Below are 72,089 nucleotides of genomic sequence, written 5' to 3'. Positions count from 1 at the left end.
ATCATGGAGATAGCATAGACGCTAACTTTTATATTTCTTGAAGACAAGTATAAGGTGCTGTGTTCCCGGAATGATTCGATTTGTCCACCATTCAGCTTTTGTAAAAACACACCTTACACTTCTCACACACTTAAAATACAACAAACAGATTTAGTATCACTTCACCTGATTGAAACACTGAATAAGAGAATGAATTATTGAACCACTAATTACCAACTAAGCAGCATCATTTCGGTAGTGTGCAGTAAACACTCACTTGGCAAAGGCAGTTCACCGGGCCAGTCATTTTTGTCACATTCTGTCTCTCTCCAGTCCAGTTGAAAGAAACACCAAAAGAAACAATTTGACCCTTGTGATTTCCAAGATGAACCCCCTCTCGCTAAGCCCTCACTCCAGCAACACGGAGCTCAAACTTTCAGCTCCAGAAGCCAGCAAAAATCACCAACTTACTGACAGCGAATCCAAGCCTCCTGACGCTGTTTACTCGTGATTCTAATCCAGAAAGAACTCAAAACTCTTTACCAACTGTCCGTCTGAAGGAGACATTTCGACACCACTGAGACAACACCCCTCTACACGAGGAACAGCACATCTCTGAAAGGCAGAGGATCGTCACACTATTCCAAGCAGTCAAGATGAGAGTGTTGACTGATGACTATTCATTTAGAACAATTTGTCAGTGATTTATGGATAATCGATAAAGCAAACAAGATGTGTGTTTTTTTTTTAAAATGTGCAACATTCTTGCAAACATGAACAATACTGATTTGAAGTGGTTTGCTTTCCGTTCGTAGGAGAATCTTGAACTTGGGTTCTGTGCTGACAGTTCAGCAAATATGGGCTGAGGGGATGATAAACTCCTTCAGTTAAGGTGCAGTTAATATTTGGGATTTGTGAACGATGAAAAATTCTCAGGAAATTTGTTGTAGTTTTTCTTGAAAGTGTCATATTCTGTTCATAATATTGTCATGAAATAAAACCTGCATGGAACTTTAATGGCACTGCTCATTAAGTATATTTTGAGGCACAATAATTTTCATGACAGAAAAGCCAAGGGATCAAATAAAGGAAGCGGAGAATCCAAAAACAACTCAATGAGGTAACAATGAAATAAATAGCTTTCCTTTTCAGAGAATGTTAGTTATGTAATAACTAAAGGGGATGACTCCAGTGAGGGCTTCCCTCTGTTCCTCGGCTCAGTGTGACCACAAGATGTTTGTGGACAATTGATTGATATTAATGCATTTGTCGGACAATGAAACCTCAAGGTGGCATTTCCCTGCAGTTTTAGTGCAAGGTAAGGATGAGGAGTTTATGATGCCAGCAATCAGGACACCTGAGAAGCCGGCTTTGATACGCATTAATGAGATTAATCCATGGGCTGTACAAAAATTTCACAAGTTTTAGCTCGGCTAAATATATTTGTTGTGGAACAATACAATGTTTTCCATCTGTGGCCCAAATCGGCTGAGCTCAAGCAATGATCCAGGTGCGGGCCCAATGTATTTAAATGAAGATTGAAATGGTCCACCACGCACCGGGTATAAGGAAATAGCACCTGTCAAAATGATATTGCATCTTAAATAGAAGAAAAAAGTTACAAAGTGCTGAAACACAGCAAATCGAATAAAATAATTTGATACCAAATTACACAAGCTGCCATCAAAAGCAAGTGGCTAAAGTCGTCTTCCAAACATTTTTTTATTGAAAGACCTACTGAAAAGGGTTTGAGAGCTTGTCAAATGGAATTGCAGAGGAAATTGCACAGCTGTCAGCACCATGGCCCAGAATGCACTGATTCCAACGATGGGATGTCCAATATTGTATAATGTTCATTCAGCTGGGATTGTTCGGGAAGATCTCATTTCTTGAATTATTTTCCAGCTTTAGATGCTAACATGAAAGAGACAGTCAAAACCACTGAGGTTTGTGAACAGCATACCAGAATGAACATCAGACACCCCTGAGAGACAACCTGTCAATCGGAACTGAGATGTAATGAAGGATAGATCAATGGTGAAGATCCATTTATATGGAATGATTTTAATGAGAGCAACCTTGATTTGATTTGAGATAACAAGGCGTAGAGCTGGATGAACACAGCAGGCCAACCAGCATCAGAGCAGCAGGAAAGCTGACGCTTTGGGTCTCGACCCTTCTTTGGAAATTCATTTTTACAGTTCAGATCCTCCAGCGTCCGCAATTCCCGCTATCCCTTGATTTGATATGATTTGATTTCACTGATTACCACCATGTGGGCTGAGGGAGAGTGAAAAGTGTTGTTTTACATGCTTTACAGACAGATGGTACAATAGAAGTGCGTTTGGGTAAAAGAACAGAGTGCAGGATTCTGTGTTACAGCAACTGGGAAGGTGCAGAGAGAGATCACCATTCACATTTAAGAGTTCTGTTCTAACATCTGACAACAGTGGGCAAGTAACTTTTTTTAAAATCTGTTCACACATGAATTCAACTTTGATAACGTATACCCTATGGAAGTGGGTGGAAGACAGTATAACCAAGATGGGAGTGATCTTTGATGATGTTAGCTGATTTTCTGGTGCAGCGGGAAGAACAGATGAAGTCTATAGATGGAAGGTTTGTTTGTGTGATGTGTTGGTCTGTGTTCACAACTCTCTGTAGTTTCATGTGATCTTAGGAGAAGCAGTTAACAAATCAAACTGTGGTGTAACCAGATGGGATGCTTTCTATTGTGCTTCTGTATAAATTTGTCAGTCTTAGGTATGCCAAATTTCCTTAGCCTCCTGAGGAAGTAGAGGAGTTGTTGTACTTTAATGACCGCAGTGTAAATGTGGGTTGACCAGAACAGATTTTTGGTGATTGTCATTCCTAGGAACTTGATGGTCTCGAACAACGCCACCTCAGCACCATTGATTCAGACTGGGGCATGGCCTCCAATCCACTTCCTGAAGTCAATGACCAGCACCTTAATTTTCCTGACGTTAACGCGAGACTGTTGTCTTTACACTCTGCTGTTAAGCACTCTATCTCCTCCTTGTCCTCATCTCATCATTGTTTGAGATCAGGCTTGCAACAGTGGTGTCATCAGTGAACTTGTGAGTAGGGCTGGTGCAGAATTTGGCCTCATAGTCTGTGTGTATAAGGAGCACAGCACGGGCCTGAGTATGAAAACTTGTTGTTGAGGATAATTGTGTATGAATGGTAATCGCCTATCGTTTCTGCCTGTGGTCTGTTGGTCAGAAAGTGGAGAATGCACTCACGGAGAGTTGGTGGGGAGCAGTGACCTTCGCCGCAGAGCTTGGAGATGAGTCCGTTTGAAATTGTGTAGTTGAAGTTGGAGTTGTAGTCAATAAGTAGGAGACTGACAAAGCTATCCTTTTTGTTCAGATGTTGCAAGGAGGAGTGTAGAGCCTGAAAGATGGCATCTGCCATGGACCTGTTGAATTACTAGGTGAATTCTAAAGGATCAAGATAATCCAGGAGGCTGGAGTTGATGTGAGCCATGACCAACCAGTCCAAGCACTTCATAATTATGAAGGCCAGAGCCACTGAGTGGTAGTCATTGAGGCACACTGCATGATTTTACTTTGGCACTGGGATAATGGTGGGGTTGTTGACGTAGATGGCCATTTCAGATCACAGAAAGGAGGGTTTGCAAATGTTTGTGAACACTCCCACCAGCTGATCCATGCAGGGTCTGAGTGCCCCATCACTTTCCTTGGGGTCGCTCTTAAGAACGCATATCTGGGTAGTGCCCGTGTGTTGGGTTATTGTTTGGATAGGTGACATCATTTCACTGCCCTTCTGTTCAAAGCCAGCGTAGAATTCATTGATCTCAATCTGGGAAGGATATACTGATGCCTGTGATTCTGTTCGACTTTGCTTTGGAGCCCATTATGTTGTGTAATAGTGGTGGAATGAGACGCTCCAGCCAGAGATTGCCCACACTGCGTGTATTTTATTCTTTTTTTAATTCTCACTCTTTCTGCCCTTCTCTTGGCTTCCAACACCCGGCCCTGACCTCTGACTCCCAGCGGGAATGCCAGCGATCAGTGGCCTGAAGCTGGGACGTCAGTGGCCACTGAGTCGACCAAGAGTGCAGTTTCGTCAGGCGAGAATCAGAATTATCTTCAGGTTGGATGTAAGAAATTGAATCAGAGCTGAATAATGTTCAATTCTCGGAAAAAAAAACAATCCTTATAACAATACAACACATTTCCCTCTACCAGTGTGATCATCAAGACAGTGCCATGTTAGAACATGATTCATTTTAAACCAATTTCCTCAGAAACTAACCACATATGGAACTGATCTGTGACACCCTTCACTCTCCAAGAAAGAACTGAACGACCTGTAATCTGCTCAAGTCATTCTGCTGGACCTTCTGGCAACAGTAAAACACAATTAATATTATTAGATTCCAAGTCAGGCGTAAAATGATAGCTAGCCAGATAAAACAATTCAGTACCAACTGCGAATATAAAACAAAGAACTGTAGACGCTGGAGATCTGAAGCTAAAACAAAAACTGCTGTAGGGGGGTTCCACGGACCTGATATATTCACTCTGTTTCCCTGATCACAGATCTTTCGAGCCCTGCTGAGTTTCTCCAGCAATTTCTGCTTTGTGAATGCCAGTGACACTGAATTTGCATTCATATGTTGTATTATGCTCGACATCGAGTTAGTCAGAACAAAAACATTTCACACGAATGACCAGCAAAACATAAAGACATGAGTAATACTCCGGCCCAGTGACAACCGCCAGATGTGGGTCGTAAATTTATTTTATTAGCATAACCACTGGTTGTCCCATATTCTGTTACTGTGGGAAAATTCTGTCACAGCTCATGGATTGATGCATGGCTGACACTACTTCAACATTTTTTAGACTGCCTCTCCCACAACTAGCAGTGGAAATAAGTAAAGTGTTCTTTCATCAAGTTTCTGAAATCAAAGTAACAAATGAGCCTCAGCCTAATTTAACTCATTCCCTAATATTGTGATATTTTTTGACACCATCTGTAATATTTTCATTAATTTGTGCATGTTTCTGTAAGCAGACAAAAACTTCTTTAACAGACAGCCTGCAGCAATAATCTTTGCAGCTTCTCTCAATCCTTGATAAAACTGTAGGATGTAGTGTGACTTGCTTCTAACTGTGGTCAAACAGGTTACGTATTCAAATAACTTGTTGAATTCTGAGGTGCATGCCTGACGACGGAAACATCCAAATTTCGGAGGCAATAAATTCCCACAGATCTTTTCCAATTCCAAATGATTTAACATGTCTATTTTAATCAAGTAACACCGAACAGGGCAATTGCAAGGCAGAATTTCAGACAGCTTCAAAAATCTATACTCTGCAACGCATTAGCTGAGCATGTTGTGTTTTTGCCGCATGTTAGATTTGCTTCAGGAATGATTCGAGAATTTGCATTGCCAACCAAATGGAATAACCTACAAAATATACACTTGCCTCGTTTGGCAGTTGGATAGATGAATTTGAAAGATTTACTGATAGCTCCTGAAAATGCAGTGGGAAATCCAGAAATGTCATTAAATGTCACAGCAATGCTCATCATAGAAATAGTGACATTATGCGGCTCAAGATAGCACACAGCCCTTTGGGTGATTAGCTGAGATAGTTGGAGCATGGTGTTAATGGTGTTCTGGACTATTGGCTCAATTCTCATGCAGACCAATGATCTTGTTTTGAAACTGACCCTTTACTTTTTCTACTTTTCATTGACCCATGCATCCATTACCAAATGTTAATAAGATTTACTTAGACTGGGGGCCACAAGATACTCTATGTCGAGCTGGATGATTTTCTGAAGGAGGGTCTAGGCCCAAAACATCAGCCTTCCTGCTCCTCTGATGCTGCTTGGCCTGCTGTGTTCATCGAGCTCTACTTCTTGTTGTCTCGGATTCTCCAGCATCTGCAGTACCTACTGTCTCTGAAACAAGATACTCTGCGTTATTTTCTCATCAAAATTGTGCACGTTTATCATTTTTGCTTGGTAACTAAGGTACGGTGTTTCATTTTCTTGGAACTTCCATGTTCACTGTCACAAAACTGTAACCTGATGGACTGAATGTCATTCAGCTGCACATTCAAATGCATATGGCACAGGATTTTGTTTAATTACAGGGCAAATTATCTGTGAGCTGTAAGAAACTGTGCCCTGTGACCATTGGAGTTCAGCTGCGAAACAATATAAAGACCAAACACATGTCCTTTCGCTGAGCTGGTGGTGCTTCTGTTTCTGTTTTGATTTTTTTTAACTTTGTTGAAAAGCTGGTTTGAGAATGAAACAGAATAATTGACAAAATCTAAGTGTATAACATGAACAACTTTGTTTAGCTGAACAACTGAATTTGGAAGATTTACTGGTGTCTGATCCAAGATCAGTGGTAAAAGCAGAAATAATCTCATTCATGGCCACATCTGTGCTCAGCAGAACGTTCAGCAATGTGTGCTGTGCCTGGTTAGATCAGGCAGTCAGAGGGTGAATAGGAGTCAATCTTTACCGCAAGGAGGCAAGAACTGAAATTGTGGAAGACAAAAAGTAGGACTCTCAGCATTACAGTTATGAGTCCAGTGTCTCATTCTTCATGCTGGTCTTCCTTCATGTTTTTACGTCCAAAGTAATACATAAACCTTCTGAGGTGTTCTTGAGTCATTTATCGACATCATACTGCTCTTTAATGCAAAGTGGAGCATTTCCATCAACTTGTGGGTGTTTCAGCTAAGACAACATAAACATTCTAAACAGGTGGTCAGGAGTGACAATGTTCACATTTTCTGTCTGTCTTTGACAAAAGCTGCAGGCTCGGTGATAACTTGCTGTTAACTACAGTCATAACAGGCTCATAAGCAAAATATCTCATTCATGAAAAGTACAACCAAGGAGCATGATGTTGGGACATATGTCGATAAATCCTAGAGATGTTTTTGTTGTGAAATTGGATGTGAAAACTGATGTGGGTTATAGAGACTGAGAGTAATACAGCATGGAAACAGAACCTTTGGTATACCCCATCAGCTTCAAGGGGTGGCACGGTGGCTCAGTGGGTAGCACTGCACTCTCACAGTGGCAGAGACCCGGGTTCAATTCCAGCCTCGGGCAACTGTCTGTGTGGAGTTTGCACATTCTCCCCGTGACTGCGTGGGTTTCCTCAGGGTGCTTCGATTTCCTTCCACAGTCCAAAGATATGTATGCTCGGTGGATTGGCAATGCTAAATTACCCATCGTATTCAGGCTTGTGTGGGTTATCGAGGGATGGGCCTGGGTGGGATGCTTCAAGGGGCAGCGTGGACATGTTGGGCCAAAGGCCCTATTTCGACACTGTAGGGAAACTAATCTTATCATGTCCACTCATTTAGTTCCAATGGCCTGCATTTGGTCTCTATCCCTCGAAATGCTTCCCATCCATGTATCTATCCAGATGTTTCCTAAATGTTGCTATTGTTCCTGCCTCAAACCTCTTTTTCTGGCACCTCATTCCAAAAGAAAAACACCATTCTCTGCGTGTAGAAGTTGCCCGTCAGGTGCTTCTTAAACCCCTCCCTGCTCACCTGTGCCTTCTCGGTTTTAATTCCCCATCCCAGGAAAGTTCTTTCTTCATACCTAATGGCCGGTATGAGTTTATACACCTTAATAAGGTCACCCGACATTTTCCTGCATTCCGAGGAACAAACTCCTATCCTGGCTAACCTCTCCCTATACCTCAGGCCTACTCGTCCTGGCAACATCGTCGTAAATCTTGTTTGCACACTGTCCAGTTAAACTTTATATTTCATGTAACGGGATGACCAAAGCTGTACACAATACTCCAAGTGCAGCCTCACCAAATACTCACACAGCTGTAACATAACACCCCAACTCTTTTGCTCAATGCCTTGACCGATGATGACCAGCTTGCTCAATGCCTTCTTTACCACCCTGTCCACTTGTGAGACCGCTTACAATGAGCAATGTACTTGTACTCCGAGGTCATTCTGTTCCACACGAATCTTCAAGACCTTACCATGTACTGGATAAGTCCTACAAGTGAAACATCTCACTCTTATTTGCATTGACTTGCATTTGCCAGTCCTCAGCCCACTTCCCCATCTGACCACTATCATATGTCATTTTTGATAACTTTCTTCACTATTAACAATACCTCCTAATTTTGTATCATCCACAAAGTTACTAATCATGCCTTGTGCATTGACATCTAGACTACTTATATAAGACACAAATAACAAACGTTCCAGGACTGTCCACTGCGGCGCACCACGTGTCACAGACCTCCAGTCTGAGAAATAGCCTGCAACCATTATCCTCTGTTTCCTACCATCGAGCCAATTTTGAATTCATTCAGATAGCTCTCCCTGGATCCAATGTGACCTCATCTTCATGGCTAGCCTGCCATGTGGGACCTGGTCAAAGGCCTTACTAACGCCCATATAGACAACATCCACTGCTCTACCTTCATCCATCCTCTTGGTTCAGAGGATGGATGGTCCTGCCCACAAATCCATGCCTACCGTCCCTAATCAGACCTTGACTACCCAAATGTTGGTCGATCCTATCCCTCAGTACCGTCTACAATAACGTGCCTACCACTGGTGTCAGGCTCACTGGGCTGTAGTTCTTGGGCTTGTCTTTGCAATCTTTTTTAAGCAATGGAACAAATATAGCTACCCTCAGGTTTTCTGGAACTTCACCAGTGGCTAAAAATGAAGCGAAAATAACTGCAAGAGCCTCTGCAATTTCTTTCCGAGGTTCCGGCAACATCTGAGGATGTAGTTGATCAGACCCAGGGGATATATCCATATTAATGTGCTTTAGGGCTGCAAATACATCCTCACTGTAATGTGTATGTGATCCAAAACATTCCCACGTGTGCCCCTTATTTAATTGGCATCCATGATTGTCTCCTCAGTAATGACTGAGCAGAAATAATCATTAAAGGTCTCTGCTTTCTCCTGTGGTTCCACACATAAACAGCCATGCTGATCTTTAAGGGGTTCTAATCTCTCTCTAGCCACTCTTTTACTTTGAATGTAGCGATAGAACCTCTTGGGATTATCTTCATCCTTATCTGCCAGATACATGTCAGACCCTCTTTTTGTTTTTCTGATTTCCCTTTTAAGTGTGCTCCCCCACCTTAATAGTTATCTTGGGATACACTCAGCCTGATAGCTTAAACCAATATATACCTTTTACTTTTTGCCTGACTTGAGCCTCAATATCCCTCATCACCCAGAGATCTCTAAGCCTGTCTGCTTTTCCCCCTGACCCTAACTGTCCCTGGAATTTTGATCTCACACTTTTAAACGTGTCCCTTTTTCAGTCATTTCTTTTTCTTCAGACAGACTCATCTGATCAATCTTTGCTGGATTCTGCCGAATCACTCCTATGTTTGTCCTGGTCCAGGTTAGCACCTTAACCTGTGGACCTGTTCCATAACTATGTTAATGCTAAGAGAGTTATGGTCACTGGATCCAACGTCCTACCCATCTGCGCCTTTTACCCTCTGGGTGGCCCAGTCAATACATGAGAAATTAAGATCTCCGACTAATATCACTCTTTTATTCCAACAGGCTTCTGCAATCTCTCTGCACATCTGCTCCTCTGGTATCTGCTGGCTTTTGGGAGTCTATAATACAGTTCCAACAGAGTGACCATCCCTTCCTTGTTTCTAGGTTCTAACCATATGGCCTCATTTGATGACCCTTGAAGAATATCCTCTTGAAGCACTGTTGTTATGTCCCCCTTTATCAAAGGGGCACCACCCCTCCTCACTTACTAGTACTTCTGACAGACCTTGCAGCATCTGGATCCTGGAATATTGTGCTGATAGTCTTCCCTTCTCTCAGCCATGTTTATGTTATTGCTAGGATGTCCCATTCCTCAGTGTCAATCCATGCTCAGAGCTCATCTGCTTTACTAGTGAGGCTTCCTATATTGAAATAAATGCACTTCACCCAGACCTCTTTCACCTCCGCTTACTCTGCCCCTGGTGATCCTGAATAGTAAACTTACTCTAGATGGCTCATACATTTCCCTGAACGACTCCAATGGACCCTCTCTTATTCAGTGTCCTAGCCACCCGACAAACTAGTTAAAATCCACCCAGGTAACACGAGAAAATCTCCCCACGAGGATATTGGATACCCTCTGCTTCAAGTGCAACTCGTTCCTCTTGTACGTGTCACTTCTACCCCAAAAGAGATCCCAATGATCCAAGAACTGGAAACCCTGTCCCCTATACCAACTCCCGACCCACATATTCATCTGGCCTATCTTTCTATTTCTATACTTTTGAGATCTTTTTTTTAACCTTATCTCCTGTACTTGTTAAGCAGAACCCCATCCCTTTGTCTACCTGTGGCATTTGTACTGATGTGCACCATTTAGAGACATTTTTGACCCTGGCACCCATGAGGTAACACACCATCCTGGTGTCTCATCTTCAGCCACAGCATCTCCTGTCTGTCCCCCTCACAATGGAATCTCCTATCGGTATCACTCTGTCTGACTGCAGTCTTTTGTTCTGGGCCTCAGATCCAGTCACAGTGCCACAGACCAGACTGATGCTGGGAGCGCCTGAAAAGTCATCACTCCATAACAGTATCCAAAACAATGTCCCTGTTTTTGAGGGGAAAGGTCAGAGGAGAATCCTGCACTGTCTGCCTTGTCCCCTTCCCTCTTCTGGTAGTTACTCAACTACCGGCCACCTGCACTTTGGGAGTCGCAACATCACTCTAGCTCTTATTAATCATGTTCCTGCATCCTGAATGATCCTGATGACATCCAGTTCCAGTTTCCTGATACAATCTGTCAGCTTGACACCAGGCTGTCTCTGACCTGCTGCACAGTCATGATGACTGTGACAATGTCTCCCAGAATTCCAATGTTATACCTCACAGCTGCCCTCTGAATTGCTCAATTTCTGTGAGTTGGGGAAACCAGACTCCAGGTCTTGGGGTAGGGACACAACCGCTTCGCCACATGCCGACAGACAAAATGCCCCAATCTAGTAATAAAAGCATTTAGCCTCTGACAAAAGTCCCTGTCCATGCCTTGACTGTTAAAGGTCCCCATTTGGCCTGTCAAAGGCATCAATGTGGTCTGTCAAATACCCCTCTCTACCTTTCCAATGCCGCTTTCTGAACTGACAAAGGACACCATATATGGTATGGCAAAAGACCAAAGTCCAAAGGTCAAATGTTCCTGTCTGCTCGGGCATGTGTCAAAGCTACTGAACCAGTCAGTTAAAGCCACGAAACATGTTTACAAAGGGGTCTATCTGACAGACCCCTCCCTCGTCTGTCAATGCGCCAACATAGCTGTGAAGTGTCGCCTACCCTGTCTGTCAAAGGCCACAACCCGGCCTGGCAATGTCTCTTTCACATTTTGACAAATAACCCTGTTCAGTTTCTGAGCTCCATTCCCGTCAGTCAAAGGCCTCAATCTAATCTGTTGAAGGTCTGTTAAACATCCACTATCCCCAAGCCTCTCAGTGCTGTGCAAGTTTCAGTGAGGTCTCACGAACCTCTTCCTTCTAAACTCCATCGAGTACAGACGCAGAGTCCTCACCTGCTCCTCATATGACAAAGCCATTCAGCCCAGGGATCGTTTTTGTGAACATCCTCTGGAACGCCTCCAATGCCAGCGCATCCTTCCTCGATACAGAGACCAAAATTGCTCACAATATTCCCAATTTCTTCTGACCAGAGCCTTATACAGCCTCGGCAGTACCTCCTGCTCTCATATTCCAGCCCTCATGAAATTAATGCCAACACTGTATTTGCCTTCCGAACCACCAGCTGAACCTACATGTTCATGTTATGAGAATCTGAACAGCAACTCCCAAGACACATTGTGCTTCAGATTTCCGACGTGTTTCTCAGTATTAAAATAGGTTATAACTCTATTTTTCCCCACAAAATACATAAACCCACATTTTCCTTCATTACATTCCCACTGACCCAGCCTGTCCAAATATTTCTGCAACCGCACTGCTTCTTCAAGACTACCTGTCCCTCCAGCTATCGTCACAAACTTAACAACAATATCCTCTCTGCCTTGGTCCAGCTTGTTACAGCATGATGTGAATTGTTATTGAATAAACACTGGCCACATTGACTATCTTACTGTCTCCATCCTGCCCCCTTGACCTGTCCATCCTCCCTGGACTGACCTATCTCCTCTCTAACTCCCCACCAAAACTCACCTTTACTGGCTCCGTCCTCGCCTCTTCGTCCTGTCTGTCTCCTCTCCACTTATCTTCTCCTTTATCAATCTTCTATCTGCATCCTTGCCTCGCCCTCTTTATTTCAGAACACCCTGCCCCTCCCCCATTGCTGAAGAAGAATCCAGGCCTGAAAATTCAGCCTTCCTGCGCCTCTGATGCTGCTTGGCCTGCTGTGATCAAACAGCTCTACACCTTGTTATCTCTGTTTTATAAATTATTTGCTTTTGAACAAAATAAAATATACCTGCAAATGCAAATTCACTACATAGATTTACACATATGAGTGTTTGACTGTGTGCGTGTGTGTTGTCAGAGAGAGAGAAAGCGAGTGTGTGTGTGTGTGTGTGTGTGTGTGTGTGTGTGTGTGTGTGTGTGTTTGTGTGTGTGCGTGTGTGTTGTCAGAGAGAGAGAAAGCGAGTGTGTGTGTGTGTGTGTGTGTGTGTGTATGTGTGTGTGTGTGCATGCATATGTGTGAGCGCAATCTTGCGCACATTTCTGTGTGTATGTGTGTGTGTGTGTGTGTGTGTGTGTGTGTGTGTGTGTGTGTGTGTGTGTGTGTGTGTGTGTTTGTGCCTGTGTCTGTGTGTGTGTGTGTATGTTTGCGTGAGCGAGGATATGAGAGTGACTGAGTGTGTTAATGTGAGACAGTGAGCCGAGGTGACATTTTATAAATTCCTCCTTCAGAAATAAATCCCTCCCGACTTCAAACCAAAGTACAAACAGCTTCTAAAACAAGGCCTTACACCTGACATGCATTGTCTTGCCGAAAATGTCACCTCTTCTTAAGACTAATAAACCGTTAGGTCTCTCAGGACAGTGGCTTGAAAGGAACTATGAGATTTGCATCTACATACTGAACTGATGAAAGACTTAACAGCATCTTAGGCTTGTTTGATACATCCTCATCAGCGGTGTGATCGTTTCATCTTTTACTTATAAATTCAGTTTCAGATGCTACCTTTCTCACAAACGAAGACCTGAAGAAAGAGCAAGGCTCCAAAAGCTTGTGTTTTCAAATGAACCTTTTGGACCATAAGCTGGTGTAGAATAGATTTCCAAACCAGGATGTTGAGTGGGTTGGAGGGAAGTTTGCAGTGGGTGGTGTTCCCATATATCTGCAGCCCTTACCCTTCTAGATGGAAGTGGTTGTGGGCGTGGAGGGAGCTGTTGAAGGATCCTTGGTGAATTTGTGCAGTGCAATTTGTTTACTGTCCAAAGTTTTCCCACAACCAGCAATGCCAGGGGGGAGCGCATGTTTGTGGATGTGGTGCCAATCAAGCAGGCTGCTTTTTCCTGGGCGGTGCCCAGTTTCTTGAGTCTTGCTGGAGATGCATCCATCGAGGCAAAGGGTGAGTTTCCATCACATTGCAGATGTGTACCTTTTAGGTGGTGGACAGGCTTTGAATAGTCAGGAGGTGAGTTACACATAGCAGTGTCCCAAGACTCTGACCTGGTCTTGTGGACACTGTCTTTACATGGAGAGCCGAGTTGAGTTGCTGGTCATTGGTAACTCTAAGCACATTGGTTGTGTTGGATTCAGAGATAGTAACATCATTAAATGTAGAGGGGCAGTGATTAGATTGTATCCTATTGCTGAAGGTCATTGCCTGCCATTTGTGTCATGCAAATGCTGCTTACCACTTTTCAGCTCAAGCTGGACATTGTCCAGACCTTGTTACATTTGAACACGGACTGTTTCAGGAAGAAAGGAGTGAGAAATTTTGCTGAACATTGTATAGTCAAAAGTGAACATCCCCCCTTCTGACCTTACGATGGAAGAAAAGTCATTGATGCAGCAGCTGATGATGGTTGGGCTGGGGACACGAGCCTGAGGAGCTCCTGCAGCAAAATCCTGAAGCTGAGATGACTGATCTTTAACCATTGCAGCTGTGTTCAAACGTGCTAGGTGTTGTTCCATACAGCAGAGTTTGACTCCAGATGCCTGAGAAATTCCAGTTCTGCTCGGGTTCCAAAGTGCCACACCCAACAGATGTCAAGTACTGTTACTCTCACTTCACCTCTGGAATTAATTTCTTTTAACTGTGTTTGAGCCGAGGCTGTAACTATATCAGGAGATGAGTGGTCCTGCCGATCAAAAACTGGGCGTCACTGACCAGCATATTGCTGAGCAGCGCTCTGTCAGAATCCTGTTGATAACACCTTTCATGACTTTGCTGATCATTGATCGTAGACTGATAGGGCAGTAATTGGCTGAGGTGGATTTGTCCTACTTTTTGTGAACAGTAGATATCTGGGCAATTTTCCACATTGTTGGGTAGATGTGCCAGTTTTATAACTGTCCTGAGTGAACTTGCTAGTGGAGTGGTAGGTTCGGAAGCAAAAGTCTTCTGCACAATTGCCAAAATGTTTTCAGGTCCTTTGTAGCATCCAGTGTCTCCAACCATTTCTTGTTGTCATGTGCAGTGAATCGAATTGTATGAAGACTTCTTTCCCAATAGAGTCACAGTCACAGAGTCCCTCCAGTGGGAAACAGGTCTTTCAGGCCAACAAACCCATACAGCCCCACTGAAGTGCATCCAACCCAGACCTATTCTCACACCCCCGCATTTCCCATATCTGACCCAATTAAACTAAACATCTCTGGACAATGTGGGCAATTTAGCATGGCTAATCCATCTACTCTGCTCAACTTTGAACTTTGGGACAAAACCGGAGCCCCTGATGGCAGCATACACATACGCAGAGAGAGTGTGCAAACTCCACATAGACTGTCACCCCAAATGAGAAATCAAACCTGGGTCTGTGACACTGTGAGGCAGCAGTGCTAACCAGTGAGCCACAGTGTCGCCATTTCATTAACTCCGGGGACCACTGGACCAGGCCAAGACGGATTGTTACTTTTCTTTTCCCAAATCATGGCAGGGAGAGTCAGAGAATCACAGAAAAGGCCATTCTGCCCATCACATCTGTTCCAGGCAAACACAAACATCTAACTATTCCATCTCAAGTGCATGTCTAAACTTTTCAAAGTCAGGGTTTGTTTCTCTGCAAACCTTACAGGCAGTGGTTTCCAGATTCCCACCAGCCTGAGGGTGAAAATATTTTCTAACATCTTCTCTAAATTTCCTTCCCCGTCACTTAAGCCCATCCAATAAATGAAGATGGGCAGGTATCAGATCTTGTGGTGGGAGAGCATTTTGGTGATAGTGATCATAACTGCCTCACATTCTAAATAGGTATGGAGAAGGAGAGGATTAGGCAAAATGGGAGGATATTTAATTGGGGAAGAGGAAACTATGATGCGATTAGACATGAGTTAGGAAGCATGGACTGGGAGCAGTTGTTCCATGGTAAGGGAACTATAGACATGTGGAGACGGTTTAAGGAACAGTTGTTGGGAGTGATAAGTAAATATGTCCCTCTGAGACAGGCAAGAAGGGGTAAGATTAAGGAACCTTTGATGACGAGAGCGGTGGAGCTTCTAGTGAAAAGGAAGAAGGTAGCTTACATAAGGTGGAGGAAGCTAGGGTCAAGTTCAGCTAGAGAGGATTACATGCAGGCAAGGAAGGAGCTCAAAAATGGTCTGAGGAGAGCCAGGAGGGGGCACGAGAAAGGCTTGGCAGAAGGAATCCGGGAAAACACAAAGGCATTTTACACTTACGTGAGGAATAAGAGAATGATCAAAGAAAGAGTAGGGCCGATCAGGGATAGCATAGGGAACTTGTGTGTGGAGCCTGAGGAGGTAGGGGAAGCCCTAAATGAGTTTTTCGCTTCTGTCTTTGCGAAAGAAACGAACTTTGTAGTGAATGAAACCTTTGAAGAGCAGGTGTGCATGCTGGAATGGATAGAGATAGACGAAGCTGATATGCTGAAAACTTTGTCAAACATTAAGATTGACAAGTCGCCAGGCCCGGATCAGATTTGTCCTCGGCTGCTTTGGGAAGCGAGAAATGCAATTGCTTCGCCACTTGCGAAGATCTTTGCATCCTCGCTCTCCACTGGAGTCGTACCTGAGGACTGGAGAGAGGCAAATGTAATTCCTCTCTTCAAGAAAGGAAATAGGGAAATCCCCGGCACTTATAGACTGGTAAGTCTCACGTCTGTCGTCACAAAGGTGTTTAGAACGGATTCTGAGGGATAAGATTTATGACCATCTGGAAGAGCATGGCTTGATCAAATACAGTCAACAAGGCTTTGTGAGGGGTAGGTCATGCCTTACAAACCTTATCGAGTTTTTTGAGGATGTAACTAGAAAAGTTGATGAGGGTCGAGCTGTGGATGTGGTGTATATGGACTTCAGTTAGGCATTTGATAAGGTTCCCCATGGAAGGCTCATTCAGAAGGTCAGGAGGAATGGGATACAGGCGAATTTAGCTGCTTGGATACAGAATTGGCTGGCCAACAGAAGACAGCGAGTGGTAGTAGAAGGAAAATATTCTGCCTGGAAGTCAGTGGCGAGTGGAGTTCCACAGGGCTCTGTCCTTGGGCCTCTACTGTTTGTAATTTTTATTAATGACTTGGACGAGGGGATTGAAGGATGGGTCAGCAAGTTTGCAGACGACACAAAGGTCGGAGGTGTCGTTGACAATGTAGAGGGCTGTTGTAGGCTGCAGCGGGACATTGACAGGATGCAGAGATGGGCTGAGAGGTGGCAGATGGAGTTCAACCTGGATAAATGCGAGGTGATGCATTTTGGAAGGTCGAATTTGAAAGCTGAGTACAGGATTAAGGATAGGATTCTTGGCAGCGTGGAGGAACAGAGGGATCTTGGTGTGCAGATACATAGATCCCTTAAAATGGCCACCCAAGTGGACAGGGTTGTTAAGAAAGCATATGGTGTTTGGGAATTTAATTAACAGAGGGATTGAGTTTAAGAGTCGTGAGATTTTTTTGCAGCTCTATAAAACTTTGGTTAGACCGCACTTGGAATACAGCGTCCAGTTCTGGGCGCCCAATTATAGGAAAGATGTGGATGCTTTGGAGAGGGTTCAGAGGAGGTTTACCAGGATGCTGCCTGGACTGGAGGGCTTATCTTATGAAGAGAGGTTGACTGAGCTCGGTCTCTTTTCATTGGAGAAAAGGAGGAGGAGAGGGGACCTAATTGAGGTATACAAGATAATGAGAGGCATAGATAGAGTTGATAGCCAGAGACTATTTCCCAGGGCAGAAATGGCTAGCACGACGGGTCATAGTTTCAAGTTGGTTGGTGGAAAGTATAGAGGGGATGTCAGAGGCAGGTTCTTTACGCAGAGAGTTGTGAGAGCATGGAATGCGTTGCCAGCAGCAGTTGTGGAAGCAAGGTCATTGGGGTCATTTAAGAGACTGCTGGACATGTATACGGTCACAGAAATTTGAGGGTGCATACATGAGGATCAATGGTCGGCACAACATTGTGGGCTGAAGGGCCTGTTCTGTGCTGTACTGTTCTATGCTCTATGTTTCTTCCTGTTTAAAAATGTTGAACCCTCCAAATTTCGACATCTCTATCATGCCACCCTCTCAATATCCACCGCTCCAAAGAAAACAAACACAATTTTTCTCATTTCTCTTCATTTCAAATACTCTCCAGCCAAGGCAACTTCCTGGTAAATCTCCTTTACATCCTCCCCAGTTATGTGGCATCCATTCTGTCACCTGGAAATTGGAATTTCACACAATCCTTGACACTTGTGGCCAAAACAATGATTGACACAGTTCCAGCAGAATCTCACGAGGTTTAATGCAATTCCTGGGCTAATAAACATCGGAATCCTGATTACATTCTTGACCACAAAATGGATATCAGTTTCTAGCTGGCTGCCTGCGATGGAGTCAGAGATGTTTTGGTATCCACCTCCCCAACCTTTCTTCCTCTCACCTATGCCCTCCTGCCACCTCAAGCCACACCTCCATTTCCCACCTACCATCCTCATCCCGCCTCCTTGACCTGTCCGTCCTCCCTGGAGTGACCTATCCCCTCCCCACCTCCCCATCTATACTGTCCTCTCCACCTGTCTTCTCCTCTATCCATCTACGGACCGCCTCCCCCTCTCTCCCTATTTATTCCAGTTCCCTCTCCCCATCCCCCTCTCGGATGAAGGGTCGAGGCCCGAAACATCAGCTTTTGTGCTCCTGAGAGTCTGCTTGGTCTGCTGTGTTCATCCAGCTTCACACTTTGTTATCTTGGATTCTCCAGCAACAGCAGTTCCCATGATCTCTGATTACATTCTTAACCACCATGTCTCCCTTTCAAGTTTCCAACAGAGAGGGATGGAAATGCACAAAAGTTCCCTAACCCTCGGCAGTTCACAGCTTTCTAGCATTGATCATGTATTCCCTTGTCACTTTTATTCTGCAGAGGAACATCACCTCATACTTACCTGAATTAAAAAGGTCTTCAGCATTCTGGTCAGGTCAGCTTCGGAATACATGGATCTCCCTGTTCAGACCTGTGCTTACACACCAGCAGCTTACTGGTGAGCCTTGTGAAGCTGAGTGAAGTGAACACTGTGTGTAGAAGATCACATGCTGCATATGTGACCTACTCCCGCAGCTTTGTGATCGAGGAGTGGAAATCCAAAAGCTTCCCAATCGAGCCTGGGGTCATGAAGGCCTATATTCCCTCCTCTAACCTTGTTGCCCATTACACATAAACCTCTGGGGCATCCTAGCCACCTGGTTTGTGTTGAAATTTAGACATGCACTGTGTTCACTGAGATGACAGACTGAAGGGGAGACATGGGGAAGAGAAATTGTAAGGGGGATGCATGTGGAAGGGGGACGCAGAGAGAGAGGAGATACAAATTGGTTACATGCTCACTTACACTGTCATCAGAATTTGGTAGCAACCCAGTTTAAGGTAAACGACTCTGAATTAGTTGGAATTAATACCTTCTCTCATTGTTAAAAAGAGTACAAAGTGTTAATTCCTTCAATGCCGGGTCTGAGCTTCGTTGCAGTTGTCTTGCCATGAGGAACCATCCAAGCAATGAGTGTTCTGGAGCTGATGGCTCACAAAGCACTTCTCAGGTAGTGTCATGCAAATTTAGTTTGCAGGTCAGCTATATTCTGTACCTCTTTTTTTGAAATGTGCAGTTGGGGGAACTCAGAGTTTAACAAAGCCACCATTGTGGCTTCAGCCAAAACCTGGAGCTTGAGATTCTCCAGCAGTGATTGGCTGAGATTTAAGAATTAACAGTGAGTTGCCACATGACTGTGACTGGTCCATGCATTTGAGGCACAATGGTCCTTCTGTTTATTCCATGAACTAGCTGATATAATTAGACAATTCCTAATCTCAGCTCTGTGTTTTGCTTCTGCTTGGAAGTTCATTTGGACAGAACCCCATCTCAGAGACAGAGAGCGAGAGAGAGTGTGAGAGAGAGCGAGAGAAAGGGTGGGGGGTGGGTGGGCGCAGGGAGAGAGAGAGAAAGAGAAAAGAGAGAGAAGGCGAAATTCTGATGAAATGACACAAGAGCAATTCATGGCCCTTTCGTAATGTCACACATGAATATTTTGCAAACATTTTGAAATTGAATATTAACCATTTGGTTCTATGGCTCACTGTCCCTCACCCACACCACAGAAGTAATAAACTCTGACTGTGCAATGAAAATAATCTTTCTTCAGCTGATCCTAATTCCTGGAGGATCAGTTCCTGTAAATCAATGGATCTGCATTTATATTTGCGTTGTTTTTATCACCAGATTTCATGATTCATGATTTGATAATTAATTTAAAAGCTGACTTGTGTTCTTTGACAATTAATTCTTCCAGTCCTTCAATTTTGCAGTTCGAAAACCTGCTGGTGACTGTCACCCCAAATAGATGGTCTTGTGATCTCTCAAATTCTATCACCTATTACCCAGTGGGAATGGCTTTGGTCTACATCATGCATTTCATTTTCAGTTGAAGCATCTTAAGTTATTTGAGATTTATTTCTGAACTGTATTCCAGTGTAGTGTTGTTAATTATTTTGACATTGCATTGCACGTGTTGTGTTCTGGCTCATTGTCACATTAAACTTTAATTGATGTGTGGCCACTTGTCTGAAGCTGAAAACTAAACATTACACTTAGAAAATGTCAGGACATGCAGAAAGGTGTTTTGGTAATGTTTTGTCCATAAACTCGACAGTTCTTTTACCATCACTGGGCTTTTGTTGAAGCAGAAGAGAATGAGCTGGGACATGACTGAGGTGCATCTGAAAATCAGGGACACTGATAAATTACACAGGACGGAACTTTTACCCTTTGTGGTTGGATCAATAATGGGCAGCATAGATTTAAAGGAACAGGTAAAAACGAATAATAGGAGAGTTGTTTCATTATGGGTTTCGTTCAGAAGTTGTTGGGAGTGCGAAGCTCACTGTTTGACTACATTACATTCAGGAATATTTAAATATTTATTTGTTTTCTCACAGGGCGATGGGCCAAAATGTGGAAAATGTGATCAGCGTCGTCAGTTCATTGTTGACCAGCAGACAGGCTGACTGGTCTGTGTGTGCATTGTAAAAGGTCCATGCATTTCTGTGTAAGAGTTCACATGTTTGTTTGAAGTAAATTAAGCCCTGTGCAGTCATGCTGCCTGCGTTCAAGTTCCCTTCGTTCAGCAACTATGATTAATGTCGGTCTCTGTGGATTCCAATTGTGTCACTGGAGGGTTTCCCTCTTCTCTTAATAAGGAACTGTTCCCATCGTGTTATCCCATTGTGTCAGCAGGAGCATCCGCTCTGACACGATCCGGGATCAGCTGCTCCAAAGAGAGGGAGGGAAGACGGGAATCTGAGAACAAGAGATTGGAATGTTCTAACAATGGATCAGAATGTGAGAACAATCGACTGGAATGTTGTAACAATGGACATGGATTTACCCTGGTCTATTTTCATTCTTTCTTTGGTGCCTGTGTCAGCATTTTGGGTAGAGAATCTGATTTGTGTTATCCAGCACGTTTACTATCCCATCCTGGCTATTGTTGGGGTCCCTGGTAAGTCTCACCATCCAATTGATGATTGTTAGTAACTTACAGGCTGTAAGGACTGAACATGCCGCAAACTACAATCAGTAGAAATGAGGCTGCAAAAGCTCAACAGGTCAGAGAGCATCAGTGGAGCAGGAAAGCCAACATTTCGATTCAAAACTGTTTGTCAAGAATCGATGGGGGATTGGGAAGCTCCGAAGTAAATACAGGGAGGGGGTGGTGCTCAGGAAAGTGTAGATGGGATGGTGATAAGTGGATTTAGGGAGGACGTTATTGAGATTAATCAGTGGGAAAGTTGGAGCGGAGATGTGAACAGGAAGGTGTCCAGGTGAGGCGACCTCAGGGAGGCGAGGAGGATGGAGAGGCTGGACATGGGATAAACCTGCAAGTGGAGGGATTTTGAAGCTGGTGAAGTCAATAGTCAGGTAAATGGGCTGTAGGCTCCCAAGGCAAAATATCAGGCTTTGTTCATTCAGTTTCCATCTGGCTTCACTCTGACAGTGGAGTGCTATGCTTTTCCAGCTTCACACCTGTTGACACTGATTGTAAGTATCTTGTTGAACAGTGCTATTGCCTTGGCCACTCACTTTGTCACTATCTCTGCTCGTATTGTTCCGACTGAGTCTCAGTGAGTTGTTCATTGTTTCCCGTTATTTCTTGGCTCTGCATTAAACCCATCATACAATCCACAGAGTCTAATCAAACCAAAATTAATGAGATTGACAGTTCAATTTGACCAATTACACTTTTACATTTGTTACAGCTTTGAGTAAATCACAGTGCTGGGTCAATTACATTGTTGGATCAACATCAAGATTTGGTCAATCCTAGATTTGGTCAATTGCATGTTGGACAAGTTACATGTCGTGTAAATGACAAATGTCAATTGGATCAATTACAACTTTTTGATAAATGACATTATTGTTTGAATGACTGTTTTGAGATTGCCCTTCGGGTTATGGGGACATGCTGTGCCCTGCAGACTTCTGTCAGAGTGTTCAGATCTTATTAATGCAGCCTTTCCAAACCAGTATTTTAGAGCATTGTTTCAGAAATAGTAGGAACTGCAGATGCTGGAGAATCTGAGATGACAAGGTGTAGAGCTGGATGAACACAGCAGGCCAACCAGCACCACAGGAGGGGGATAGCTGACATTTTGGTCCTTGATCCGTCTGAAGAAACGTCTAGCATTCACCTTTTTGCTGCATTGTCTTCTTTTTTCATGAGATTCCCCAGTCTTCCCCTCACTCCCAGATCCACTATCACTCTCAATTACCTCACCATTTCTGCCTCCTGCATCACTCTCCCTTAAGCTGTTCCTGCTCCCTGCTCTGCCATCCCAAATCTCTTGACTTTGCTGGTGTTTTGTTTTTCCACACTTCCAACATCACTGCCAGAGATCCACGTTCCTCCATCTCTCAACTATCCAGCAAAAAGCAAAATATGACAAACGCATCAGTGCAGCAGATCTGTCACTCCCCAGTACTTTTATCACTCCAAACTCCCCTATCACTCTATAATCCTCTTTAACTTCTGGCGCTGTGGTCACCATATGCATAGTAATTACACCAGTTTTTGTTCTTTGTGGATACCGTATGTGACTCCAAACTTATTGTCACTCCATATAGCCCGTTTCTCGACACTCCCGTTTCTCCCCTTACTCTGTCTCATTCCATAATCCTCTGTCACTCCATACTCTGTGTCATTTCATATACCCCAAACACTTCACACTCCCTTATGACACCATACTTCCCATCACTCCGAGATCCACTGTCATTCCTCACTCCCCTGGTATTTCCAGCTCTGTTGTAACTCTGTACACCTCTATCACTCCCAGCTCATTTGATACACCATTCTCCACAGCCACTGCTGTCATCCTCAGAATGCCATCTCAAAATCATTGTGAGACCAACCTCTCTGATACTAGCTACTCTATTACCAAATCTGGATCCCAGCCACTTCCAAGTCCCACACCTCTTGGCTCCTCTGTCATTACTGTCGTCATGGAATTATTGCCAGATTCCCTGTCAGTCCAAACTCTCACCCTTCTGTTCTGTATTGGAATGTCATTATTCAACAGTGAACTATTCTGTACGTCATTCTGTGTATGCATTATCTAATTTTCTCTCACAAACACAGACACACACACATCTTTGATGAATCTGTTTTGCCAGTGATTAATTTATTTACGGCCATGCAAAAGACAGAAATTTCCAACGACTATTTGTCTTTTAGTGATGCGGTAGGATCATTCATTCTCACAATGTTTTCAAGCTCCACATCAGGAACTGTAAATAAGTGCCTGGCACCCAATCTCTGGTGATGGAGTATTTGGTATTTTCAGACATTGTTCTCAAATATGTATATACATTGCTTTGAGGAGTGATTGTTCTCTGTGCTTTGCATTTTATGATTTGAGCTCGTTTACATTTGTTTTGTGAATTCAAATATAAAATCACTCAGTTTGAAAATTGCAGCAGGAATTTGATCAAGTTGCTGACTTTTCCTGCAGGCTGATGAAGAATTATTTTCCTTTGCCTTCCTTACAGGTAATTTAATGACAATTTTCATACAGCTTTGCAGGAACTGTGAGTTGTCTAAATGTATCACTCATTACCTGCTGGCTATGGCCTTCGCAGATCTATTCGTCATTATTCTTGACATGATATTAAGACACTTCCCAATTATTTATACAATCTATTCCCTGATGTCCCTCCCTGTGTGTGATATCCACGCTGTCCTGCTTTATGCAGCCACTGACTGTTCTGTCTGGTTCACCGTCGCTTTCACCTTTGATCGATTTGTGGCCATTTGTTACCCACATCTGAAAAGTAGATATTTCAGTGAGTGAATGGCATCTGTGTTTCTGGGAACAGTGGGTGTGATCAGTTGTTTTAAGAATATATTCGGGTATTTTATGTTTTGGGGTTATTGTCGAAGGTCTACTGGCCCTTGGTTTTGTTTGGGAACATTAGCTGCTCAGTGGTCTCCAGTCTACGGTGCAATCGAGTTCCTCCATAACATCCTGAACACATGTTATCCATTTGTCCTGATATTGCTGCTTAATATTTTCACCAGTCGTGCACATTCAAGTGACCAGCAGAGCCCGCAGGAGACTCCAGGCTTACAGCAGTATAGAGGTTCCGAGAGACCAAGAGATGGAGAGTCGAAGAAAATCCATGATCATGCTATTCCTTCTCTCAACCAATTTCATCCTCTTATGGTCATTGCTTATATTTTATTCTGTGTGGTGGCGGATGTATGCTTTGGGGCATCAGTCTCTGTATCTTCATTATTTTGTGCAGGAATTGGGCTTCATGCTGCAGCTCGTCAGTTGCTGCTGCAATCTATGCGGTGACCCAGACGAGATTCAGATAGCAGATGAAGAATGTGCTGGCATATCCATTTACTCAGATTTAACAATTAATTAAACACATTCATCAATGTTCTTGTCAGGTTCTCTTACTTTGTTTCACATTTCCAATCAGTAAATGGATTGATGCTACGGGGCGGCAAGGTGACTCAGTGATTAGCACTGCTGCCTCACAGCACCAGGGACTCGGGTTCAGTTCCACTCTCGGGCGACTGTCTGTGTGGCCTTTGCACGTTCACCCCATGTCTGCGTGAGTTTCCTTCGGGTGGCCCGGTTTTCTCCCATCGTCCAAAGATGGCCAGGCTAGGTGTATTCGCCATGCTAAATTGTCTGCAGTGTTCAGGGATGTGTAGGCTAGGTGGGTCTGAGGGGGATGGGTGCAGTTAGGATGCTCTGAGAGTTGGCATGGACTTGTTGGGCTGAAGGGTCTGTTTCCACACTGTAGGAATTCTAGGATTCTCTCGGAGTGGACAGCAGATAGAACCTATTTCCAAGAGGACAATACAGGGTAACTTTACTTATAATAACAAAAAAAGTTAACAATGACATTGAAAATAAAAGCAAATGTTGCAGATGCCAGCTACAGAAGCAGAAGCAGAAAATCTTTTAGAAACTCAACAGGCCTGGCAGCATCTACGTTGAGGGAAGCTGTGAACATTTTTAGTCCCACTTAGACTCTCCTTTGGATCTGAAGTGATTGATTTTATTGTGATGGACAAATGGTGAAGATAAGCAAGTGAAACCAATTTTCTCGGCTCCCACAGCAAAAGGTAGAGGAAGTGCAAAAGTTGTCACAGAGGATGCATATTTGTGTGAAGTTTTGGTCACTTTATCTGATAAAGGATGTGCTGGCAATGAAGGCAGTGCAACAAATATTCAGCAGACTGATTTCTGGAACAGCAGTAGTGACAGGAAATAGAGACTGAATTGGCTTTCACTGGGGTTTCAATGAATGATGTGGGATCAAACAAGAAGCCACCAAATTCCAATAGGGCTAGCCAGGATATACACAGGAATTATATGCTGGATGACCAGGAAGTGCATAACCAGGTGCTCACATCTAAGGATACAAAGTAAGCCATTTAGGACTGAGCTGAGGAGAAATGTTTTCACCCAGAGAATGGTGAGTCTGTGCAATTCACAGAAAGTGGTTGCTGATGAAACAGTGACTGTTTTCAAGAAGTAGACAGATATAGTTCGAAGGGCGAAAGGGATCAAAGGAAATGGGAGAGAACGTGGGACAGGTGGCTGAGTTAGATGGTCAGTCATGACTACATTGGGCAGCAGTGCAGCACTGATCAACTGAATGGCCTCGTCCAATTCCTGTTGTCTAAACTGCTGCACCGTATATCGAGATGAAAATATCACTTTGAATGGTCGCTGTTAACTCTCCACAGTGGATCTGATTGGAGGGACAAACAAACCATTTGGTGCGAAGTCTGTAGAAATAAATTGGAGATTAGGGTTCACTGAATGGGACAGACCATGAACATTGTCCTCAATTTTGATTTCACCTTTCACCCTGCGCATGGTTCTATTGTTAATGAAATTTATTTTCAGCTAAAACCAATGAACATTCCCAGTCCATTGGCCAATCATCATCTCCATCATCACTGTCACACCCGGCTCATAACTCACATCAAATTTTCCATTCTGCATGTTTATGAGCAGTCCCGGCTCGTGCTCCACCATCTCTCCCATCTCCTGAGCCAGTCTCTGTAGCCATCATCATTCTTCCTACCACCCCCCAACCATCACTATCTTCCAATGGTTGGCCCCTATGTCCCTCATCACTCTCCCCTGCACCTTACCATCCCTCACATCCCATTGGCCATACTCCATGTCCATTATTATTTTGCTTGCCCTCTAGATAATCATTCCTACCTCTTTGGCCAGGTACCATGCACATCAATTTTCTGCTTGTCCATGAACATTGCTGTTCTGTTGGGCAGTCTACATGTCCACCATTAACCCCATTGACCCTCAACATGATGACTCTTATCCCTTATATTTAATTCATGCATGGGACATGGACACTCGAGCTGGGCTTACATTCATTGCCTGTCACTATTTTCCCTTCAGAATGTCACGGGAAGATGCCTTTTAGAAACTCTGCAATCAATGTGCTGTATTTTGAACGACAATACCCTTTGGGAGTGAGTGCCAGGAACTAGACCCTGAAGTAGAAGGCACTGTTAACACAAATATGACAGAATTAGGAGAATGAATCGGGGTCCTCAGAAGAAGTTGCATGTGAGGATGTATAGTCCAGGAAACTGTGGGAGTCAGAGGGTTTGAATGGGCTGTTTGTGCCCAGGTTATTTCCAGAAATGGAAACAGATCTGTGAAGGAAAAGATGGGAGGAGTCAATGGACAACAGACAATAGACTGTATGTGCAGGAGTAGGCCATTCAGCCCTTCGACCCAGCACCACCATTCATTATGATCATGGCTGATCATCCACAATCAGTATCCTGTTCCTGCCTTATCCCTATAACCCTTGATTCCACTACCTTCCACCATCCATCTCTTTGTTGAAACTATCCAGAGACTTGGCCTCCACTGCCTTGGGCAGAGCATTCCATATATCCACCACTCTCTGGGTGAAGAGGTTTCTCCTAAACTCTGTTCTAAATGGCCTCCCTCTTATTATTAATCTGTGTCGTGTAGTTCTGGACTGCCCCATCAACGGAAATATACTTCCTGCCTCCAGATTGTCCAATCCCATAATCGCCTTATATGTCTGAATCAGATCCCCTCTCATCCTCCTAAACTGAAGTGTATACAAGCCCAGTCGCTCCAATCTTTCAACATATGATATTCCCGCCATTCCGGGAATTGTCCTCGTGAATAACGCTGCACTCCTTCAATAGCAAGAATGTCCTTGCTCAAATGTGGAGACCAAAATTACACACAATACGCCAGGTGCGGTCTCGCCAGGGCCCTGTACAGCCACAGAAGGACCTCTTTGCTCCTATACTCAATTTGTCTTGTTATGAAGGCCAGCATGCCATTCGCTTTCTTCACTGCCTGCTGTACCTGCATGCTTGCTTTCATTGACTGATGCTCAAGAACACCCAGATCTCGTTGAACTTCCCCTTGACCGAACTTGACTCCATTTAGGTAGTAATCTGCCTTCCAGTACTTGCCTCCAAAGTGGATAGCCACACATTTATCCACATTAAACTGCATCTGCCATGCATCCGCCCACTCACCGAGCCTGTCCAAGTCACCCTGTATTCTCATAACATCTTCCTCACATTTCACCCTGCCACCCAGCTTTGTGTCATCAGCAAATTTGCTAATCTTACTTGTAATGCCTTCATCTGTATCATTAATGTACATTGTAAATAGCTGCGGTCCCAGCACCGAACCTTGTGGAACGCCACTGGTCACTGCCTGCCATTCCGAAAGGGACCCGTTTATCACTACTCCTTGTTTCCTGTCAGACAGCCAATTTTCGATCTGCGTCCGAGATGGACCAGGTGAACGTGAGATTACAGGGAAATTCAAAGTGAAATTGATAAACTTTTCCAATTTTGTAAGAGAGGGGCAAGCAGCACCGATGATGTCATCGATATACCGGATGAAGGGTCAGATTAAAACAAGGAATATTCTGCATTCCCCAGGAAAAGACTGGCATAACCAGAGCCATGGATGCAAGGCAACTTCTTTGACCTGAAGAAAGTGCGACGAGTTCAAGGAGGAGTTGTTCAAAGGAAGGATGAGCTGTGCCAAGTTGTCAGCAGAGCCCAAGACTGGGTCCAACCCATCTGCCCTAGGTCCGCCCTCACCACATCTCTTTCTTTCCACGATCACGACCGTGTTCCCTTTGTCCGTACCAACCAACCCGCCAGTATTCACATGCAGAAAGATCATCAGAACCATTACTGCCACATCTGGTGAGATGCCACCAAAAGGCACATATCCTCCGCTCCTCTGTTGTCCACCCTCTGCAGTGAACATTCCCTCTGGGACACCCTGGTCCACATTTTGTTCACTCCCAACAGCACCCCACAGCCCCTTGGCACCTTCCTCTACAACCACCAAAGATACAACACCTGCCCACTTACGTCCTCCCTCCCCACTGTCCAAGGGCACCAACGTACATTCCAAGTGAAGCAGCTGTTCACCTGCACTTCCCACAATCTAGTTACTGCATTTGCTGCTCACAATCTGGTCTCATCTACATTGGGGAAGCAAAACATAGACTGGTTGACTGCTTCTCAGAACAAACACATTCTGTTTGCAGAAAGAACCTGAACTTCCAGTTGTCTGCCATTTTACCACACTGCCCTGTTCCTTGGCCAACATCTCAGGCTGGCTGCAGTGTTCCATCAAATCTCAGCACAAGTTGGAAAAACAAGACCTCATTTTCCATTTGGGGACGATGGAGCCTTCCAGACTCAATAATGACTTCAATAATTTTAGCACCAAAATCTGTCACACCCGCCCCACTATTACTGCCATCAAATTAGCAAGTCTTGAGGTGTAACATCAGTCTGTGCTCCAATCCACACCAGACCAATCCCCCGATAATCCACACACCCCTGAACACTACAAGCAATTTAGCATGGCCTGTGGCGAGAATCGAACCCAGGCTTCTGGTGCTGTGAGGTCACAGTGCTGCCCCTGTGTATAGTGATCTCGTGTATGCTATGTTCCGACATTGTTCTCATATCTGTGTACCCACCACTTCTGGAGTAATTCCACTGTGTGTTTTGCATTTCATATTTTGAAATAGATCAGAAAATTTCTTTTGTTCATTCAGATACAAAACGCTGAATTTAAAAATTACAACAAGTTTTAAGTTACGTTGATAACTTTCCTGTTGGCTGAAGTATAATGGTTTTCCTTTACTTTCCTCACGGGTAACGTAACGGCAATTTTCATACTGATTTACAGAAACTGTGGCCTGTCTAAATGTATCACTCATTACCTGCTGGCGATGGCCATTGCAGAACTATCAGTCATTATTCTTGACCTGATATTGAGACACATTCCGATTGTTGATTCAATTTATTCCCTCATGTCCCTCCCTGTGTGTAATATCCACGCTGTCCTGACTTATGCAGCCACTGACTGCTCTGTCTGGTTCACCGTCACTTTCACTTTTGATCGATTTGTGGCCATTTGCTGCACTCATCTTAAAAGTAGATATTGCAGGGAGAGAATGGTGGCTGTGTATCTGGGAGCAGTGGCTGTGATCAGTTGTTTTCAGAATATATTCTGGTATTTTATGTTTTGGGGTTGTTATCGGCGATATAATGCCCCTTGGTTCTGTTTGGTAACATCAGCTAGTCAGTGGTTTGCCATCTATGGTGCATTCGAGTTCCTCCATAACATCCTAAACCCATGTGTTCCATTTGTCCTGATATTGCTGCTTAATCTTTTCACGGTCAGGCACATTTTAGTGAACAGCAGAGCCCGCAGGAGACTCTGGGCTCGCAGCAGCACAGAGACTCCCAAAGACCAAGAGATGGAGAGCCGAAGGAAATCCATGATCTTGCTGTTTCGTCTCTCAGCCAACTTCATCCTCTTATGGTCATCGTTGATTTTTTATTCTGTGTGGTGGCGGGTGAATTCTTTGGGTTATGCGTCTCTGTATCTTTACTCTTTTGTGCAGGAATTGGGCTTCATGCTGTAGCTCCTCAGTTGCTGCACAAACACTGCAATTTATGCTGTGACCCAGATAAGATTCAGAAAGCAGTTGAAGAATGTGATGTCATATCCACTTACTCAGATTTATCGGTTAATGAAACACATTTATGAATGTTCTTGTCAGGATTCTGTTACTTTGTTTCACATTTCCAATCAATAAATGGCCTGTTGCTGTGGTAGCAGACAGCAGATATCTTCTGTTTCTTAAGAAACAGTACTCACTCTCCCATTCCTCAGACGACATGTCCATCCTGGCGCTCCGACAGTGCCACAACGATGCCACGCAAAAGTTGCATGAACAGCAACTTATATTTCACTTGGGAACCCTGCACCCCAATGGTATCAATGTGGGCTTCACAAGCTTCAAAATCTTCCCTCCCCGTCTGGTATCCCAAAACCAGCCCAGCTCGACCCCGCCTACCGAACCTCTTCTTCCTGTACTTCCATCCACCTATTCTCTCCTCCCACCTCAAGCCCCACCCCTGTCTCCTAGCTACGAATCTTGTCCCGCCCCTTGACCTGTCCATCGACTGACCCAATTCCTCCCTAACTCCCCACCGACACTCACCTTTACTGGCTCCATCCCTGCCTCTTTGGCCGGTCTGTCTCCTCTCCACCTATCTTCTCCTCGATCCATCTTCTCTCCGCCTCCCCCTCTCTCCCTATTAATTTCAGAACATTCCTTACTTGGAACTGAAGTGATCGATTTCATGATGATGGAGAAGTGGTGAGGATGTGCAAGTGTAACAGATTTTGACTGCTCCCACAGCAAAAGGCAGCAGGAATGTGAATGCGAGCACAGAGAATGCATATTTGTGAGCAGCCTTGATCACTTTATCTGAGGAAGGGCGTCCTGGCTATCGGGAAACTGCAGCAAAGATTTTGTCGATTCATTCCTGGGACAGCAGCACTGATGGATAAAGTGAGCCTGGATTGGTTCGGTGTGTTTTTGCTGGAGGTTTGATGAATGACGTGGGATCAAATAAAAACCACCAAATTCCAATAAGACTCACGAGGGTAATCAGAAGAAGTAAATTTCGGACATACGCCCAGAACGAGGTACTCAAAGTTGAAGGACACAGAGTAGCCCATTCAGCACTAAGCAGAGGAGAAATGCTTTCTCTTCGAGAATGGTGCATTCACAGAAAGTGGCTGATGACGGAACAGTGACTGATTTCAAGAAGGAGACGGGGATAGTTCTTCGTGCTAAAGGGGTCAAAGGATATGGGGGAGAAAGTGGGAATAGGGGACAGAGTTAGATGATCTGTCATGACCACATTGAGTGACAGTGCAGCATTGATAGCGCTAATGGTGCACTGAAATTCCTTTGTTCGAAATTTCATCAAACTGTATTGAGATGAAGATATAGCTTTTAATGGTCAATGTTAATCCGACACAATGGATCCGGGCATTGGGTAAACAAAACATCTGGAGGGAAGGCTGTAGAAATAAATTGGAGATGAGGGTTCACTGAATGGGATAGACGATGGACATTGCCATCATTTTTGATTTCGCCCTTTACCCCGCACCTTGTTCTATTCTTACTGAAATTTATTGTCATCCAAATATCATCAACCCTCCCAGTCCATTTGCCAGTCACTAGCTCCATCGTCGGTCTCCACACCACATGATTAACTCACATAAACTTGTCCAGTTTCCATGTCTATCATCATTCTCCAACATCCCACTCCACTATCTCTCCCATCTCATGAGCCAGTCACCATATCCATCATTACTCCCCTCCCACCACCCCCCTCACTACCATTTTATTGGGTGGTCCCGATGTCCCTCATTGTTCGTCCTCACAGTCTGCTATCCCTCACATCCCATTGGCCATACTCCAAATCCATCATTTTTATGCATTACCTCCAGATGATACCTGATTTCTTTGGAATGTCACACTGCTCATTATTTCTCTGCTTGCTCAAAAATATTGCTGTCCCATCAGGCAGTCTCATATCCCCCATTAACCTGCTTTCTCTTGGCACAATACCCCTCATCCCTTTGTTAATTCATTCAATGATTACGGGTACCTCTGGCTTGGCCACCAAATATTGCCTGTCCCATGTTGCCCTTAGGAATGTCATGGGGAGCTGTCTTTTTGAACTGATGCAATCCATGTGCTGTATTTTGATCCACAATGCCCTTAGGGAGAGAGTTCCAGGATTTAGAACCAGTGAGAGTGAAGGAAGAGCGATATGTTTGCTGGACAGAATGGTGAGTGGCTGGGCTGGAATCTGGCAGGTGGTGGTGTTCCCCTGGATCTGCTGCCCTTGTCCTTCGAGATGGCGATGGTCATGGGTTTAGAAGGCGATGTCTGATGATCTTTGATGAATTGCACTGTGGAATTTTGACAAGGGAGATGGGGGAAACATTTATCTGGCTTTGTCATCACACTGTATGTGACAGAAGTGACAGCTTATGATCCTTTGGAATGGGGAGGCTTGTGGGATATGAAGTGTGGTCGATGGTAACCCTGATGTATCGGTGCCAGTGTTGGACTGGGGTGGACCAAGTCAGAAGCCACATGACGCCAGGTTATCGTTCAACAGGTTGTTGTGGAATCACAAGCTGTTTTAGCACTGCTCCTTTGTCAATGACTTCACCTGATGAAGGAGCAGCTCTCTGAAAGCTTGTGATTTTTGTCAATGTTGGCAATCTTTGAGAGACACAAGATGGCTGGCAGCTAAACTGTCCCTCAAGACCTGCACAAAATGGCTGACAGGTGGTTATGCAGATTTAAAATCCTGCTCCAGCATTTAAGTGAGACACAATGGTGCTTTTGAGAAAGGGTTATCCTGAGACAAAAGAGAGGCTCACACAAATGACATCTGCAAAAAAACCTTTGTGAAGAATCCTCCAAGGGCAGAACCGAGTTATTTTGGATACAGAGTACGAATCATCCCAGAAGAAAGTCAGCCGAGCTCATCATGCAGCTGTGAAGACAGCAGGTAAGGGTCTTCTGCAGCAACTAGTTGTTTCTTTGAAATTATTCATCAGATTCAGAAATAGGTTTCAGTGAAAGTGTTGCCAGATAATGAGATACAGATTTCAATACACATATATAACAAAATGCAAAGTTCACGAGGAGCATTGAAGTGAAAAAGATTTAAATATAGATGTGGAAATTAATTAGTCTGAGGAAGCTTTTCTTTACCACCAAAGGAATGTCTGATGTACCCTGAAAGAAACAAAAGTGCTCACAACTCATTCGCCAAAGAGTGCAAACAGTAGGGATATTTATAAATCTTCACATACAACTAACTTTACAATAGATGTTAATGTTATCAACCTCATAGCAGTTATGATGAATCAGCTGTCTTTTGTATTTTCTTTTACATATAATTAGAACAGTGGGAAAATGTAAGAGGTGCAACAGACTTTAATAAAGATATCAATTGAATACAACAAACAACAGAAGTCAGACAGTCCTTCGACATCAGCAAAACTGGGACATATCCAAATGAGTACAGCCTTTTCTGAATCTGTGTTTGATCATTACTAATTAACCCATTCTGCTTGACTTGGAATGGATGGAAGTTTATTTTTAAGAAGGTGGAGACACTGAATGCTGAACCTGTTTTGAAACTTTCAACTGCACAGCACAGTGATGTATGGGGCACCGTCAACCCATCAAGCCATTCATCAATAGCTCAACTCAGTGTTAGGGATGTATTGTGGAAACATTGAAACTAATTGGTCATTGCGAATTCCAAAACATAAAAACTGTTTGCAACTTTGAGGAAATAAAGCAAGTCTGAATTTGGATAAATCTACAAAGAGACATCAAACATCCACGATGATTTGTCAAGTTATTAATGTCTTGGAGAGCGGACCTCAGATGTAGACCAATACAACATCTGCCCAATTGGCTTGGAACAACACAAAAACACACTTTAAATGATAAGACTCTGACGCATCGTCCTTTCAGGTAATGACCTTAAAGCAACAAAAGTAGTTTCAGTGAAAGGGGCTGGGAAACATAATCTGAAGGTAGGGCCTGATAATCATGAGATCTGGATTGTTTCATATCACAAAACCACAGCTAAGTGGGATACTTACACATGGAAGTAGTGTCACTTTGTGATAAAATCATTCACAAAACTGGAAAATTAATGGAGCAAATTGAAGAAGTATCCTCAAGATGGATACAGATGAAGAATGCTGGAGAAATTTTGGGCACATGTGTGAAGTTATTTTACTGCTACTGAGAGAGGTGATTGTGAATAGAAAACTGAAGGATATAAAAAGAAACACACACTTAAATTAGCAAACCTGAATCTAGAATACACAAATTATACAAATACTTTCATGCCATAAAACTGTGAGCAATATTCTGCTAACCTCAGTGATGTGGCATGATTGGAAATGAAGAAAAAAGTTCCTGTTAAAAAGATAAGCCAAATCTCTGGATTAATAAACTATTGCACGGTGTTTCAAGAAAATTACAGTCAACCAGCCGGAACCCTGCATGAAATTATGACTGACGGAGCGACCTAGCTCATAGAGAATTGTTTTGGGACCTGAGCAAGGGATTGCCTTTGTTCAAATCAAAGCGACATTGACCTCTGCACCAGCACAAGGACACCCTGATTTGAAAAAGCACTCTCACCTCTTTTGCAGTGAAAGCAAAGGTCATCCGTCTGCAGGAGTGTTACAGGGACATGGAGACAAGCTCATGCCTGTGGGATTCGACTCGAGCAAAATGGGTCCGTTCATGATGGGACAAGACTCAAATGTGATCGAGCTATCCAATATGCTACCTGGGCACGAACGAGATACTCCTCCGTGAAAAAGCTGGCGAGGGTGATATTACATTCCCCACAAAGTATAGTCCAGCTATTCGAAGCTGGCGAACTGAGAGGTGTTACAGACGCTCAGTGAGCCAAATGGGAAGCTTCACTGTTGCCAGGAGACATGCACCTGGTAGTGGTTAAAGACAATAGAGAGAATCCATCGAGCTCTATGAATCAGGAAGGAGGCACACATGGAGCAGGAAGAAGAGAGACAGTGACGAGTTAAGGAGAAGCCGTTAGAGGGGCCACAGGGGAAATGCACTTTTTGCCAGGCTGCTGGTGGGAAAGCACAAAGGGTTAACATCTACTCAGACAGAAGGTATACCTTTGGTGTAGTCCATGACTGCCTGATGGCATGGGCAAGACAAGGTTATGTTACCTTGAAGGGTCGTGTAATTCAGCATAAAGCCCCAAGTGAATGGCCGAGCAGCTGTAGTGAATAAACCAAAAAAAACTGCATTAATTAAAATTAAAGCACGCACAAGGATACAGACACCAGAGCAGAGAGGGAACAACTATTTATGCAGCACAGCAAAAGCAATGTTAGAACAGGAAGTGATAACACTAGCAGCTGTGAAGAAGCAAGAAGCTAAAGCTGATGAATGGAACATTGCTTGGTTACAAGCTGCAGCCAGTTTAGAAGAATGATCAGAACAGGCAAAGGACGGGACAGCATTGGGAGCAGATGATATGAGGAGGAAGGAAGGTAAGGTGGTCCCTCCCACATTCTGCCAACAGACTCTATTCAGTGTTCACCATGGACCAGGGAGGGATAAAGTGATTACAAATAATATCTAATTGCTGGTGGAGGAAAAGAACGGGAAGAGACAGAATACAGTATGGCTGAAATGCATTAGAATCAAAATGACCCATTAGCCCTGTCCACAGTAACCATGGGAACACATCCAAATGGACTTTATAGGACAACACCCACAAAGTCAGAATAAGAAATTCGGTCTGCTCATGTTTGACCAGTTTACCCAATGGGTAGAAACCTTCCCCACAAAGGGGTCTACTCCAACCTCGGTGGCAAAAACACTGGCAGCTGAAATAATCCCCAGGTTGGGGCGGCGTGGGGGGCAGGGGCTTCTCCAACAGCTGGACTCAGACGCAGGGACCAACTTCACTGGGGAGTGCCTGAGGGAAGCATGTAAACTCTTGGGAATAATACAAAGTATTATATCCCCTACCAGCCACAGAGCTCGGGCCTGGGAAAGAGAATGAGTAGAATGTTTCATGATGCTCTGAGCAAGGTAAAGGGAGGAGAAGGAGTTAAATGGACTCTATCCCTATCGACCATTTTGATGGCCCAGGGAGCAATGCCTTCGAGGGCCACTGGAACAACACCAAAGAACAAGGAACATTACGGCACAGGGGCAGGCCCTTCAGCCCTCCAAGTCTGCCATGCCACATGTTGCTCTTCCATATTAAAATTGTCTTCACTGACAGGATCCATATCTCTCTATTCCTTTCCTGCTCATGTATTCATCCATGTGCTTCTTGAATGCTGCTGATGTATTTGTTTCCTTCAACTTGTCTGACAACATGTTCCAGGAACGTACCACCCTTTGTGTGAAAAACTTAACTCGCACATTTCTTTTAAAAATCCTCCCTTGCACGTAGAACCTGTGTCGCCTGGTAAATGATCTCTCCACCTTGGAAAATCCCTCATACTTCCCACTCTCTGCCATTCACAAACTTGTAAACTGCTCCCAGTTGCCCCTCAACCTCCTGAGCTCCATTGAAAACAAATCAAGTCGTGTCCAATATTTCTTCAAAGGTAAAATTCCCCATACCAGGGAACATTCGGGTAAACCTTTCCTGTACACGCTCCAAAGAATCCATATCCTTCTGGTAGTGTGATGATCAGAATTGCATGCAATATTCCAAGTGCGGTTTAACTGAAATTCTACAAAGCTGCAGCATAACTACCCTAAACTGATACTCAATGTCCCTTCCAATGTAGGTAATCATGCCATCGGCCTTTTGTTACTACCTTCTCTATTTGCGGTGCCACCTTGAGTGATCTGTGGACCTGTGCACCCAGATCCCAATGCAAATCAATATTCCGAAGAGTTCTGTCATTCACTGTCCTATTTCCACAAGTACTGAACTGTCCAAAATGGATCACCTCATATTTGTCGGGGTTAAACTCCATCTGTCTTTTTTCTGCCTATGTATCCAACTGATCTATATCCTGCTATGTCCTTTGACAATCTGCCTCATGATCCTTAGCTCCACAAATCTTTGTCTCATCTGCAAACTTGCAAAATCGACCAGCTGCATTTTCCTCCAAATCATTGATGTAGACAATGAACAGCAGAGGTCCCAGCACTGATCCCTGTGAAAGACAATGAGTCACAAATCTCCATTCCAAAAAGTATCTTTCTACCACGACCTTCTGTCTTCTATGACTAAGCCAGTTTTGCATCCTGCTTGCCAACTCTCATTTGGTGCTATGAGGCTTCACTGAATGTAAATGTCTGCCATGAGGGATCTTGTCAAAGGGTTTACTAAAATCCGTGTCGACAACACCAACCACTTTTCCCTCGTCAACCATCTTCATCACCTCCTCAAAAGGTTTGATCAAGTCAGTGAAGCACAACCTCCTCCGGCATAATACCATGCTGCCTGTTGCTGATAAATCCATTTGCTTCCACATGAATATTGGTCTTGTCCCTGAGAATTGGTTTCAATAATTTCTTTTCCACCTATGTGCGAAAGAAAAGTCTGTAATTTCCAGGATTATCCCTGCTATCCTTCTTCTCAATGGGGCAACGTTGACTATTCTCCAGGCCCCTTGGACCTTACCTGTGTCCAAAGAGGATACAAAGTTGTGTGTCAATGTTCCAGCAATTTCTTCGGTTGCCTCTCTCAATATTCTGTGATAGATCCCATCAGGACCCAGGGACTTATCTCCCTCAATACTTTTTAAGATGCGCAGCACCTCTTCGTTTTTAATAGCAACTTGGTTTAGAGACTTCACACTCCTTTCCCTGAGGTCATCCTCCACTAATTCCTTCCCTTTGGTGAATATTGATGCAAAGTATTCAGGGGTTAGGACCTCACCGCCCTCTTCTGGCTCCGGACTTGGATTTGCCTCTTTGTCGTTGAATGGACCAACCCTTTCTCTGGCCACCCTCTTGTTTCTAACCATGTGCAAAAAGCCTAAGGATTGTCTGTAATCCTGCTTGCTAACTTTTCATTAGCCCTGTTAATTCTTCTCATTCCTTGTTGAAGTTATTTTTTACTTTGATAGACTTTGTTACTTGCTGATTAGAGAGTGGGACTCAGGAGGTCATTTCATTTAACCACTCCTTTACAACAGATTGAGGGTGACAGGCAGGTTATACCACTTTTCAGAGATAATGGGAACTGCGGATGCTGGAGAATCCAAGATAACAAAGTGTGAAGCTCGATGAGCACAGCAGGCCAAGCAGCATTTCAGGAGCACAAAAGAGTACGTTTCGGGCCTAGACCCTTCATCAGAGAGGGGGGATGGGGAGAGGGTTCTGAAATAAATAGGGAGAGAGGGGGAGGTGGACCGAAGATGGCGAGAAAAGAAGATAGGTGGAGAGGAGTGTATAGGTGGGGATTAGGGAGGGGATAGGTCAGTCTATGGAAGACGGACAGGTCAAGGATGCAGGACGAGGTCAGTAGGTAGGAAACTGAAGTGTGGCTTGAGGTGGGAGGAAGGGGTAGGTGAGAGGAAGAACATGTTACGGAGGCGGGGACAAGCTGAGCTGGTTTTGGGATGCAGTGGCAGGAGAGGACGAGCTGGGCCAATGACCATTTAAATGCCCTTGTAGTTGGGGAGCATGCTACTGTTGCAGGTAGGGCATTCCAAACGAAAGGAAAATCATGCAATGTGCTTCAACGACTGCTGCTGTCCTGTCTTGTGCTCCAAGTGTTAGTGCGGAATTCTTGGGCCAAAGGGCCTGTTTCTACACTGTCGGGATTATAATATCACCAGAGACTAGGCACCTGTCACTTATTCACAGTTCCAAATGTGGAGCATGAAATCATTGTGGGATTAAAACACCATTCCCCATCACTAAAATGTAAATGGTAGTTTGTGTTTTGCATTGCAATAAAATTAATCATTGGCAAAAGAGATTCATCGCAGGTGTGTGTGTGTGTGTGTGTGTGTGTGTGTGTGTGTGTGTGTGTGTGTGTGTGTGTGTGTGTGTGAGAGAGAGAGAGAGAGAGCGAGAGAGAGGGAGAATTTGATAGTAATGATGGGTCAGAGAGGACACAAAAAATTGACTCTTTCTGACGAACATAGAATTGAACAGCATGGAACGGGCCCTTTGGCATTCCACACTCGTAACATTTTATGTAAAAATCCTGACCCTCACATTTCCTTTAAACAATCCCCCCTCTCACGTTAAATGCATGGCCCTAATTTTAGTCATTTCAATTTTGGGAAAAAGATTCTGGTTGTCATCTGATGTATCTCATTAATTTATAAACTTGTGTCAAAACTTCCCTCAGCCTTCGTTGCTCCAAAGACAATAACGGAGTTTTTCTCGCCTTTCCTTATATCTCATACCGTCTAATCCAGGCAGCATTCTGGTAAACCTCCTCTGCACCCTCTCCAAAACCTTCACATCCTTTCTGTCATGTGGTGCCCAGAAATGAACATAATGCATGAAGCGCTGCTGAACCAAAGTCTGATAAATCTCCAACATGACATCCTGACTGTTTTACTCAATTCCCAGACCAACAAAGGCAATCATGACACTCCAATTCTTTATTATCCTGTTGTAGCAGCTTCCTGGGTGCAAGCACAGAGATGGCCAACATGGCTGAGCAACAAGGAATGCTGGGAACATTGCCCAAGTGAAACTCTAAAATCACAAAACCCACACACCAGACACAGTGCAAACACAGCAGCAAGATATCAGGTAATCTGCACAGACACCCCCAACAACTTATCCACTAAACAAAAGGCAGTCCAGACAGAAAGGTACCAGGCCATGCTGCACAAAGAAACCTGACAGCAGCATGCCATTGAAATGATTAATTTTGATTCAGATGATTAAGGGTTCTCACCTGATTGGTGACTACGACAGAAAGTTCCAGAAATGTATTTAAAATGCATAAAAACAGAGTTCACCTGCAGACCACTCTCTTGGAATCATTTTAGTAATCTCCTCAAGCTCACCGAGAAGTCCAGAATGGAAAGAGGCAGAGGCCAGCTGACCATCAAGAGAGAGGGAGAGAGGGAGAAAGCAGCTTCACAGGCCCAGAGACAGAGCCATGGAAAAAGTGACTGTAAATTTACAAAAGACTCTGGAAATATTGTAAACATAAGAGATAGTATGTTTCATATTGATAATTCCTGTAATTTTGTTCCTGATTAATTGGGAATGTTTTACTTTGTTACTGACTTGTGTTCATATTGCTTTACTCGCTTTGGTGCTGTGGGACACCTGTGCAAATTCATTCATAACATTCCAGTCGTAGTTGTCTGCAATATGTTTCAGAAGGAATCAGACAACAATATCTACTTATTTCAGAGATTATGGGAACTGCAGATGCTGTAGAATCCGATACAACAAAATGTGGAGCTAGATGAACACAGCAGGCCAAACAGCATCTTTGGAGCACCAAGGCTGATGTTTCGGGCCTTGGCCCGTCATCAGAAAAGGGGGAGGGGGAGAGTGTTCTGAAATAAATCGGGAGTGAAGTGGAGGCGGATCGAAGATGGAGAGAGGAGAAGATTGGTGGAGAGGAGACAGACAAGTTAAAGAGGTGGGGATTGAGCCAGTAGAGGTGCAAATAGATGTGGAGGTAGGAGGTGATAGGTCAGTCCAGGGAGGACGGACAGCTCAAGGGGTCGGAGTGAGGTTAGTAGGTAGGAAATGGAGATACGGCTTGAGATGGGAGGAGGGCATAGGTGAGAGGAAGAACAAGTTTGCGGGGTGGGGAGAGCTGGGCTGGTTTTGGGATTCAGTGGAGGGAGGAGAGATTTTGAAGGTTGAGAAATCCACATTGATACCATTGGGCTGCAGGTTTCCTAAGAGGTATATGAGTTGCTAACCCTGCAACCTTTGGGTGGCATCGTTTTGGCACTGCGAGAGGCCCAGGATGGACATGTTGTTCAAGGAATGCGAGGGGGAGTTGAAATGGTTCGTGACAGGGAGGCGCAGTTGTTTATTGTGAACCGAGCGTAGGTGTTCTGCAAAGTGGCCGCTGAGCCTGCGCTTGGTTTTCCCAATGTCGCAGAAACCACACCAGGTACAATAGATACAGTATAACACATTGGCAGATGTGCAGGTGAACATCAGCTTCATGTGGAAAGTCACCTTGAGACCTGGGACGGGGGTGAGGGCGGAGTTATGGGGGCAGGTGCAGCACTTCCTGCCGTTGCAGGGGAAAGTGCTGGGTGTGGTGGGGTTGGAGCAGTGTGTGGAGCGGACAAGGCAGTCACGGAGAGAGTGGTTTCTCCGGAAAGCGGACAAGGGTTGAGATGGAACAATGTCTTTGGTGTTGGGATTGGATTGCAGATGGCGGAAGTGTCGGAGGATGACGTGTTGGATCCAGTGGTTGGTGGGGTGGTATTTGAGGATGATGGGGATTCTCTCTTGGCGGTTATTGTGGGGAGAGGGTGTATGGAATGAATTACAGGAAATGCGGGAGACACGGTTGAGGGTGTTCTCGATCACTGCGGGGTGGAAGTTCTGGTCTTTGAAAAACGAGGACATCACAGATGTATGTGAGTGGAATGCCTCATCCTGGGAGCAGATGCAGTGGAGGCGAAGGAGTTGGGAATAGGGAATGGAATTTTTGCAGGAAGGTGGGTGGGAGGAGGTGTATTCTATGTAGCTGTCGGAGTCGGTGGGCTTGAAATGGATATTGGTTTCTGGGTGGTTGGCTGAGATGGCCACAGAGAGGTCCAGGAAGGGATATGTTGGAGATGGTCCAGGTCAACTTGAGGTTGGGGTGGAAAGTGTTGATGAAATGGATGAAATGTTCGAGCTCCTTGTCGGGAGCACGAGTCATCAATGTAACAGAGGAAGTTGTCGGTTTCAGGCTAGTGTAGGTACAGAAGAGGGATTGTTCCATGTAACCTACAAAGAGGCAGGCATAGCTTGGGCCCATGTGTGTATCCATGGCCACCCCCTTTGTCTGTCGGAAGTGGGAGGAATCAAAACAGAAGTTGTTGAGAGTCCAGACAAGTTCGGCTCGGCGGATGAGGTAGTTAATGAAGAGGTACTGGTTGAGCATGTGGGAGAGGAAGAAGTGGAGGACCTTTCGGCCATCTGCATGGGGAATGCAGTTGGAGAGGGAGTTCCTGGACAAAGGGGGAGAAAATGGAGTCCAGATAGGTGGAGAAGAGTTTGGTGGGGCCGGAGCAGGTGAAGACAATGAGTCGACGAGGGCAGGCAGGTATGTAGATTTTGGGAAGGAGCTAGAAGCAGACGGTATGGGGTTGGGGAACAGTGAGGGTAGAGGCTGTGGGTGGAAGGTCACCTGAGGTGATGAATTTGTGGATGGTTTGGGAGATGACGGTTTGGTGCTCCGGGGTGGGTTTATGATTGGGGGGCGCAGGAGGAGGTGGCGGAGAGTTGGCACCTGGCCTCAGCGATGTAGAGGTTACTGCTCCATACTACAACGGCGCGTCCTTTGTCTGCGGGTTTTCCGGTGAGGTTGGGATTGGAGCGGAGGGAACGGAGGGCTACACATTCTGTGAGGGAGAGGTTGGAGTGTCAGGGAGGGGTGGAGAGGTTGAGGCCATTGACGTCTCGACAGCAGATGGAGATGAAGAGGTCGAGGGAGGGTCAGAGGCCTTTGGGTGGTCTCCAGGAGGAGGGGGTGTGCTGGAGTTGGGTGAAGGGGTCAGTTGAGGGAGGGTTAGGCTCACGGTCAGAGAAGTAAGTGTGGAGGCGAAGGTGTTGGAACAACTGTTCAATGTCCATATGTGACTGATATTCATGGGTGTGGGTCGTGAAGATTCGGCAGGGCACGATGTCGCTGTCTCCTCTGCAGCTGCTGGCTGTGGTGGCTGCGGGCGGAGTGAAATCAACGTCGGCTGTGGGTGGAGTTATGTCAGTGTCAGCTGTGGGTGGGATTGTGTCGGCAATGGGTAGAGTTCATTCCTTGTCAGCGGTGGGTGAAGTTGCATTGGTGATGGACTGATTTGCGTTCGAGTCCGTGATATTACATGACCACTTTCAGGGAGCTATACACTTGAACTGCACGATTCCTCTGCACATCAATACTGTTCAGGTCTCTGTCATGAACTGTATACATTTCCTGAACATTTGATCTCTCCACGTACAGCACCTCACACCTACATGGATTAAACACCAACTGCCATTTCTCTGCCCATATCTGCAACCAACAACCTTCTACACTATCCGCACCTTCACCAATCATTTATTTCCTTCACAGATTCTTCCAGACCTGTTTTTTCCAGCAACTTCGTTTTTGTTCACCGATCTATGTCTCATCCGCAAACTTACCGACCCACAGATCTCTATCGAATTCCAAGTCATTTAGACACATAAACAGCAGAGGACCCAGTACGGGCCTGTACAGAAAACCACTTGTCACAGAACTCCCAGCCTGAAAAACAACACTCCACCATTACCTGACAAAGGGTCACTGGACCCGAAACATGAACTCTGATTTTTTTCTTGACGTTGCAAGACGCTCTGAGTTTTTCCAGAAACGTCTGTTTTTGTTCCTCCACCACGACACTCTGTCTTCTGTGGACAAGCCAATTCTGATTCCACGTGGCCAAATGACCATGGATCCCATGCATCTGTATCTTCTTGGTGAGCCGACCATGAGGGACCTTGTCGCAAGGCCTCCTAAAACTCATGTCGACAATATACACTGCTCTGCCCTCATCAATCACCTTTGTCAACTTCTCACCAAATTCAACCAATTTAATCAGACATATGACATGCACTGCAGGAAGCCATGCTGACGATCCCTAACTGGCAATCTTTTTCCAAATGTGTGTAAATCCTATCCTAAGAATTATCTCCAAGAGCTTCCCAACAACCGACGTGAGACTCACTGGTCTGTATGTTCCTGGATTATCACTGTTTGTTTTGAAAAGAGGAACAACACTAACTCCTCACCAGTCCCTTTGGACCTTTCTAGTGGCTAATGAGGACACAAAAAACTTGGTCAAGGCTCCAGCAATCTCCTCTACAAACTCTCTCAACAACTTGGGGGAGATGCCATCGGGTCTCGAGAGTAATCCACCTGAATACTCTTCAAAAGTCTAAACATCACTTCTTTGTTCATCTCAAAATGCCCGAACATATTAGCATGCTCTGCACAAAGCTCACCTAAGCTACACGTCCCTGAGCACTGAGGGTAATATAGCATGGCCAATCCATCTAGCCTGCACATCATTGGACTCTGGGAGGAAAGCAGAGTACTCAGGCAAAACCTACACTGGCACAGGAGAACGGGCAAACTACACACATACAGTCGCCTGGGGTAGAATCAAACCTGCATCCCTGGTGCTGTGAGGCAGCAGGCGTAACCCCTGAGCCACCATGCTGCACTGTCCTCCATAACCATATCCTACGTGAAGTACTGATTTATGTTATCACCCACATCCTCTACCTCCATGAACAAGTTCCCTCCTGTATCCTTGAGTGGCCCTACCTTCTCCTGACTTATATTCTTTTTTTAATGGATGTATAGAGTGGCTGAGCATTCCACTTACACTTCCTGCGGAGATCCCGTCAGGGACACTAGATTGCTGTCTGATCTCCGACATCAGGCAGGAGGAGAACACCGCTGTCCTTACTGCTATCTCAGCCCCTTTAAACTAAAAAAAAGTCTCTTACCTTGCTCACATTATTCACTGAAACCCAGTATTTGCCTGAAGCTGCACTAATACTACCTTAATTTAGAATATAATCTTTACAAACTGAGCAAATACCCTCTCGGCTACAGCAAACTTCCCAAAGGCCTGTCTGAATATCTCTCTCCACTTTCTTTTGGGTTTAGGAGGGAAGGATGGAAACACTACATGAATGTATGTGGCTGACATCTCCCAGAATGCGCCTCAGCAAAGCCGATCTGGTGTCCTCTATTGCCGACTTAAGTTGTCTCTCTTCCTGTCTGTCTGTCTCTCTCTCTCTCTCTCACACACACACACAAACACACACACACACACACACACACACACACACACACACACACACACACACACACACACACACACACACACACACACACGCAATCTCTCTCTCCATTGATGCTGTCACACAAATTGACTTCTCTCTTTGGCGATTTCCATTCTCATTTCAGAATTCCACGATACGTGGTACTCCTTTCTCCCATCAAGGGACATTCTGGCCGCCTCAAATGACAAAATCACCGCTTCCTTAACTGTGAGCACGGAAGGTGATTCACAGCTTGGGTGCCTGAGTTCTTCTCAGTTGTCGGCTGGTGGCAGTCAAAGGGCAGATTTGTGTTTAAGGGATGTTATCACGGCCAAATGAATGGGACTATGTGGACGGGCGGTGGGTGAAGACTCGTGATAACTTCACCCCAGGTGTTACCCAGCCTCCTGCTTATGACAGTGATGACTGTGACCAGAGCATCCCCCTTTCGACAACCATTGTCGGTTCGGATGCTTGGCACATCACATTGGGAAGCCAAGTGTGCCAGCATCTTGTGCATTATCGAGGAGAAGCTGCTAATGGGGGAGAGGAGATTAGTTCACAATGGATCCCAGATCCAAACCCGAACCAATGCATCAATAACGAAACCTAGGGTGAAATAAGAGAAGAATTCAGCCATTCAGCTCCTCTCAAAACCTACCCATCATTCAATGGGATCATAATCAATCTCTCTTGGGTGTCTTGGCCAGAGATATGCTGAGAGCTTGAGTGGCTGTGAGATGGGCACTCAGTTTCTGAATCAGGCATCTCCCACCCTGACCAAATTCCAGGTTTCAACCCAAGTATGAACGGATCCATCAAACAGAGAAACACTGCGGATGTGATGTGGGAATACAATGCCATAGTGGTAAACAAATACTCCAATGGCATGGGGTGAAATCTCAACATGGCCTTTGCAATGGGATTTGAAGCCAGTTCATAAATCTGCAAGATAAATCAAATCTCAGGAATGATGACTGTTCAACTGATCATTGATTGGTTTAACATCCAAATCAGGTTGATTCATAACCCCGCATAAAGGAAATCTGATATTGTTACTCGGTTTGGCCTATATGTGACTCCAGACTGCTCACTGTGGGATGAGTGGGAATTTTTCTCTTATTCCCAGGGACATGTGTCTGTGCAATTCGTTCCCTGGGAGAGTAGCTGGTGGGGGAGGGGAGAGATAAAAATCATGATCTAACCAAAACTTGGAGAAATCTAAAGGAGGGGAACAGTGTCGTAGAGGTGTAGAGATCAGGAAAAAACCTTTCAGCCCATTGTGTCTGTGCTGCTGAGAAACAAACCACCTCACCATTCGAAACCCACTCCCCAGGACTTAACCCAAGGCTTGACATTGCGAGTGCATATCTGAATAATTCTTCTTTTGTATGAGGGCTTCTCTCTCTCCCACACTTACAGGCAGTGAGTTTAAGATCCCCAAAACCCTCTGGGTGAAAGTGTTCTTCTACACATTCTCTCAAAACCTCCTGCACATTCTCTTAAATGTTTGCACCTCACACACCCTGGTACTTGAACTTTCCACCAAGGGGAAATGTTTCTTCCAATCTCCACTATCTCTGCTCTGCATTATTTTATACATCTTAATTATGTCCCTTCTCAATATCCTCTCTCCTATGGAAAACAACCCCAGCCTGTCTTCAGGAACTGGATCTGTCTATACCAGGCAAAATCCAGGTAAATCTCCTTCACACCTTCTCTAGTGCAATCACAAACCTCGTATAAATTGTACTACGGTACTGCATACTCTTGTTGTGTGTCCCTGCACAATGCTTTTTTTACAATTCGAACATCACCTCCCTGCCCTTAAACTCAATGCCTTGGCAAACAAAACCAAGTGTAACGTATGTCTTGTTCACCATTTCATTTTCTTATCCCACACTTTAAATAGACTGATGGACACACACCCAAGATCCCTCTGATTCTCAGTGCTTCACAATGCCCACACATCCATCATGTGTTTCCTTGCCTGTCCTCCTGCCCAAGTGCAACACTCCACACCAACCAGATTGAACAAGTGTTCTGAAGATCAGCTTCAGAGTTCATGGATTTCACCGACCAGGCCTGTATCATGCCCCCGAGCAAATTCCCAGACAGAGCCTCTCTACTGAGGAAGACCATGACCCCTGTGGAGAATTGAGACTTGTGCCTCATGTGCCCTTGACAGAATATCACACACCGAAATAACGGATGGATGCTGAAAAACGGGCGTTCTTTTTTAGGATGGTACCCACAACTGCACTTGAATATGACTGCTCTACACAAATGTCAATCATGCAGCAAAAAAAAATCAGCATGTTGTCTAAATAATGAGAGGCTGCAGAGATCTGAGTTGCAGAGAGATCGGGGAGCCCTCGTGCATATGACCATAACAGAGAGGAGCAGAAATTAGGCCATTCAACCCAATGAGTGTGGTCCACCATTCAATCATGGTCGATAAGTTTCTCAACCACATTTACCACATTCTCTCTGTAATCCTTGAACCCCTTGATAATGAAACATATATCTCGCTCTGTCTTAAATCTGTTCAATGATTCACGAATCTCTGTCTGAAAAAAATCCCACTTATTTTCATTTTAAAGTCTCTTCTCTTTACTGTCATGCTGTGCCCTCAAAAAATCCCAGGCTTTCTGCCAAAGCAAACGTCACCCCAACATCCACACTGTCCAAGCTCTTCAGTAATCCTTAACTTCCAATTAGGACCCCTCTTATCCTTCTGAACAATATCGAGTATAGACCCAGAGTGCTCAAACGTTCTCATATGTTTCGCCTTGCATTTCTGGAATCATGCTCGTGAACCTCCTCTGGACTGTCACCAGACCTGATACATCCTTCTTGAGGTTTGATGCCAAAAATTACATGCAATCCTCTCGACGTGGTCTGACCAGACCTTTACAAAGCCTCAGATATACACCTCTGCTTTTATGTCCAGTCCTCTCCAAATAAATGCTAAAATTGTATTTGCCTTCTAATTCCCGACCCAACATGCAAGTTCACCTTAAGACACTCCTAAGTCCTTTTGCACTTTAGATTTATGAATGTTCTCCCCATTTAGAATAGACCATGCCGCTATGCTGTCACTGTGGCTCAGTGGTTAGCATTGTAGCCTCACAGCATCAGGGACCCATGTTCAATTCCCACGTTCGGATGACTGTCTGTGTGGAGTTTGCACATTGTCCCCGTCTCTGCGTTGTTTTCCTTCGGGTGCTCTGGTTTCTTCCCACAGTCCAAAGATGTGCAGTTTAGGTTGATCAGCCATGCTAAATTGCCCGTAGTGCTCAGGGGTGTGTGGGTTATCTGGGAACGAATCTGGGTGGGAAGCTTCAGGGGGTGGTGTGGACATGTTGGGCCAAAGGGCCTGTTTCCATACTGTATGGATTCTAACCTATTCTTCCAACCAATGTGTACAGCCTCACACTTTCCCACATTTTATTCCATCTGCCACTTCTTTGCCCAAACTCCAAAATGGTGAAACCTTCAGCAGCTTCCCCTCCTATTCAATACTAACTGTTGCTCTTTTGATGTTATATCATCAGCAATCATTGCCAGAATGCCCTCAGTTCTTTGATCGAAATGAATACTGTATAAAGTAAAAGTTTGTCGTCCCTGCACTGACCTTATGGAATACAACTTGCTACTGGCTGCCTTCCTGAGAAACACGCCTTTATCCCACTCTCTGCTTGCTGCCAGATGGTTAATCTTCTCTCCATACAATCACCTTGCCTCTAACACCATGGGACCTTGTCTGATGCAGCAGCCTTTTGTGCAGCACGTTGTCAAAGGCCTTCTTGAATTCCAGGTAGATAACATCAATTGGCTCTCCGTGGTCAACCCTGCCTGTTACATACTCAAAGAATTCTAAAAAAATTGTCAGGCATGATTTCCCTTTGATGAAAACATTTGCTATACTTTTCCGTGCTGAGTCCAAGCGTCAAAATGAACAATTATCAGAGGGGACACAATGCATTGTAAGAGAAATACTCACCACAGCTCAACATATTGGGTTGAACTATGTGGGAAGTCTGCTGCCAACATCCTGTTTATTCATCAAAGTCAAAAATCACATGACACGGTTATAATCCAACAGGTTTATGTGAAGACAGGAGCTTATTTGTAAACCTGTTGCAGTATTAGCTGGTCTTGCGTGACTTTTGACCCTCACCATCTCAGTTTAATACCGGCAACTCTCCGTCATTTTCAAAATGAACATGAAAAAGTTGAAATCGAATTTGATGTGAGAAAATGTGAAGTTGTTTCGTTTGGAAGTGAGCACTGCAGAACAGAGCACAATTTTCATGGAGAAAGACAGCAGAAAACTTCAGTACAGGGGGACTTGGGGGACATGCACATAAAATGCAGAAAGCTAGCAGGTCACCATAAAAGCTCATGGCTATTCCTTCAAGGGAGTTGGAGTAGAAGAGGAGGGAAGTCTTTCAGCAAATGTGAAAGGTGCTGCTGAGAGAAGAAGAGATAACATTTCATTGGAGGCAGATCAGAAATGTTCACAAGGATGATCCCAGCACGTAAGAATTGGCTATGGAGCAAGGATTAAACAGATTATGGCTGTACTAACTGGAGTTTAAAGGAATGAGAGACAATCACATGAAGAGTGTTGATGGTGTGATGCACAGAGAATGTTTCCCCTCACGGGAGAGTCTCAGAACAGAGGGTACTGTCTCCAAAAGAAGGGGCAACAATGGAAGACTGAGATGAGGGGAAATTTCTTCTCTCACAGGGTTATGAGTCTATGGAGCTCATTGTCACAGAGAGCTGTGAGGGCTGAGCCCTTGTGTATAGTTAAGGTTAAATACTTTTCGTAGAAAGGGGAGTCAAGACATCAGAGTAAAGGCAGGTGATTAGATGCAAATACAGTTTTGCCCCCATTACTTAATCATGAGGGAGACTGGAATATCTGGAGTTAGATGAATTCAGTAATATCCAAGAAAATTCCTAAATGCTGAAAGGGATTGACAGTAAGTGCAGGAAGGATATTTCTCTGGCCCTGTGGGTGAGTACCCGAGAACCTTCTCAGAATAAAGCATAATCCATTTTGCATTGAGGTGAGTAGTAACCTCTTCACTGAGAGGATGATTTTTTTTATTTAAACGCTGTGCCCCAGGCAACATGTGGAAGCTCTACCATCCAGGCAGGGATTAGTAGATTTCAAGTTACTAATGACATCAAGGCACAAGGAAATGGCCATGAATGTCCGTGATTAGGAACTGCTGAGATGGTTTGATAAGGGTGGAGGTGTGTTGGGGTAGGTTCTGTGCTGTCAGCTGAAGCAGGCTAAACATCTCCTTGCTGTCTGAACAACGGCTCACCACTTTTTTTTCATCAGCTCACCCAGTGTGTCATGCTTCAGGCTTCCCCTGTCACCTTCCGCCATGGCTTTCACTTTATGCACTGACCTGTATTTACATGGTCAATTCACTCCCTCTCTTAAACAGACCTCAACATGTGTCATGTTCAGAGGCTAGCCCCAAAACCCGATTTACAACCTGTACATTCATTAATGACATCACTGTTTCCTCAGCTAACCTCTGAAATCACCTGGGTAATGACATCAGTTTACTCTGGCACGGAGGAGATATCATGGAAAGAGTAACTGTTTGTTCAGTAACTGTAACTAACGTCGGTCCCCATGGATCCTAATTGTGTTGCTGCAGGGTGTACTACATCTACTTATAAGGGGCACTGTTCAATTTGTCCTCTCATAGCATCAGTGGGAGAGAGAGCCGTGGTACTGACAGAGATCTGGGACACCAGAGAGAGAGAGGGAGAGACAGTGAGAGAGTGAGGAGGACAGATCACAGTTTACAATTGGAGAGTAATAGGTTAGATTCCAATGTATTGGAATCTGGCAATGATGGATTGCAACAATACAACACTGGATTTGAATATAGGAGTAAACGATTGTTATGTTACAACAACAGGTTGGAATGGTTTGACAATGCTTCAAACTGTGAGAACGTTCGATGGGAATGGTAAAACAATGGGAAGGGGTTTCATTGAGATGTTGAATTATCTTTCTGCCACTTTTTATCGGAAGCCACTAAGATCCCGCATTCGAATGGCCCTTCGGATGATGCAATTCATTTATTATCCGATTCTCGCAATTATTGCAGTGCCGAGTAAGTCTTTTGTATTTCTATAAATTGTTGTATTTTGCTGCTCTCATTTCTTTCTCTGTGTTGTTCATTGTGCCAACTAGTGATAAGGGGCTCACCATGCTCGAAATTTACTCTCATCTTTATTGCTTCTTGTGTTCCTCTAGGTGCAGCTGTTAGGTCTGTAACCCTGACTGCCTTGGTGTCTTTTTGAGCGTTCACTGACTCAGTACGCATTCCGCCATTGACCTCATGTCAATGTGTTTGAGCATTAATACCAGAATCCTAGCTTGCATTTAAAAACACCATTGTTTAATCATTGGTTCCATGACGTGTTTACATGACTGTCACATCTCTTAGATCTTGCCCATTTCCAAAATTCATTAACAGACATTTTATGCTAAGTTTCTGTGAATTCCATTATGGGGCATAATGTGCTGCAACAGTCATGAACATATCAGTGAACAACAACTTTAACATCATGTTATATTTTCATCGCATGGTCAATTTATGGAATAAAAGTCGTCGGATCGACCAAATAAACTGACAGGAACGGACACAAAATTCCATGTGTATATCTCAATCAGCGCTCAAGAAAACTGGTAACATTGTTCTGAGCAGAAACTATAACTTCATTGCTTGCTTTCCTCACAGCCAATATAGTCACAATTGTGATCCTGTCACAGAAAAAGTGTGGTCTCTCCCGATGTGTCTCTCACTATCTGGTCGCCATGGCAATATCAGATCTCCTGGTCATTATCTTCGAGCTCATATTGCGACACATTCCATTTGTCTATTTGGAACAGCATCATTTCTTAGAAGGTATCCCTGTGTGTAATATCCACGCTGTCCTGCTTTATGCAGCCACTGACTGTTCTGTCTGGTTCACCGTCACTTTCACCTTTGATCGATTTGTTGCCATTTGTTGCCCAAATCTGAGAAGTAAATATTGCAATGTGAAAACAGCAGCGGTGGTTCTGGCAACAGTGACTGGACTGAGCTGTTTGAAGAATATTTTCTGGTATTTTCTGTTTTCTCATCGGTATTACGTCAGGAGCAGACCCTGGTTATGTTGGGTGAAAAATGTACTGAAATTTTCTTCAGTCTGGGGAGCAATTGAGTTCTGTCATTACGTACTAACACCAGGAGTTGCCTTTATTCCCATTCTGCTTCTCAATGTTTTAACTGTTAGACACATTGCAGTGACCAATAGATCCCGCAGGAGACTCCATCAGCAGAGCAACAAGAAAGGCACCAAAGACCCAGAGATGAAGAGTCGAAAGAATTCCATTATTTTATTGTTTCTTATCTCAGGGAATTTCGTTCTATTATGGTCAGCGTCAATGGTGTATTCCATAAATTGGAGAATGAAACATTTGGGATATGAGTCTGTATATCTGCCTCTTTTTGTAATGGAGATGGCCTACATGCTGCAGATGCTGAGTTGCTGCACAAACACTGTGATTTATGTCATCACACATCCTAAGTTCAGAGAGCATTTGAAGAATATCGTGTACTATCCCTTTACTCCGATTGTGAAATGTATCAAACATTGAGACTGAAGAATTACATCTTCAGCACTGAATTTTGCACACGTTTCTGTCTAATCCACAGTCCAGGTGTCCTATTAATAGACATCATTGAAAGAAGGAGATATCTCCACAACCATTGATCTGTGATTTTTCCTGCCTCATTTGACAGCCTGTGCCCCTGTGCCAGGACATTGTTTATCTGCATCTCAATCCAAGTGTGGATGTGTTGCTGTGCATGTGTAAAGGCATCAGATAGATAGATAGTGGAGCAGGTTCAGTAACAGACACATTACTCAAGAATGATCACACCTTAAAGAAATGCTGCCCAGTTTGAGAGTGATAAACATGGTACCGATCTCGGTGTTTAAACTAAATTCAAAGAAATACAAACCCTTGAATGCTCAGTGAGTTTTGGAGTAAAGCAAAAACAAGATGTAAAATTCTAGCATGGTAGCTCAGAAGCTTTAGACTTTAAAGGAGGCGTTTCACACACTTCAGCGAGAAGGGAATACCATTCTTTACTGACTACAAATGTGATAGATCGTAGCAAGGTGAATGAACCTGGTCAATGCTGTGTAGCTGACTGTAATAAGTCTGGATTTCTTTGAATCATCATTGGATGATTTTATTTTGAAAGAGAGGGAGAAAGTAGAATAAAAATGTAAACCAAAAAGAAGTTCTGTTCCTACCAGGGTGGATAAAAGGATATAGTTAGCTCAAGGAAATATTCATCCCTGAGTGAATGGAATTCAGGAATTAACAATGATAAAGGAGCTAATGGTATGGACATTTACCAAATATCTTCGATCTCTTTCTGTAGATGATGGCACAAAAATGTTCAAAATGATAGGAAATCAGGGCGGAATGAAAAGGGACTGAAAACAATTCTTATCGTTCAGTGACTGGGACAAGCAAGAACTGCTGACGCAGGAACGCAGACATGACACACTGTGGACCTAGAGGAACACAGCGGGCCAGGCAACATCAGAGCAATAGGAAAGTTGACATTTTGGATCGGGTCATTTCATCAGGTTTGTGGAGGGGGAAGGAAGCTCAGAAATAAATGAGATGATCTGGGATTGGGGGAAGGTCGGTGAGGTGGTGATAGGTGGATGCAGGAAGGGATTGTGGAGATTGATCAATGGGAAGGATAGGCGTAATAGACCACGATGCAGGACGTACAGGTTAATCCCTACTGGAAACAGGATGATTGTTCAGGACCATGGATGGAGTTGAGTGAGAAGGTGTAGAGCGAGGTGTAGCATTTCCTGCATTTGCAGAGAAAGATTTCAGGCATAATGGGGCTTTTGGGGAGTGTGGAGCGCATGAAGGCGTCGTGGACAGAGCATTCCCTGCAGAAACAGTTCAACTGCATCTCCTGTGTTTTCTGCACTTCTACACTCAAACAACGTCCGCCCAACAGCAACAAGGATAGCGTCCCCCGGCGCTCCCATACCACCGCCCCAACAGCTGAATCCAACGCATCCTCCGCCAGTTTCAACATTTGCAATCGGACCCCATCACCAAAGAAATAGTTTCCTCCCCATTCCTACTGTCTTTTCGTTAGGACTGCTCTGTCCAGTAATACCTCGTCCACTCCACACTCCCCACTTTCCAACCACAGGAACAGCTTCCTCACCCCCTACACCTCCGCTCTCACCCCCATCCAAGACCCCAAATAATCATTCTGTATCTGCCAGGGGTTCAAATGAATCTCCTCCAATCTGGTAGTTGGGCATCTTACACCAGAATGCATCAACATAGAATTCACTGACTCCAAAATCTCCCCATTCCTGTCTCTCCCCATGTCTAATCCTCCCTCTTATTACCATTTCTTGGCCTGCCACACCATCTTCCATCTTACCTCGCAGCCCCACCCTTCCCATTGGCCAATCTCCACCAACCCCACACAACATCCATGAATCACCACCCCACCATAATTCCCCACATGCCACCCCGTCCTTCTATTTATTTCTGAGCACCATTCCTCTCCCCAGTCCCAACGAAGGGTCCCCGTGTGGAATGTTGAATTTCCTGCTCCTCTGATGGTGGATGAACTGCTGTGTTCCCTGATGGTGCTGTATTGAAAGGGGGACATCAGATCAGGGGAGCTCAAAACTGTGGTCTGGTTCCGTTGTTCTACATGGGAAGACGGCTCATTTCCCATTCCTGGCACTGTGAATGTGAGTAGGAGCTGTCTCCAGTTGCAACTCCTAGATTTTGGAACTGGCGTGGCGGCTGAGATTTCTGTGGAGCATCTGCAAAGATGAGAGAGCCCTGGATAGTGCACATAGTGAGGTGGTCACACCTCAGGCCGAGAGTCCAGGGAGAGAATGGGTGACCATCACGCAGAGTAAGAGGACTCAGAAGAAAATGCAGGAATCCCCTGTGGCCATTCCCCTGAGAAACAGAAGTGACACTTTAGATACAACTGAGAGCAATGGCCTCTCAGTGGGAAGAAGCAACAGCCAATTTGAAGACACTACCACTGCTTCTGCTGCACACGTGAACAGCAAAACCTGAGGAAATACAATATTTGTTAAATTGTAAGACGAACAGGTAGGATTTTTGTGGTTGCAGACCACACTCCAGGATGGCACGATGCCTCTCTCGTATTAGGGGCAAAGAATGTTTCAGAGCGTCTGTATGAGGGGGAGAGTGAACAGCCAGTGGTCACGATGCTCGTTGGTGCCAACGACATGGAAACATAAAATGGGAAAAAGTCCTAATAGCAGTAAAATAGGGTGACAGGAAGAAAGCTAATAAGTAGGACTTTAAAGGTAGACATCTCAGGATTGCGACCAGTGCAATGTGCCAGTCCGGGGAGAGATAGCAGGCTGTAACAGATGAACACGAGGCTAAAGAGATGCTCTGAGGTAGCAGTTTTCAACTTCCCGTTGGAGGTGGGACGAGGACAAACTGGACTCGTTTCACCTGGTTAGGCCCAGGGGGCTTACCTTTTGCCCCATATACGAGAGGGGCATCATGCCATCTGGGAGTCTGGTCTGCAGCCACAGATGCCTGTGGGGGAGTATGAGTGAGAGTGTTTGGGGAGGTTTAATTTAAATTGGCAGTGAGTGGGAAGCTATGCAGGGAGTCAGGGGAAGTAGAGTCAATGCACAGAGAAAAAGACAAAATGATGAATAAGAGGCACTGTAGGCAGAGGGACAGAATCACACAGTACAAAATAATGGGAAGTGGTGAAGGAACATTAAAAAGACAAGCCTGAAGGTATTCAAAATGAAGTGCATAAATCAATCATGATAACGGCTAGGATATCATTGAAATTATAAAAACGTTGCTGCATGGGGACCATGAGCCCTGTGGAGGATTGAGACACCTGCCTCGTGTACCCTTGACAGAATTTCGCACACTCAAATAATGGATGGATGCTGAAAAACGGGAGTTTGTAAGGATGGAATCCACAACTGCACTTGAATCTGACTGCTTGACACAAATGTCAATCTTGCTGCAAAAAAAACATCAGCATATTGTCTAAATAGTGAAAGGTTGCAGAGCTCTGAGTCGCAGAGAGATCCGGTACTCCACGTGCATAAGGCCATAAAATAGAGGAGCAGAAATTAGGCCATTCAACCCATTGAGTGTGGTCCACCATTCAATCATGGTCGATACGTTTCACAACCACATTTCCCAGCATTCTCTCTGTAATCCTTGAATACCTTGACAACGAAACAGATATCTAGCTCTGTATTAAATCTGGTCAATGATTCACGAATCTCCATCTGAAAAAAATTCCACTTATTTTCATTTTAAGGTCTCTTCTCTTTACTGTCAGGCTGTGCCCTCAGATCCCAGGCTTTCTGCCAAACCAAACGTCGGCCCAACATCCACTCTGTCCAAGCTGTTCAGTGTTCATTAACTTCAAATTAGGACCCCTCTTATCCTTTTGAACTCTATCGAGTATAGACCCAGAGGGCTCAAACGTTCTCATATGTTTCGCCTTGCATTTCTGGAATCATTCTTGTGAACCTCCTCTGGACCGTCTCCAGGCCTGACTCATCCTTCTTGAGATATGAGACCAAAAATTGCACACAATCCTCTCAAGGTGGTCTGACCAGACTTTTATAAAGCCTCAGATATACATCCTTGCTTTTATATTCCAGTCCTCTCCAAATATATGCTAAAATTGTGTTTGCCTTCCTAACTCCCGACCGAACATGCGAGTTCACCTTAAGACACTCCTAAGTCCTTTTGCACTTTATATTTCTGAATTTTCTCCCCATTTAGAATAGTCTATGCCCCTGTGCTGGTATGGTGGCTCAGTGGTTAGCACTGCAGCCTCACAGCACCAGGGACCACCGTTCAATTCCCACGTTCGGTTGACTGTCTGTGTGGAGTTTGCACACTGTCCCCGGGACTGCGTGGATTTCCTCCGGGTGCTCCGGTTACTTCCCACAATCCAAAGATGTGCAGGTTGTGTGGACTGGCCATACCAAATTGCCGATAGTGCTCAGCGGTGTGTGGGTTATAGGGGAACGAATCTGTGTGGGATATTTCAAGCGGTGGTGTGGACTTGTTGGGCCAAACGGCCTGTTTCCACTCTGTATGTATTCTAATCTAACGTATTCTTCCTACCAAAGTGCGCAGCCTCACATTTTCCCACATTGTATTCCATCTGCCATTTCTTTGCCCGATTTCCAATCCTGTCAATCCTTCAGCAGCTTCCCCTCCTATTCAATACTAACTGTTTCTCTTCCCATGTTTATGTCATCAGCAACCATTGCCAGAATGCCCTCAGTTCTTTGATCTAAATCAATACTGAATAAAGTGAAAGGTTGTCGTCCCTGCCCTGACCGTCTTGGAATACAACTGGCTACTGGCTGCCATCCTGACAATGGCACTTTTATCCCACTCTCTGCTTTCTGCCAGATGGTCAATCTTCTCTCCATGTTATCACCTTGCCTCTAACACCATGGGCCCTTGTCTTACTCAGCAGCCTCCTGTGCAGTACCTTATCAAAGACCTTCTTAAATTCCAGAGAGGTAATATCAATTGACTTTCCTTGGTCTCCCCTGCTTGTTGCCTACTCAAAGAATTCCGAACGAATTGTCAGGCATGATCTTCCCTTGATGAAACCATTTGCTATACTTTTCCGTGCTGAGTGCAAGCATCAAAAATGAACAATTATCACGAGGACACAATGCATTGTAAGAGAAATACTCAGCACAGCTCAACATATTGGCTTGAACTATCAGGGAAGTCTGCTGTCACCACCCTGTTTATTCATCAAAGTGAAAAATCACACGACACTGGGTTATAATCCAACAGGTTTATGTGAAGACAGAAGCTTATTTATAAACCTGTCGCAGTATAAGCTGGTGTTGCGTGACTTTTGACCCTCACCATCTCAGTTTATTACCGGCAACTCTCCGTCATTTTCAACATGAACATGAAAAAGTTGAAAACGAAGTTGATGTGAGAAAATGTGAAGGTGTTTCATTTGGAAGCAAGCGCAACAGATCAGAGCATTTTTTTAATGGAGAAAGACAGCAGAAAGCTTCAATACCGGGGGACTTGGGGGGACATGCACATAAAATGCAGAACCCTAGCAGGTAATCAGAAAAGCTCATGGCCATTACTTCAAGGAGGTTGGAGTAGAAGAGGAGGGAAGTCTTTCAGCAAATGTGAAAGGTGCTGCTGAGAGAAGAAGAGATAACATTTCATTGGAGGCAGATCAGAAATGTTCACACAGATGCTCCCAGCATGTAAGAATTGGCGATGGAGCAAGGATTAAACAGATTATGACTGTACTCACTGGAGTTTAGAGGAATGAGCGGCAATCACATGAAGAGTGTTGATGGTGTGATGCACAGAGAATGGTTCCGATCACGGGAGAGTCTCAGAACAAAGGGCACTGTCTCCAAAAGAAGGGGCACCAATTGAAGACTGAGATGAGGGGAAATTTCTTCTCTCAGACGGTTATGAGTCTTTGGAACTCATTGTCACAGAGAGCTGTGTGGTCTGAGCCCTTGTGTATATTTAAAGTTACATAGCTTTTAGTAGAGAGGGGAATCAAGGCATCAGAGTAAAGACAGGCGATTGGATGCATATACAGTTTTGGCCCCCTAACATAATAATGAGGAAGACTGGAATATCTCGAGTTAGATGAATTCAGTAATATCCAATAACTTTCCAAAATGCTAAAAGAGATTGACAGTAAGTGCAGGAAGGATATTTTTTGGCCCTGTGTGTCACTACCCGAGAAACTTCTCAGAATAAAGGACAATCCATTTTGGATTGAGATGAGGAGGAACCTCTTCACTGAGAGGATGATGAAGTTTTGAAATGCTGTGCCCCAGACAACGTGTGGAAGCTCTACCATCAAGGCAGAGATTGGCAGATTTCATGTTAATAATGACATCAAGGCACATGGAAATGTACATGAATGTCCGTGATTAGGAACTGCGGAGATGGTTTAATAAGGGTGGAGTTGTGGTGGTGTAGGTTCTGTGCTGTCAGCAGAAGGAGGCTAAACATCTCCTTGCTATATGAACAACTGCTCACCACTTTATTTTCATCAGCTCACCCAGTGTATCATGCTTCAGGCTTCCCCTGACACCTTATGCCATGGCTTTCAATTAATGCACTGACCTGTATTTACATGGCCAATTCACTCCTTCTCTTAAACAGACTTCAACTTGCGTCATGCTCAGACTCCAGCCCCAAATCCCACGTTACAGCCTGTACCTTCATAAATGACATGACTCTTTCCTCAGCTAATCTCTGAAATCACCTGGGTAATGACATCAGTTTACTCTGGCACAGAGGAGACAGGATGGAAAGAGTAACTGTTTGTTTAGTAACTGTCACTAATGTCAGTCCCCATGGAACCTAATTGTGTTGCTGCAGGGTGTTCTACATCTACTCATAAGGGGCACTGTTCAATTTGTCCTCTCAGTTTCACTGGGAGAGACAGTCGTGGTACTGACAGAAATCTGGGGCACGAGAGAGAGAGAGAGAGAGAGAGAGAGAGAGAGAGAGAGAGAGAGAGAGAGAGGACAGATCACATTTTACAACTGGAGAGTAATAGGTTACATTCCAATGTATTGGAATCTGGCAATGATGGATTGGAACAATACAACACAGGATTTGAATCGAAGAACAAACGATTGTAATGTTACAACAACAGATTGGAATGGTTTGACAACTATTCAAACTGTGAGAACATTCAATGGGAATGTTAAAACATTGGGAAGTGGTTCCATTGGGACGGTGAATTATCTTTCTGCTACTTTTTATCGCAAGCCACTGAAATCCCGCATTCGAATGGCCCTTCGGATGATACAATTCATTTATTATCCAATTCTCGCAATCATTGCGGTGCCTCGTAAGTCTTTCGTATTTCTATAAATTGGAGCATTTTGCTGCTCTTATTTTCTTTCTCTGTGCTGTTCATTCTGCCAACTAGTGATAAGGGGATCACCACGCTCGAAATTTACTCTCTCATCTTTACTGCTTCTGGTGTTCCTCTCAGTCCAGCTGTTAGGACTGTAACCCTGGCGACCTTGGTGTCTTTTTGAGCGCTCACTGACTCAGTATGCATTCCCCCATTGACCTCATGTCGATGTGGTTGAGGTTTAATACCAGAATCCTAACTTGAATTTTAAAAAAACACCATTGTTTAATCATTGGTTCCATGGCGTGTTTACATGACCGTCGCATCTCTTAGATCTTGCCCATTTCCAAAGTTCATTAACAGACAATTCATGAGAGGTTTCTGTGATTTCCATTATGGGGCATAATGAATTACAACAGTCATGAACATATCAGTGAACAGCAACATTAACATCACGTTATATTTTCATTGCACAGTCAATTTATGGAATAACAGTCATTGGATCGATAAAATAAACGGACAGGAACGGATACAAAATTCCATGTCTACATCTCCATCAGTGCTCAATTAAACTGGTAATATTGTTCTGAGCAGAAACTATAACTTCATTGTTTGCTTTCCTTACTGCCAATGCAGTAGCAATTATGATCCTGTCCCAGGAAAAGTGTGGCCTCTCCCGACGTGTCTCTCACTACCTGGTAGCCATGGCAATAGCATATCTCCTGGTCATTACCATTGACCTCATATTGCGACACATTCCATTTGTCTATTTGAAACAGCATCATTTCCTCGAAGGTATCCCTGTGTGTAATATCCACGCTGTCCTGCTTTATGCAGCCACTGACTGTTCTGTCTGGTTCACCGTCACTTTCACATTTGATCGATATGTTGCCATTTGTTGCCAAAGTCTGAGAAGTAAATATTGCAAAGAAAAAACAGCAGCCGTGGTTCTGGCAACAGTGACTGGATTGAGCTGTTTGGAGAACATTTTCTGTATTTTCTGTTTTCTCATCGTCAGGAGCAGACCCTGGTTATGTTGTGCGAAAAATGTAGTGAAATTTTCTCCAATCTGGGCTGCAATTGAGTTCTGCCATTACATACTAACACCAGGAGTTGCCTTTATTCTCATTCTGCTTCTCAATGTTTTAACAGTTGGACACATTGCAGTGACCAGCAGACCCCGCAGGAGATTCCATCAGCAGAGCAACAGAAAGAGCGCCAATGACTCAGAGATGAAGAGTTGAAAGAATCCCATTATTTTACTGTTTCTTGTCTCAGGGAATTTCATTCTGTTATGATCAGTATCAATGGTGTATTCCATAAACTGGAGAATGATATTTTTGGGATATGAGTCTGTATATCTGCCTCTTTTTGTCATGGAACTGGGCTACATGCTGCAGATGCTGAGTTGCTGCACAAACACTGTGATTTATGTCATCACACATCCTAAGTTCAGAGAGCATTTGAAGAATATTGTGTACTATCTCTTTACTCCAATTGTGAAATGCATTAAACATTGAGACTGGCTCAAGAATTACATGATCAGCAATCAATTTTGCATGCATATCTGTCTCATCCACATTCCTGGTGTCTTATTAATCGACATCACTGAAAGAAGATGATATCTCCAGGACATTTGATCTGTGATTTTTTCCTGCCTAATTTGAAAGCCTGTGCACTTGTGCCAGTACACTGTTCATCTGCATCTCAATCCAATTGTGGGTGTGTGGCCGTGCATGTGTAGAAGCATAAGAGAGATAGAGAGAGGAGTAGGTTCAGTAATGGACACACGACTGAAGAGTGATCACAACATGATGAAATGCTGTCCAATTTGAGAGTGATAAACATGGTACAGATCTCAGTCTTTAAACCTACTTCAAAGAAATACTAACCCTTGACAGTGGGTTTCGGAGTACAGCAAAACCAAGATGTGAAATTCTAGCATGGTAACTCAGATGCTTTAGACTTTTAAGGAGGCATTTCACACACTTACACGAGATGGGAATGCCATTCTTTGCTGACTACAAATGAGATGGATCGTATCAAGGTGAATGAACCTCGTCAATGCTGTGTAGCTGACTGTTATAAGGTTAGATTTCGTTGAACCATCATTGGATTTTTTTTTGAAAGAGCGGGAGAAAGTGGAATAAAAAAATGTTAACCAGCAAGAAGTTCTCTTTCTACCAGAGTGGATAAAAGGATACAGTTCACTAAAGGAAACATTCATCCCTGAGTGAATGGAATTCAGGAGTTAACAATGATAAAGGAGCTAATGGTATGGACATTGATCAAATATTTTCAATCTCTTTCTCGAGATGGCTGGACAAAAATGACCAAAATTATAGGAATTCAGGGCGGAATGAAAAGGGACTGAAAACGATGCTTATCGTTCAGTGAGTGGGACAAAGCAAGAACTGGTGATGCAAGAACTCAGAGATGACACACTGTGGACCTGGAGGAAGACAGCGGGCCAAGGAACATCAGAGGAACAGGAAAGTTGACATTTTGGATCGGGTCACTTCATCAGGACCTTGGAGGGGGAAGGAAGCTCAGAAATTAATGAGGCGGTCTGGGTTGAGGGAAGGTCGATGAGATGGTGATAGGTGGATGCAGGAAGGGATTGTGGAGATTGGTCAATCAGAAGGATAGACATAATAGACCAAGTTGCACGACGTACAGGGTAATCCCTGTTGGAAGCAGAATGATTGTTCGGGACCATGGATGGAGTTGAGTGAGAAGGTATGGGGGAGGTGTAGCATTTCCTGCATTTGCAGACAAAGATAGCGAGCTTTGAGAAGATTTGTAGCTCAGGTTGAAGGTCTGGATGTGAGTTTGGTCGCTGAGCTGGAAGGTTAGTTTTCAGACGTTTCGTCACCATTTTAGGTAACATCATCAGTGAGCCTCTGATGAAGCGCTGGTGTTATGCTCCGCGTTCTATTTATCTGTTTAGGTTTCCTTGGGTTGGTGATGACATGCAGAGAAAGATTTCAGGCATAGTGGGGCTGTTGGGGAGTGTGGAGCGCATGAAGGAGTCTTGGACAAAACATTCCCTGCAGACACAACTCAAATGCATCTCCTGCATTTCCTGCACTTCTACACTCAAATACCTTCCCCAAACAGCAGCAAGGATAGCGTTCCCCTGGTCCACCGATACCACCGCCCCAACAGCTGAATCCAACGCATCCTCCACCACTTTCAACACTTGCGATCAGACCGCATCACCAAAGAAATAGTTTCTTTCCCATTCCTATCGGCTTTTCGTAAGGACTGCACTCTCCAGTAATACTTCGTCCACTCCACACTTCCTACTCGGCAACCACAGGAACAGCTTCCTCTCTCCCTACACCTCCGCTGTTACCCCCATCCAAGACCCCAAACAATCATTCCGTATCTGCCAGGGCTTCAAATGAATCTCCTCCAATCTGGCAGTTGGGGATCTTGCAACATAATGCCTCTACATAGAATGCACTGACTTCGAAATCTCCCCATCCCCTGTCTCACCCCATGTCTAGCCCTCCCTCTTATTCCCATTTCCTTGGCCCGCGACAACCATCTTCCATCATACCTCTCAGCCCCACATTTCCTATTGGCCAATCTCCACAAATCCCGACCAACATCCATGAATCACCACCTCACCAAAATTCCCCACATGCCACCCGCTCCTTCTATTTATTTCTGAGCACCATTCCTCTCCCCAGTCCCAACGAAGGGTCCCCACCTGAAATGTTGAATTTCCTGCTCCTCTGATGCTGTATGAACTGATGTGTTCCCTGATGGTGCTTTATTGAAAGGGGTACATCAGATCAGGGGAGCTCAAAACTGTGGTTTCGCGCTGCGTTCTACATGGGAAGTGGGCTAATTTCCCATTCCTGGCACTGGAAATGTGAGTATGAGCTGTCTCCAGTTACAACTCCTAGATTTTGGAGCTGGCGTGGCGGCTGAGATTTCAGTGGAGCATCTGCAAAGATGAGCGAGCCCTGGATCATACACAAAGTGAGGTAGTCACACCTCAGGCCGAGAATCCAGGAAGTGAATGGCTGGCCATCACGCAGAGTAAGAGGGCTCAGAAGACAATGCAGGAATCCCCTGTGGCCATTCTATTGAGAAACAGATATCACACTTTAGATACTGCTGTGGGCAATGGTCTCTCAGGGGAAAGAAGCAACAGTCAATTTCAAGACAACACCACTGGTTCTGCTGCACATGTGAACAGCAAAGCCTCAGGAAATACAATAGATGTTCAAATGTAAGAGGAATAGGGAGGATTTCTGTGGCTGCAGACCACACTCCAAGATGGCATGATGCCTCTCTCCTCTTAGGGGCAAAGGATGTTTCAGAGCGTCTACATGAGGGGGAGGGTGAATAGCCAATGGTCATGATGCACGTTGGTGCCAACAACATGGGAAAATAAAATGGGAGAAAGTCTTATTAGCAGACAATATGCTGATAGGATGAAAGGTAATCAGTAGGACTTTAAATGTAGACATGTCAGGATTGCGACCAGTGCAATGTGCCGGTCGGGGAGGGGTTAACAGGATGTAAGACGGGAACATGGGGCTGAAGAGATGATCTGAGGCGGCAGTTTTCAAATTCCTGATGGAGGTGGGACAAGGACAAACGGCGGAAGCAAAGGAATTTGGAATAGGGGATGGCATTTTGGTGAGAGGAGGTGTATTCTTGTTGATGTGGGAATTGGTAGGCTTGAAATGGATATCGGTTTCCAGGTGTGTGCCAGAGATAGAAACAGAGAGGTCAAGGAAGGAGAGGGAGGTATCAGAGATGTTGCAGGTGAACTTAAGGTTGGGGAGGAAGGTGTTAATAAAGTAGACAAACTGTTTGAGCTCCTCGTGGGAGCACAAAGTTGCTCCAATACAGTCATCGATACAACAGAGGGAGATTTGGGGCATAGGGCCACTGTAGCTTCGGAAGAGGGATTGTTTCACTTACCCTACAAAGAGGCAGACATAGCTTGGACCCATGTGGTTTCCCATGGCCACCCCCTTTGTCCGTAGGAAGCGGGGGAATTGAAGGAGAAGTTGTTAAGGGTGAGGACAAGTTCAGCTAAGCAGATGACAGTGTCAGTGGAGGAAGACTGGTTTATATCATAGTGGTGTTCCTGAGATGTGTCATAAAGCCATACAAAGCAGAAAGGCCCTTCAGCCCATCAAGTCTGCCCTGACACCATTAATCCCAATTTCCTGCACTGCTCCGGTATCCTTGTGTGTTATGATATTTCAAGTTCTAATCCAAATATTTTTTACAGGCTGTAAGATTTCCAGCCTCCATTACATTTACAGGCAGTGCATTGAGGATTCCCACCACCGTCAGTGAAAACGCTTTTTTCTCAAATCCCCTCTAAATCTCCTGCCACTTACCCTAAAACTATGCCCCCTCTCAGTTGACCTCCTCAATCAATAGGAGAAGCTGGTCTCCATTCATTCTGTTCATGCCCTCATAATCCCCCCGCTATTTGACCCCTTCAGTCTTCTCTGCTTTGCAGAAAACAATGCAAGCCTATCTAGCCTCTCTTTGTAGCTCACTCTCTTCATCTGAAGCAACACGCTGGTGAATATCCTTTTTAACCCCTGTATTGAATCTTCCGATAGTGAGGAGACTGGAAATGCACCACTTTTCAAGTTGTGGCCTGATCTATGTTCTGTACAACTCTTACTCTTGCTCTTTTACTCTGTGCCACATCCAATGAAACCAAGTGTCCCAATTTTTTTCTTAACTCTCCCATTCTCGTACTCTGCTGACTTCATGGGTATAATTTGGGTTTCAGTACCTGAAGATCACTGTGTTTCTCTAAACTACCCAGATTTCTGCCTTCATTAAATACTCTTTTAATTTCGTGTTTCTTCCAAATTGCATTACCTTGCGCTTATGAAGGTTAAATATAAACTGCCACTTCTCTGCCTATCTGACCAAATCTTCTGAAGCTTCCTGCAACTTACTGCCATCTTCTTCACAATTTACCACCCAACCAATGTTGGTGTCATTTGCAAACTTGCTTCCCTTATACAGAAACTATACAGATGAAATTGTGGGAGGAATGTGAACAAATACTAAGGGCCCCAGGCCTGATCCTTGTGGTGCACTGCTGAACATCAAAATCCAGTCAGCCTTCTTGAAAAGACTTCTTCCACTAACCTTTGTGCCCCATGACTAAGCCAGTTTCTGAAATATCGCACTAAGTTTCTCTGAATGCCATGAACTTTAAACTTCTTAATTAGTTTCCTCTGTTGCACCTTGTCAAAAGCTTTGCTAAAATCTGTAATAAACTCATCAACTGAACTTCTCTCATCCATACACTTGATCACATTTATGAAAAGCTCCAAACATTTGTTCAGCATGGCCAACTCACCAGGCTGTAACTTTCTGGTTCACCTCGAACACCCTTCTTGACAAGTAGGATCATATTATCCACCCTCCCCTGTGGGCAGCATGAGGAATGAGGCCTGGTATCAAGTATTCAGGGAGCGAGGCAGTAGTTTAAAAAGCAGGACCTCAATGGTCAGAATCTTCAGATGACTCCCGGTGCCACATGCTCACGGGTATAGAAATAGGAAAGTAAGACTGATATGGATCGAGAATTGGTGCAAGCTGGGACGGTTTAAACTTCCTGGATCTCTGGGACTGTTTTTGGGGAAGTGAGACATATCTGTATGTCACTATTGCTCTTTTTTTGGTTCTTCCTCCCTCCTGTACAGTCAAGCTCCTTGTGGTGCCAAAAGCTTGGCTCTGACCGCACTCCTCTGCGGTACCAGCACTCACATCATTCCAAATTGGAACGGTGGTTAGTTATTGGGATCCCAGAAACTCCTGCACTACCTGCATGTTCTTTCTCGACTTTCTGGTGTTCACCGTTTCCCTTCCTTCCTCTCGGCCCTTGAGCCTTGGTGTGACAACCTCTCTCAATGTGTTAGTCACTTAACTCCCAGCCTCAAGGATGTGCTACGTTGTCTCCAAACTTGGTTAAGGTCTGAAACCCAAACCTCCAGCTTCAACAGCTGGGAGCACTTCCTGCATATGGGGCCATCTTATGACACTGGTAGCATCAACATGAGAAGCTACATATTCTACTTGTTTGTCCTCTTCTGATATGTCATAAATTTTCAAGTAACTCCTTCGGCTTGAATTATTCAAAGTGCCATTGAATACTTTCTGCCCTGGTTCGCTGTCATCTAGATGACCAATATTCTAAAAATTAAGAGTTTGAACCTTATGAAGTCTCAGTTAGCCAGGTGCACTTAGCTTGGCTCAGCGGTACTAATCCGAACCAGACAGAAGGTTTTCAACTCCTCTGTCAATATATAAGGAAATTCCCTCTGCTCGAAAGTTGTTGGGATATGATGGGGTTCACCAGTAATTGTCAGGTGACCTGATCAGGTGATCACGTTTGCACCAATCTGGAGCCTTTCTCACTTGATGAAGTAACGATATCCATTGCACCTGTTCTGCAGATTCTCTGGATGTTCCTGAAACAGTATAACAACAGCATCCAGAGCTTTCCTCCAGGGATGCAGGTCAGTTTTGAACTGGAGTGGACAAGGTCAGAAATCAAATGACACCAGATTGTCTGTATGGGTGAACCGCTCTGTCACATGTCCGTGTTGGTTCACTGCTCTGTCATATAGCTGTGCATGTCCTTCGCCCCCTCACACATCTGTGCTGGCTCACTATTTGGTCACACAGCGCTGCTACTCTATTGCTGCTCAGTTGTTCCGGTTCATTTATGGTTCACACAGATGTGCAGTTTTACTGCTATGCTACAGAGCTGTGCAGGTTCACTGCTGGGTCCCACTGCTGTGCAGGTCACTGTTTGGTTCTTTTCTGCGTGATGTGTGGTCAGCATAAATGTATAAAGGAAACGCAGTGAATATACTCATTGAAACTGATGGACAGACATTTATAAATCACTTTTTAGACATCGTATTGGTGTCCTGAAGTGTTAAACATGTACCTGAGCTATTTTGAAGTTTATTCAGTGATATTGAGGGAATGGGGAGGTCATTTCAGAGATAGGGAGAATTATAGACCCAGATATAGAAACATGGAAACATAGAAACAGAGAAAATAGCTGCAGCGTGAGGCCGTTCAGGCCCTTCGAGCCTGCACCAATATTCAATCATCAAACCTCTGTATCTCATTCCACCCTCTCCCCATACCCCTGGATCCCTTTATCCTCAAAGGACAGCACAGTAGCTAGCACTGTTGCCTCAAACTGCCCAGGGACACAGGCTCGATCCCAGCCTCGGTCAACTGTCTGTGTGGAGTTTGTACATTCTCCCCGTGTCTGTGTGGGTTTCCTCTGGGTGCTCCGGTTTCCTCCCACAGCTCAAAGATGTGCAGATCACGTGGATTGGCCATCCGGAAGTGCACATCCTGTTCATGGATGTGTAGATTACATGGGTTATTGGTGGGTTGGGTTTGGGTGGGATGCTCTGAGGATTGGTGTGGATTTGTTGGGCTGAAGGGTCTATTTCTGCACAGTAGCGATACTGCGACACGCCCACCTCCCTCTTGAATCTATCTGATGAACTGGTCCCAACTACTGCCTGAAACATCCCGAGAGAAAAGTTAACAGCTTCACAATTCACTAAGTGAAGAAATTCTTCCACATCTCAGTCCTGAATGGCTTACCCCTTGTTCTCTGACTGTTCTGAACTTCCACAACATTGGGAACATACTTCCTGCATCTTAACTGTACAGTCCCATCATAATTTTATCTGTTTTTATGACATCCTCCCTCATTCTTCTCAATTCTATCGAATCCAAAGATGTTTCAGAGTTGACACTGAGAAACACACAATGCAGTACTGCAGCAGATGGAAGACAATCATTCTCTGGACACATAGAGGAAGATCTGTACAGATGTGCCTGTCCTAGAAGTGTGTGTTGAGGACAAGCTGAAAGGAGCTTTACTCTGCATCCAATTTCCTTTCCTCAATTAGATCCTGGTGTGTAACTCACGCTGGGTATCTGTGAGTCTGTACATAAAACACGCTGAAACTTTCAATTTGATTGCCGTCCATAGCTCACTGTTGAATATCTGTAATTCTACACATAAACAACACCAAACCCCTCGATTAGATTCTAATGTGGAGTTCGTTTCTGAGAAGCAGTTATTCTGCGTGTAAACCACCCCAAAAACCTCCACAAATTTTCATGATGTAACTCGTTTCCAGCTTTCTGAACATTGTCCACCCTGGAACTCTTGATTATATTCCGGTCTGAAATCATTTTCCATTTTTGCTTATTCCAACTCTACCTGTTATTCTGATCACTTTTATTCTGAATGTAAATTCACGTAAACCCCTAAACTTGGCAGGAGCTCGGGGGATTACATTGGGAGGATTTGTTATCAGGCAAGTCCACATTTGACATGTGGGAACTATTCAAAGACAAGACCTGCTGATGAGAGTTCAGGACGGGCATGTTGTTTTAAGCAGGAAGGATAAGGACAGCAAGGTAAGGGACCCTTTCATAATGAGTGAAGTTATGAATTTAGTGAAAAGAGAAGAAAAAACAAATGTAATGTTTAGGAAGCTAAACATACACACAACTGGGTCAGGCTCAAGGCTCACCTCCCCCTTGACACTGAAAGAGTCCTGTACCACATTCTGTTCGGACCAGATGATGTATTTGGGAGCAGGACATGGCACATGGGATTTGGACAACTGTTCATGTGGTTGTTAAGGACCAGAAATCTAATCAGGAATCAGAGAAGGTCAGAAAGAATTAAACAAAAGATCTTGGTGTTGAATTTGTGGAGTAGTATGTGTAGGAGAGAATGGGAATGAGAGTAAGGGACTGAGTGTGTTTGGTGGATCATGACTGGGCCAGGGACAAAGAGTGTCGCATTATGTGTACATCATGATATCACTGACATTCAAACTGCACTCAGATGGGTACACACAGATAGGCACTGTTTCCCCATCACCCCTGTCCTCCCCCATCCACACCCGACACCCCACACTGATTATCGACCCTGATGAAACCAATGTAAAGATCCCTGATCTCCCCACTCCTGCATGGGGGGTGAGTTGCGATATTAGACAGGGAAATGGTGGTGCTTGAATAGGAGGCACGTAATTAATGTTTTAAATTCTCAAGCCCTGCTGATATATTCAAGAAGGTGAATGGAAATAAAAATTGCAAGTCAAGCTTGAAATGGCTCATGTAGGGCGGGGCAGAGAGAGACAGGAGGAGAAGAGAGAGAGTAAAGAGTTCTATTCTGGGAGCCACAATAACTGCAGGAAAAGCCTGAGAAATTCTTAGCAAATATCCCCACTCTCTTCCCAAATCCACTGTGTCGGAGTGTCTACAATAAGGCTCTGAGATGCCAGTGTGGAACCAATGTTTGACACTTTCAAACGACATTGGCATAATAAACAAGTTTAAAATAGATATTTAAAATCAAAAACATCGTGAAGCTTTGCTGCCCAAGAATTAAAACCTCATTGGCCAGGGGGGTTGCTGTCTTGTAATTAATATCTCAACAAGACAGAGGCCTCTCCAGAGAGCAGACTGAGAGATAGTGCAGAGATAGGAGGAACTGCTGATGCTGGAGAATCTGTACAAAGAATATAGAACAAAGAAAATTACAGCACAGGAACAGGGTCTTCGGCCTTCCAAGCCTGCGCCAATCCAAATCCTCTGTCTAAGCTTGTCGCCTATTTTCCAAGAATCTGTATCCCTCTACTCCCTGCCCATTCATGTATCTGTCTAGATACAGCTTAAAGGACACTATTGTGCTTGCCTCTACCACCTACACTGGCAACGCGTTCCAGGCTTCCACCACCCTCTGGGCAAAGAATTCTCCACACATGTCTCTTTTAAACTATTCCCCTCTCACCTTGAAATCATGATGTCTTGTGATTGAGTCCCCCACTCTGGGAAAAAGCTTCTTGCGATCCACCCTGTTTATACCTCTCATGCTTTTGTAGACCTCAGAAATTTCTGAAGAAGGGTCCAGGCCCAAAACATCAGCTTTCCTGCTCTTCTGATGCTGTTTGGCCTGCTTTGTTCATCCAGTTCTACACCTTGTTATATGAGAGAGAGTGGGTACATCATGAAATTCTGACACTCTGGGATGCAGTGAGCAAACACATCGCTGAGAATAAATCTGGACAAGAAATTGTCAGATTCATTCTTAAACCGTATTCAGTCTCTCTAATGAGAGATTGAGCACCTCTGCCAGTCTGGTTGTGAATGTGTGTGTGTGTGTGTGTGCGTGCATGGGTGTGTGTGTGTGTGTTCAGTCATATCTCAAGCTTCTGGTTAAACACTGCCTTTTGATCAGTTTGTATTCCTGTGCTGGAGTGACATTGTGCTACACAGTAGAGTATAGATACGTCAGATAAACCTGGGCTCTCACTTTGAAATTTTGTTTCCAAGTTCTCTCATTCCCCCTTCCCACTCGTCCTTGCTCTTTTACCTTGAGGATTGTTTAATTGGAAAGCTAGAATGTGAAGATCTAAAATATTAGGAGGCAGGAAAACCTTGAACAAGAGAAACTTCCATGAGGGTAAAGTGGAGTTTATCCACGAGTTGTGTTGCTTTATGGCCCTGAGGTTTAATATGGTTATGAATAGGGCAGGAAGATAAAATTTAACAGTGAGCAAAAGATCTGAAAAATTGACAAAGCAGGAAAAACAGGAGAGTGAAGGAGAGGCATTTGAGATGTTGAATTAGGTTCTGGAGTCAAAGGAAATAGATAAACTTAACCATTATCACAGAGCGAAAAAAAGATCAGATTATCTGACTGCTGATACAATTGTTGCCAGTGGGATCTTACCTTGCAACAACTGTTCGAATGCCATCATTTCAGACGGTGACTGTTGTAATCAGATAACTAATCATTTCAAAGATTTCCAAAGGCTCTGCCATGAAAACTCAATTCATTGCCAGATATGTGTGTGTTCGGACGTTGCTGAGAAA

The 72,089-nt window shown here is 44.4% G+C and overlaps 1 protein-coding gene across 1 annotated transcript; it reads left to right on the top strand.

Annotated features, from left to right (window-relative positions):
• The first annotated feature begins 50,880 nt into the window (after positions 1-50,880).
• Positions 50,881-53,398, top strand: LOC132210811 (probable G-protein coupled receptor 139). The gene is made up of 2 exons (XM_059653246.1): positions 50,881-51,281; positions 51,912-53,398. Exons 1-2 carry the CDS (start codon positions 50,996-50,998, stop codon positions 52,811-52,813), a joined length of 1,188 nt encoding a protein of 395 aa, XP_059509229.1. The 5' UTR covers positions 50,881-50,995; the 3' UTR covers positions 52,814-53,398.
• The last annotated feature ends 18,691 nt before the right edge of the window (positions 53,399-72,089 follow it).

Source organism: Stegostoma tigrinum, chromosome 21 (assembly GCF_030684315.1).
Source record: "Stegostoma tigrinum isolate sSteTig4 chromosome 21, sSteTig4.hap1, whole genome shotgun sequence".
NCBI classification, from domain to species: domain Eukaryota; kingdom Metazoa; phylum Chordata; class Chondrichthyes; order Orectolobiformes; family Stegostomatidae; genus Stegostoma; species Stegostoma tigrinum.
This window is presented reverse-complemented; position numbering and strand designations above follow the sequence as displayed.

What these genes read in the sequence shown, in the direction of transcription:
- LOC132210811 (XM_059653246.1), top strand. Translation starts at nt 50,996, where the DNA reads ATGTATTGGAATCTGGCAATGATGGATTGCAACAATACAACACTGGAT. An exon ending in CGCAATTATTGCAGTGCCGA is followed by an intron (nt 51,282 to 51,911) that starts GTAAGTCTTTTG and finishes CTTTCCTCACAG; the next exon opens with CCAATATAGTCACAATTGTG.